Source organism: Sorex fumeus, unplaced genomic scaffold, assembly GCF_029834395.1.
Source record: "Sorex fumeus unplaced genomic scaffold, SorFum_2.1 ptg000073l, whole genome shotgun sequence".
Taxonomy (NCBI): Eukaryota; Metazoa; Chordata; class Mammalia; order Eulipotyphla; family Soricidae; genus Sorex; species Sorex fumeus.
Window position 1 is genome coordinate 18128228 of NW_026606130.1, and position 72089 is coordinate 18200316.

Here is a 72089-nt window from a genome sequence, read left to right on the forward strand (position 1 = left end):
CTCGCCACATCCGCGCCAACACAGGTTGCTTTTATTTTTTTGAATGTGGGCCAGTCTCTGTGGTGTGAAATGATATTTCATTGTTGTTTTGATCTGCATATCCCTGGTAATTATTGAGTAGAGCATTTTCTCATGTGCCTTTTAGCCATTCGGATTTCTTCTTTGAGAAAGTCTCTGTTCATTTCGTTGCCCCACTTTTTGATGGGGTTGGATGTTTTCTTCTTGTGGAGTTCAACCAGTACTTTGTATATCCTTGATATCAACCCCTTGTTGGATGTGTATTTGGAGAATATCCTTTCCCATTCTGTAGACTGTCTTTGTATTTTGGTCACTGTTTCTTTTGAGGTGCAGAAGCTTCTTAGTTTAAGATAGTCCCATTTGTCTATCTCTGTTTTCACTTACTTGGCATGTGGTGTGACATCTTTGAAGATACCATTAGCTTCAATGTCATGGAGGGTTTTGCCAACTTTGTCTTCAATGTACCTTATGGATTCCGGTCTGATGTTGAGGTCTTTGATCCATTTTGATCTTACTTTTGTACGTGTTGTTAGGCAGAGATCTAAGCCCAGTTTTTTGCATGTAGTCGTCCAGTTTTGCCAGCACCATTTGTTAAAAAGGCTTTTCTTACTCCACTTAGCATTTCTTGACCCTTTATCAAAGATTAGATGATCATATGTTTGAGGGGAGATGTCAGTATATTCAACCCTGTTCCATAGGTCTGCAGCGCTGCCTTTGTTCCAGTACCATGCTAAGCGAAATGAGTCAGAAAGAGAAGGACAGACATAGAAAGACTGCATTCATCTGGGTAACATAAAGTAACAAAATAAGAGACTAACACCCAAGAACAGCTGTCATAAATACCAGGTTGTTCACTCCATGGCTTAGAGACCAGCCGCACACTCTAGGTGTAAAGGCAGCTCAGATAGAGGAGGGAGCACCAAATAAAGGGTGCTGGGAAGATCCGCCCAGGATGGGCGATGCATGCTGAAAGTAGTCTATAGACCGAACATGAATGCCACCCCATGTCTCTTCTGCAGACCATAGCACCCAAAATGAGAGATAGAATAAAAGGGAGTGTCCTGCCACAGAGGCAGGGTGGGATGGGGGTTGGGAGGTTGGGAGGGATACTGGGATTGGTGGGGGTGGAGAATGGGCACTGGTGGTGGGATGGGTACTCGATCATTGTATAACTGAAACCCAAGCACAACAACTTATAAGACTACAACTGTACCTCATGGTGTTTCACTAATAAAACAAACAAAACAAAACTGATGACAATAATCTCTCTCATGCCAATGGTCTAAATGAATCAATTTTGAGACACAGGTGGCAAAATGTATTTAAAACCTGAATCTAACATTCTGCTGCCTACAAGAAACACATTAGAACAGTCAGATCAAATGCAGACTCAAAGTCAAGGATGCTAAACAATTCTTCAAGCAAACAACTACTTCAAAAAAGCCATGGTAGAGATACTAGTATCTGACAACACAGATTTCAGGCTGAAAAAGATCAAGAGGGACAGAAAAGGCCATTTCTTTATATTCAAGGGACTTGTATATCAGGAAAAATTACACTTCTAAATATGACACATCCAATGAAAGGCCAGCAAAATACTTAAAACAACTGCTAACAGATGTCAAGAAGGACATGGAAGCAACATAATCTTTGTTGACTTCAGCACTGCCTTGTCTCCTCTTGATAGATCAATGAGACTAAAACTCAACAAGGAAGTACTGGCTTTGAAGGAAGAAATGGAAGAGAGAGGGCTAGTAGACATATACAGGGATGTTAATCTCCCAAAAGTCGACTACACATTCTTCTCCAATGCACATGGAACACTTTCCAAGATTTTCCAAATGCTGGGACAAAAAATATACCTCAATAAAATCAAGAAGATAGAGACTATCAACTATCTTTATAGACCATGATGCACTAAAAACAGAAGTTCATCACACACAGATAAATCAAACACCTGGAAATTAAATAGGTCAATGCTGGACAACCATGAGTAAGAAAGAAAATCAAAGAAGAAATCAGAAGATTTCTGGAACAAAAGAGAGTGAGGACACAAGACACCAGAACTTTTGGGACATAGCTAAAGCAGTGTTAAAAGAAAAGTTTACAGCTCTGCAAGCAATTATCGGGAAGGAAGAAAGGATACACATAAATAACTTGATATCACAGCTTAAGATCTTAGAAAAAGACCAACAAAGTGAACCCCAACCAGACTGGAGGAAAGAAATAATAAAACTTAGAGCAGAAATAAATTAAATGGATTCTCTAAAAACAATCCAAAAGATCAATGAAACCAAGAGTTTTTTCTTTGAAAAATAAACAAGATTGATACACCACTAGCAAGATTCACAAAGGATGAGAAAAAAACCCTAATAAATTGGATCAGAAATGAAAAGGGGGACATCAAAACAAAACCCACAGAAATTCAAAAGATCATCAGAGATTACTGGAGATTTTGTATATCACAAGAGAACCTAAAAGAAATGAATAAATTACTGGACTTTTTAGCTCCCTAAGCATCCTCAGTAGCTCCCTTCTAAATTCCTTGTCAGAGAGGTTGTCTAGCACTTCATTGCTATTGGGGTCTTCTGGGCTAGCCTCTTCAACAAGTAAGCTTGGTGGGCTTCTTCGTTACTTTACCATTGTGACCTGTGTGGTTTTTAGACCTTCACGCTCACTGTTACTATTCTGCTTATGATACAAAATTAATTGAGATGGGCTTAATGAATTATTGGCTAATATGTTTCTGGTGGTTAAGCTAACCTAGTGAAAGTTCCATCTAAGAGGGTAACTTATGGTTCCTATGGGATATGTAGGGGGATAATAACTCGTGGCCACTAATGCAGCCATGACTCTGGGAAGGGGCCCTGCTGCTGATCGGGTACCTGGATGACTGAGCAGAGGGTTCCCGGAACGGTTCAGCTTTGGGTGTGCCTGGTGTGCCTCAATTCCCGTCCCCTGCAGACCAAGGATGAAAACCAGCCATTCTCGGTAGGTCTAGTTAGATGTGCATCCCTAAATTACAGGGTTTTATAATCTCCAAAGGCTGAACCAAGAAGAATTTGCATACCTTAATAGACCTTCCCCTCTCAGAGAGCCCAGCAAGCTACCAAGAGTATCCCACCTGCTTGGCAGAACCTGGCAAGCTCCTGTATTTGATATGCCAAAAACAGTAACAATAATGGGTCTCATTCTCCTGATCCTAAAAGAGCCTCCAATAAGGCACCGTTGGGAAGGACAAGTAAGGAGAGGCTTCTAAAATCTCAGGGCTGGGATGAATGGAGATGTTACTGGTGCCTGCTAGAGCAAATTGATGAACAATGGGATGACAGTAATACAGTGAATAGACCTATCACTATCAAGGAAATTGAAACAGTATTGAAAAGTCTTCCCCAAAAACAAAAGCCCAGGTCCAGATGGATTTACTAGGGAATTCTTCCAAAACTTTAAAGAGTACATACTGCCAGTCCATTTCAAGCTTTTCCAGGAAATTCAAGAAACAGAAACACTCCTAAACAATTTATATGATATCACAAATCAACCTGATACCAAAAGCAGACAGAAACACGATTAAAAAGAAAATTACAGGCTGATATCCCTGATGAACAGAGATGGAGAGATCCTCAACAAAATATTAGCAAATAGAGTCCAACGACTCATAAAAAAATCATACAGCATGACCAAGTCAGATTCATCCCTGAGATGCAAGGATGGTTAATCATTCACAAGTCAATCAACATAATTCATTATATCAACAGAAGAAAAAATAAAAATCATCTGATTATACCAATACATGCAGAGAAAGAATTTGACAAGATACAACATCTATTCATGATGAAAACTTAACAAAATGGGGGTTCAAGGAACTTTCCTCAATATATTAAAAAACTTCTAGCACACGCCCACGGAAATCATTATTCTCAATGGCAAAAACCTAAAAGCTTTCCCTCTAAGATCAGAGCAAGATATGATTGCCCACTCTCACCACTTCTATTTAATATAGCACTAGAAATTCTTACCATAGCAGTTAGTAAAGAGAAATATATCATGGCATTTAGATAGGAAAGGAAGAAGTCAAATTCTCACTATTTGTGGATGGCATGATACTACACTTAGAAAACCCTAAAGCCTCTACCAAGAAGTTCCTACAATCAATACATTTGTATAGTATAGAGTCAGGCTACAAAATCAATACCCAAAACTCCATGGCTTTCATATATGCCAATAATGAAGGGGAAGAAAGTGATATTTTTAAAATCACACTAATAATCATGCCTCAGAAAATCAAGTAACTTAAAACCAGCTTAACTAAGGAGGTAAAGGGCTTGTACAAAGAAAACTATAAAACAATAGTTAAAAAAATTAAAGAAGACATAAGTAAATGGAGATATATCCCCTGTTCATGGATTGGGAGAATTAACATTGTCACAATGGAAGTAATCCCCAGAGCATTGTACAGATTCAATGTTGTCCATTTAAGAATACCCATTACATTTTTCAAAGAAAATAATCAAACATCCTGAAATTCATATGGGACAATAATCACCCATGAATAGCTTAAGTGATCATTGGAAAAAAGAAGATGGGAGGCATCGCCTTCCTCAACTTCAAACTGTACTACAAAGCAGTAGTACTTAAAAGAGCTTGGTATTGGAATAAAAACAGACCTTCAGACCAATGGAATAGGGCTGAATATCCTGACACACACCCTCAAATATATTATCATTTAATCTTTGATAAGGTAGCAAAAAATATTAAGTGGAGCAAAAAAACCTCTTTAAAAAGTGGGGCTGGGAAAACTGGACAGTTACACGCAAAAAAATAAACTCTAACCTCTATCTAATGACATGCAGAAAAATCAGATCAAAATGAATTATAGACCTCAACATCAGATCCAAATCCATAAGGTATATGGAAGAATCACTTCACTTAATCACTTAACTTCCCGTTAGTCGTCGATTTGCTCGAGCGGGCGCCAGTAACGTCTCCATTTGTCCCTGTCGCGTGCTAGTGTAGCCCAATGGCATCTGTTCGCTCCGGGAACATGAAGGGCCTCAAACCGATCGTTCATGATCTTGACGAAGAAGTCTGACCATCTGGTAGGTGGGCGGCCACGCAGTCTTTTGACATCCCGTGGAATCCAATCAGTAACAGCTCTAGTCCAACGGTCGTCTTTAAATCTCATTACGTGACCAGCCCATCTGATTTTCGACACCTTGGCAAATGAGACAGCGTCCCTGATCCTTGATCGTCGACGGATGTCAGAACTCCGGATTCTTTCTCTCATTTGAGTGAAACGTGATATTCCAAGCGTAGCTCTTTCTATTCTTCTTTGGGAGACCTGAATAGCATTCTCATCCTGTTTGCGTAGGGCCCAGGTCTCTGAGGCATATGTTAATGCAGGAAGAACAGTGGAATCAAAGAGATGTGCCCGGAGCCGGAGGTTCTTTGTCGTCTTAGCTATTTCTTCGACGTTCTTGAAGGCGTTCCAAGCCGCTCTCTTCCTCCTGCTCAGCTCGGGTGCCAGGTCATTTGTCATGTTGACCTCTCGACCTAGGTACACATAGCTGTTGCATTCGGAGATGGTCGTTCCATTGAGAGCGAATGGGGCGTCAGGAACAAGGCTGTTTCTCATAAACATTGTCTTCGTGAGATTCAGCTGTAGTCCTACCTTTCCACACTCACGGTCAAAGTCGGCCAGCATTTGTGCCACTTGGCTGATGTTTGGTGTTATTAAAACAATGTCATCAGCAAAGCGGAGGTGGTGTAGTTGCCGACCATCTATCTTCACTCCCATTCCTTCCCATTCCAGTCGTCGCATGATGTTCTCGAGGGTGGTACTGAAGAGTTTGGGTGAAATGGTATCACCCTGCCGCACCCCTCTCTTGACATCAACGATCACTTCTTTGTAGAATGGTGAGATCCTAGTAGTGAATCCGCAATACAGCTCACGGAGGATCCTGATGTATTGGGCTTGAATGCCCTGATTGGCTAGGGCTTCAATGACCGCTTCCGTCTCAACAGAATCAAAGGCCTTCTTTAAATCAATGAACGTTAAACAGAGTGGCATCTTGAACTCCCGAGAAACCTCAATGAGCTTGGTTATCGTGTGGATATGGTCGATGGTGCTGAATCCTTTGCGGAACCCTGCTTGCTCGCATGGTTGTCCTTCATCTAGTGTTCTGCCAATCCTATTTAGGATGACTCGAGTGAACAACTTGTAGATGACAGACAATAGGCAGATCGGGCGATAGTTGCCAATGTCATGGATGTCTCCCTTCTTGAACAGTAGTACGGTCCTGCTGGTTTTCCATTGGGACGGAACCTTGCATTCAGACAGGTAGCGAGTGAAGAGCCGAGCCAGTGTATTGATGAGTACTGACGGCAGGTTCTTCAGGTGTTCAGGTCTGACCTTGTCTGGGCCGGGTGCTGTTTGTTTCTTTACCGACGAAATGGCGTGTCGGATTTCGGAAGGGAGAACGTTGGGAAGACATATCCATCCTGTGGAATTTGGTATGTCGGCAAGTGGACATGGCTATCGAAGAGATTTGAGTAGAAGTCATAGATAATCTTCTCCATTGCCATTCTGGAGGATGTGATGGATCCATCAGGACGTCGGAGGGCAGTCATCTTGCTCTTATAGTTGGCGAAGGACAGGCGGGCCTTACGAATACTTTTCCCGGCTTCTGTCGCATCTACCAGTACTTCTGCTCTTCTCTCTTTGAGGTCTTCCTTGATCGCATCTCTGCACTGCTTTGCGAGCTCGGATGTTAGCTTGCGGTTGCCTGAGGCATGCGCCAAACCACGCTGGCGAATTAGCTCAAGAGTTTTCGAAGATAGGCGATTTTTTGTGGCTATCTCTCTCTTGGCGTTCCTCACACATTCATTGAGGTGCTGAACCAGTCGATCATATTCCTCGTCAATGTTGTCAACAATGGCATCTTCCCATGTTCCCGCAATAGTACCAAAGAGTTCCCAGTTGGTGGTCATTCTGGGAGTTCTCTTTTTGAACTTTGCAGCCCTTTCTCCCCGCTCTGTGAAGTAGAATTTTGCATGAAGGAGACGGTGGTCCAATCCCGTTCGAAATTCTGGGACAACAGCGACATCAGTCAGGCAAAACCATCGGTTGAATATGATGTGGTCTATTTCGTTGTGGAATCGTCCACCGGGAGACTCCCATGTCCATCGTTTAGATTCTGCCTTCTGGAACTGTGAGTTACCATGAATGGTCTTGGTCGACATGATGAACTCAGACAGTCTCTCACCCTGTTCGTTCCATTCTAGGCCATGGGTCCGGATGTGAAGTTCTTCAGCTGATCTTTTCGGTCCTATCTTGGCATTAAAATCACCCACAATGATCTTGTAGAAGGTGTGGTCTTCTTTATAGAACTTCTCTAGCTCCATGTAGAACTTCTCGATTTCTCTTTCATCATAATGAGATGTTGGTGCGTAGACAACGAAGATAGAAACTGCAGGCAGTGAGCCAAATCTATTCAAATGTAAACATCCGATTCGGGTTGTTAGGCATTCGAATGAATCAATGCTCTTGGCCAAGTTTGTGTTGACAAGGACACCGACGCCTCCAACACCTCTTTTATCGCATGTTCCAAGGAACAATTCTTCTCCAGTGTCGAAAACGGCATGGTGAGATTCGTGCCTTCTTGTCTCAGTCAGACCAATGATGTCGTACTTGATCATTCGCGCTTGTACCATCAGGTCCTCGATGGATGCATCTGATGCTAGCATATGTGCATTGAAAGTACAGACGATCATTTTTGTCTTCCTTCGTTGTGGCAGCCTAGGTCGGCCTTGAGATTTTGTCGGCCTCTCCTTTCTCATCCTTCTCAGTGCTGCCATGTCGGTGAAGCCTTCAGGGTCAGGTGAATGAGACCAGTTGTAGTTACTGGTTTTGGCATATCGAATACACCGCGGATAGCTTGCCAGGCTCTTCCGTGCGGGCGGAATACTCTCGGTAGCTTGCCAGCCTTTCCGAGAGGGATAGAGGCTTTTGGGGTGACCTCTAATCACCCTTGTAGGTGTTACTATATTTGAACCCTATCAAATATGGTACGACAATTCCAGAAGATGGGTATTTAGTGTCTTACGATGTGTCGCGTGGCCGCTTGTGGCCGCGCGGGTCCAGAAAGCGTCCTGTAGTGTGGCGACGGCTGGGTAGTGGAAGTAGTGTCGAGAGTGGAAGTCTGCCAGTGGGGTATTTATCTGGGTAGGGTGGGTCTCCTGTGCACAATTCGATCCCTGGGTGGTTGATGGAAGCAGATAGGGCAGGGTAGGGTGGGGCTCCTGATTAGAATCCCTTTGTCACCTGTGGTGGTGGGAGCAAGCAGAGAAGCTCTGTCCCTGGGTCCGCCGAGCCTGGAGTCCAAGGCCTCAGAGAGTTCCGCTTATCTTGCTCTGTGGGTCTTCAGTCGTGCGTGGGTCTCGGCCAGAGCTGCCACGCGGGTCCGGAAAGCGTCCTGGAGTGTGGCGACGGCTGGGTAGTGGAAGTAGTGTCGAGAGTGGAAGTCTGCCAGTGGGGTATTTATCTGGGTAGGGTGGGTCTCCTGTGCACAACCCTCCACGATATTAAAGCTAAAGGTATCTTCAAAGATGAAATGCCACTGACCAAGCAAGTAGAAGCAAAGATAAACAAATGGGACTACAATAAACAAAGAAGCTTCTGAACCTCAAAAGAAACAGTAACCAAGATGGGAAGACAGCTCACAGACTGGGAAAAAATATTTACCCAAGAACATGCCACAGAAATGCTTCCAGACCTCAGTCCAGGATATCTCATTAAGCGCAACCCAGAAGGGGGTGGCTGAGTCTTCCCACCTGCCCCAACTACCCTGTCAAAAGTCTCTCCATGAGTGAATCTGCTGAAAACCTAGGCATGTAGGACTTGTGACTGAAATCGCCAGGCTTGCTAGGAGTCAGAAAAGGGTAACCTTCCCCTACCTCCCAGTGCTTCTGATAGCCTGCCAGTCATGTCCACAAACTGCCTCTGGCACCATATATGCTCATTAATGGCCATGATCTAGAGACTCAGAAATAAATCCTGAAAGAGAACAACACAAGCAACATGCAACAGAGATGCCTTCGGACCCTCACAGTCACAATCCAGTTAAAAAAATTAAATTACCCATAGCTATATTACTGTATTTAAAATTTTAGTATTTGTGGCCTTGTGGAATCTAATACTCTATACCACTGATGGGCTTAATGTCTCCAGGGTTAAATACAACAATCTTGACACACTTTTCTCTAAGAAAACTTTTTTGGAATAATTTTTAGAGAAATGTTCATAACAACACAAAATAAATTTTAGGTCCTGTTTTGGAGGCAGGCTTTGGAGATCAAGGTGGAAATATTCGAAATATGGTGGTGGGGAGGTGTAATGGTGGTGGAATTGGTGTTGTAATATTAAATGTAATAAATTATTGTAAACAACTTTAAAATTATTTATCAAATACTCATCTGATAAGGAGTTAATGTTCAAAATATATGACAGGTAGAACTTTACGAGAAAAAAACATCCAGCCCCATCAAAAAATGGGGTGATAAAATGAACAAAAACCTTTGAAGAAGAAATTCAAATGGCCAGAAGGCACATGAAAAAATGCTCTTCATCACTAATAGTCAGAATATGCAAATCAAAACAACAGAGATATCATCTCACACCACAAAGACTAGCACACATCCAAAATAACAGAACCAGTGCTGGCGTGGATGTGCAGAGAAAGAGACTCTCCTTTGTTGGTGGTGGGATTGCAACTGGTCCAGCCTTTTTGGAAAGCAATATGGGCATTCCTCAAAAAAAACTAGAAATTGAGCTGCCATTTGACCTAGCAATACCATTTCTGGAAAAATAACTTGGGGGTCCAAAAACACACAGCAGAAACACCATTTGTACTCCTATGTTCATTGTAGCACTATTCACAATAGCCACAATCTGGAAACAATCTGAGTGCCCGAGAATAGAATTGAATGGATAAAGAAACTATGACACATCTACACAACGGAATATTATGCAGGTATCAGGAAGTCATGAAATTTGCTTATAAATGGATGGCCATGGAGAGTATCATGCTGAGTGAAATGAGTCAGAAGGAGAAGAACAGATATAGAATGACTGCAATCATTTGTGGTATATATAAACACATATAATAGAAGACTAATATCCATGGCCAGAGATAAAAGGACTGGTCAATGAGTGGAATCAGCCACAAGTGTATATGGGGCGGAGGTTAGATAATATAGAGAAGGTACCAGTATGAAAATAATAGCTGGACAGGGCCGGAGTGACAGTACCATGGGTAGGGCATTTGCCCTGCACACTGCCAACCCAGGTTTGATCCATGGCATCCCATATGGTCCTCCAAGCATCGCCAGGAGTGATTCCTGAGTGTAGAGCCAGTAATAATCCCTGAACATGGCGGGGTGTGACCCAAAAAAAGTCAAAAGAAAGAAAGAAAGAAAAGAAAAAAATAACTGGAAATCATCACGCTGGACAAGAATGAGTGTTAAAAGTAGGTAAATATACATGACAACCTTTCAGTATCTGTATTGCAAACCACACTTCCCTAAAAGAGAGAGAGAAAGTGAAAGAAGAAAAGTGCCTGCATAAAGGCAAGCTGAGGGGCGAGGGGTGATGGAAGGGAAACTAGGGACATTGGTGATGGGAAATGTACACTGGTGGAGGTATAAGTGTTGGAACACTGTATGTCCGAAACCTAATCATAAAAAGCTTTTTAACATTAATTCAATAAGGGTCCATATAACAGTAATTAAAAAAGCTTAAAAAATTAAAATATACCCTACTAAGTGGTAGAAAGTATTCACACACAATATATCAGCTAAAGCGCTAATGTATACATCAGACAAAGGGCTAATATGTACATATATGTATACATATATAAAGGATCCAAAGTTAAAAACAAAATTCCAATAACCAGGTGTTGGACACGTGCATCTGGCCAACCTGGGTTCACTCCCTGACATCCCACATGGTCCCCTGATTCTTCTATAAGTGATCCGAGTACAGAGTCAGAAGTAAGCCCTGAACACAAGATACATGTGGCCACACAACAAAGCAAATCCAATAATCCTGTCAAAAATAGGTTTAGGAAATAAAGAGATACTTCTCTAAAGAAGAGATACAATTAGCATGAAAAAAGTGTCCAGTAACACTTATTTGTGAAATGCAAATCAAAACAAAAATGAGACATGCTCTCACATCAGTGGGATTGGCATATATCAAAAAGATGTATCAAATACAAGACTTTTTAAAAAAGAAACTATCACTCACTGCTCCTGGAAAGGTTGTCTGGTTCACCGCTTGTGAAAAACAGTATGGAGATTTCTCAGAAAAGCATGACCCACTGATTCCACTTTTTGGTGTCTATGCCCAAAGCACAGAAATATTAATTGGAAAAGATACATGCACACTTATGTTAATTGCAGCACTTATTACAATAACTAGGATTTGGAAAGAAAACAAACGTCCAATGACAGATAAATGGATCAAGAAGCATGGATAAAGACAATGGTGGAACTCTATGCAGCCACAAGGAAGGATGAAATGTTGTAGGTTGTTGCAACTTGGATGGGACTGGAGCATGTAATTTTAAATGAAACAAGACAGAGGAAGGACAAATTCTGGTATTTTCACTTATTTGTGATATGTAACATGACAAGTGAATAGAAAGTATATCAAAAATGGAAAAACCTGTGAGCTTATATTACAGAAATTAGGATATCAAGGAAGAAAGGGCATAGGTATGAACTGGACTGGTGGTAACACAGGAACATTGGTTGGGTACTTGGGCACCTTACTAATGTGGAGGTGAGGTAACTGTACACAACAAAACCATTATCAGCAACACTACTGCAAATATGTAATACAAAAAATGAGTCTGTTAAGGAGGCAGGTTAGTATAGAGGAACACTGACATTTATGGTGGGTTTGGAGTTTGAACACATTATGCATAAAACTGTTATTAATAGCTTTGTAATTAATAATACCGGAGCGATAGCACAGCGGGTAGGGCGTTCGCCTTACAAGCGGCCAACATGGCCGGCCCGAGTTCGATTCCTCCGCCCCTCTCGGAGAGCCCGGCAAGCTACCGAGAGTATTCGATATGCCAGACACAGTAACAACAAAGTCTCCAATGGAGACGTTACTGGGCCCGCTCGAGCAAATCGAGCAAATTTAAAATTAATTGTAGTCATTATTAAGCTTATATTGAATTTTAAAATCTTATGAAGAACAAAAGCATAATTTTATAGAAATACACATACTTGTGGTATTCAATTTCAGAGTGAAGAATAGACAGGACCAAAATATCTGAAGAAAATGCTCTAGAGGCCAGGGAAAGATACATTATACAACCTAGATATCATCTCTTCTAGCCAGAAGATGCATGGCATAACGTAGAATTATTTGGAATTCAACTAATGATATGCTGAATAAAATAATGAATTTTGTGGGAATTAATTTTTTTCTATTGGTGGTCTCCAGGGCTAGAGAGATAGCACAGCGGTAGGGCGTTTGCCTTGCACGCAGCCAACATGGCCGGCCCAAGTTCGATTCCTCCGCCCCTCTCGGAGAGCATGGCAAGCTACCGAGAGTATCGAGCCCGCACAGCAAAGCCTGGCAAGCTCCCTGTGACGTATCCAATATGCCAAACCACAGTAACAAGTCTCACGATGGAAACGTTACTGGGCCCGCTCGAGCAAATCGACAAACAACGGGAGGACTGTGACTGACTGGTGGTCTCCAAGAAAAAGGTAGGAGAAAAAGAAACAGAGCCTGCCCACATTTCTTCTACTTCACATTTTTCCTAGTTATAGCTACACCCATCTTGCCTAGACCCACACTTGGTGTTTTCCTTTCTGCTTCATCTGTTGTTTGTACAGTCAAGCCCAGTATTCTGTGGAGGGAAAAGGGCAGAATTCTCATTACTTTGATTTACCCTTATTTGGCACTTTGAACTAAATTTGGTTTTATCTTATTCCTAGCTATGTTTTCAAGTGTCACTATTCAGCATGCCTAGAATCAAGCCTGGGTTAGCCATGGGTAAGGAAAATACTCTACCTACTGTATTATCACTCAGGGCCCTTAAGTCATTTTTTATTAGAATTACAGCTCTCAAGTTCCTATATATTCCCACCATCCCATATCAGTTCTCTATTCAGTTGGGTATCACTTGGGAATTTCAGTGGCCCTGAAAATTGTACCAACTCACCAAAGTTCTTCCTACACTTAAAGTGCCCTTCACCTTATCTAATTCTCCCAGTACTCTGAGACCACGACCTATGGAATCAATGCAAAAACCTCAGTAATAAAAAAAGTCTCAGTTCAGTCACAGGAAAAAAATTGCCTCGCTATGATGGTGTTTTGTCTTTTTTCTTTTTAAATTTTTTTGTCTTTCTGCCTTTTTTAAATATTGTTACCAAGCAATTACTGTTGTTTTAATACTTTTAGAGTTAACACAAGAGGAGAGGCAAACATCACTAGAATTTTGTTGACTCAGTGATTTAGGGATTCCCCAGTGATCTGGTAATGTGAGGATTAGATGGTTAGGGCTTCCTGGAAAGACAGTACAGGGAAATGCTACCAAGATCAGGACAAAGATAAATATCTGCCTTTTTTATCTGCTTCATTAAGTAGTGTAGCTGACAGCATGTCTTCACAGGAAGGCACTTTGTCAACTTGCTCATTGTACTTCTCTACTAACTCCTATGGGTGATTTCACTCTGTCTGGATAACAAAACCAGCACCCTGGCTTATTGGGTCATTGGCACTCATCTCCAGGAACCATTAACTCCTTGAAACTTATCGTCACCCAAATATGTTTGCTGACTTCATAATTATAATAATCTCATTGGCTATTTGATTAGACCCTCATTTTCTATATCCCTTAGCAGCCTTTCCCAAATATCTAGAACACTGCTAGACATATAGGATGTTCACTCACCATTCTGTCCTTCTTGTAGACTTCAGTGAAATTCCTACCTATAACCCCCTGCATTTCCCAGTCACAATCCAATCTTTCACATCTCATGTTTTATTCTCTTCTTTCCTAAAGCTACCTGGGTTTTCATTCTATCACTAATTGCATGTGTCAAGCATTGGGGACTTAGTAGCAAACATACAATTCCACACTAATTGCCTTTTTTCTTTTTTTTCTAGAAAAATTCTTTGCTTTTGAGCTATACCCAGAAATGCTCAGGTGTAACTCCCTGATTCTACACTTGTAAATGACTCCTGACAGTGCTGGAGGGCCATATTGGATGAACCGGGGTTGGCTGTGTGCAAGGCACACATCCTACCTGTTGTACTATCCCTCCAGCAGCACTCTTTTTTTAATACACCCATAAATAACAGACAAAAACCTTGAAATAAACTGACATGTTGATTTCTACACCAAGATTACTGAAGGGCTAAAGAGATAGTACAGAGTGTAAGGAGATTCAACCAACCTGGATTAAATCCCCAGAACTCCATAATGTCACCTGAGTCTAACAAGAGTGATCTGTGAAGGCAGAGTCATGAATAAGCCCTGAGCACAACTGAATGTGGCCAAAAAATTAATTTGTGGGGGTCAGAGAGTACAGTGGATAAGGTGCTTCTCTTGCAAAGTTGAGCTAGGGCTCAGCTCAATCTCTGGAACCCCATATGGTCCCCCACGCCCAGCAGGAGTGATCTTTGAGTGCAGAATCAGTAGTAAGCCCTAAACACAGCTGAACCAGGCAAAGAAACAAAATTACTTAGCACCTTGATATGAGGAAGGGATTTCTCCCCATAACATACACCTCAAACCCTGGGGTCCATGCTCTATTAGGGCCCCCACAGGCTGGATCCTTCTATAGTCCCATCTTCAAGTCCTTAATGGCTAGTCCTTTATCTCAGGATTTCTACCCTGTCTGGGAATAAATACATGTGTCAATCTTCAATTTCCCCGTTTGACTGTCTTTCCCATTAAAAAAATCTCTCATGTTCCTATATCTTCCTTTAGCTCCCCTCCTGTCCAACCCAAATTTCTTAAAAGGAATACACACACACACACACACACACACACACACACACACACATATATTTATATGTATATGGGTGTTTGTATTCCAGCCCCTTCTACATCAGCCCTCTTTTACTTCTGCTCTGCTTAATGCCCCAGATTTTCTCACCTCAGGGTCTGTTTCCAAAATATGCCCTCTATGGCTGTAGTAGTCTCATGATTCCTCACCCCTCTGCAATCATTCCTACTGGCAGGCTAGAAATGCAGTTCCACCTCTCCAAGTCAGACGTGTCAATCTCATTTCTCTAAATCCAACAAATAGCTCAAACTAAGCATAGACTGTGGTAAAAATTTTCCCATTCACTTTCAAAACTGATACCAAAATTTGAAAGCCCATACAAAAAGAAAAACAAAAAACTCAGAAATGGTAAATAGATTTAATGTAGAATAGAATGTGAACTTCAGTTGATTAATAGTGGCTGCCTAGGATGCTATGTTGAGTAAATTTCAGAAGACGCACCCTGGCTTGAAGAGAAAGACTCCTGAGATTAGCAATATCTGTAAACACAAGTAAAAGAAAATCAAAGTCAATTATTATCTACTGAACAGGAAGAAATAAAATACAAAAGCAATGTCTCCCAAACTTATCACATTGCCTGCCCTCCAACCCATCCCATTCCCAAACTTAGCTCCCCTGTCTAATTAAGCAGATACCTGAAATCTCACTTGTAGGAGAAACCACAGGCACCAGAGCTGCCACTGGTGCTCTCACCAGCTCCACCAAGGCCTGAAAAGAGCCCCAAAGTGAGAGTGGCAGTGAGGCTTGTGTTGGCAGTAAAGCCGCCATTGGGACTAACACTGGCACCAGCACTGGCCTCTGCACTCTCCTGGGCTTTGGCTTTAGCTTCAGCTCCTGCCTGGATCCGAGATTTGGCCCATGGTCCAATATCAGCTTCATCCCAATTGCAGGGTCCAGCAGCATTCTCAGAACCAAGCCCAATGCCCATCTGTGCTCTAATCTCAGCCCTTGCCTTGGCTTCAGCTGCAGCCTCGGCTGCAGCCTTCATATCTGCTTCCATTGCCTCCCGGTACTGAGCTGCCCATTCCTTGGGATCCTTCTTTTGTACCTAAAACAGAAACAACTAGCATCAGAAGGGCAGAATTAGACTGAGTCCATATTGTATGTTAGGCATCATGCAACATACTTAGACCAATATAAATAATGTTATATTAGAAATAATGCACTCAATATTTCATCCCTGATCTGACATGTACAAGTTCTATGACTTTCTTGTCATTAACAACTTCTTTGAACCCGATTGTCTCATCTAGTAGGGCAATGATATGTTAGTTTTAAGGATTAAGTGATTGAGATAAAACATTTGATACATTAACATAAGTTTCATAATGTTCAGATATCAGCTTCAAGCTGCTTTGCACACAGCCATCCCAGCCAGGGGCAAACCCATGCTCTTGACATGCCTAGCATGAACAGCTCTGTAATTACCTTACAGGCAAACTTGAGGACTTTCATCTTGCTTGTCTCATAGTAGGAGCGCAGGCCCCAGAAGAACTCATACTCAGGAGGATTGCTATTAGGGACTCTGGCATAGTCCAAGTACCTTGGAAAGAGAAGTTTAAACTTCCATATCTGACACAACCCACGACCCACCCATGTATGGACTGCACAGACTCTAGGTAACAACCATCCCCAACTACTATAGCCTTTCTACCAATACCAAGCACTGTCCAGTAGGTTATGCCCAGAAGTCATATGGAGGTACAAGGAAGACATGTATAGGGTACTTTTACATATGATGGCCACAAGTTTTGTGCCCCTTGTCAATGAACTCAGATTTATGTTGGATTTGTCGTAAATAAAGGCAACATTTCAGACCTCTTCTCTGAGAATACTCCACCACAGGGTTTTGTCAAGGCCTGGTTAACCCCTGAGATAGTTCACAAGTGAAAATGACTGTCAAGAGAGGAAATAGTAAACCAAGAGAAGTGTACACTATGTGTACCCTAGATGGTGTGTGAACACACACATATGTATATGTGCATGTGTCCACATGAACATCAGTACACCTATGGGTACACATATACCCCTAACAAAAATACGAGTGCTATAAGAACATAACAACTAATGCTCCTAACAACTGGGCTGATCTAAGACTCCCACTCTAAGCCCCAATTCTCTGAATGAAATAATAGCGCCTATCTACCTGAAAGTTATGAAAATAAACTGAGATGTACAAGTCCCCATCACAACACATGAGTGCCTGAAGCTAACATTCTACAGCTTTTCTTTACGTAAGTTAATTTCTGCAAAGCTCTGGTTAGCATAGTAAGAAGAATCAAGGCACTAGGGCCAAGATTTAAACACAACTCTTCCGTTCACTTATGTGCAACCCTATGTAAATGCCTTCACCTCTCTAAGTCTCAATTTCTTCACATGTATAATGCTAATGATAATAATGCCTCCTTTGTAAAATTTTCCAGAGAGAAGCGTGAGAATACATGTGGAAATGTACTTTCACTTTCCCTATCACTGCCTCAAGACTAATTACCATTAGCATACACATATATATGTATATGTGCATACACACGCATCATAGCTTTATCACTTGGTTCTAAAATAAGCAAAATGCATACAACATACTAACACTGAACACTTACTTCTGCTTCACAAATTCATCAGTGATGAGTTTTTTCACATCCCCAAAAAGCGAGTGATGTATCCTGACAACAGGGGGAAAATAAATTCATATACACAAACATGTACTCATGGCAGTGGCACTTCCCAGCTACAAACAAAGGCATTTCCATTATGCAAGAGGGTTGTAGTGCAAGAGAAAAGCAGCATAAAGATAGTGAGAAAAGAAACAGAGTTCAGGACCATTTCCCCACCCACCCAAGTCAGACCCTCTATTAGTCCAACAGCTCCTCATACAGCCCAAAAACCACACTTTCAGTTCCACCAGACCACTAGGCTGATGAAATTCCAGGATCCTCCTCTCTTGCCAAAGGACAACATGGACAGCAAACGCTGAAAGAGCCAAATCATACCCAGGACGCAGCCCCAGTTTGCGCAGCACTTCCCAGATGACAGCTGCAAGGGGAGGCAAAAAAGACACAGGGACAGAAAATGAACACATGAAATCTGACATGGTCATTCATTCAGATTCATGTCCAGCCACTTACCCTCACTAGAGCGGTTTCCATTCATGAAGATGATGCTAAGAAGCACCATAAGGAGACCCAGCTTTGGTGAATCCTTGGTCCTAAGAGAGTTAACAGGAGAGTGAGTTTTCTGTCCAGCGTTCAATTACAAAAATACATACTATACTGTTCATTAAGAACCTAGGGCAAGGTACCTATACTATTAAGCCTGTCTCTTGTTAGTAAAAAGGGAAAACCACATTATCTCTTCCCCAAGTTGCTAAAAGAAGGGAAGAATGTCTGTTATCCTGATACAATCCAGGCACTATCAATATGAGCCTCCTCTTTCTCTATGACTCTTCAACCCCCAGAATGCTACACACAGTCCCACTGATACTTCTTCCCTTGGAGCATAATTATCCACCTATACCAAGAAATCTTCCTGTGAGAACCATTCTTCTAAAGCCAAACTAGACACTCAGTAAGAAGAGCAGTATGTTTCTACAAGCTTCAGTCAATCATAATGAGACAGCACTACGGTATACAGGAATACAAGCAAGTGTGGGCACTAGTAAAGGGAATTTTTCGGCCCCATTTTTTCAAAACCCCAAGGAGATGTGAGGAGAGAAAACAGGTAGAGTACTACCAAGGACAAAATCATTAGTCGGCTCCATCCCAGACCTTTCCCAGCTTACGTTCCCAGTATGCCTGCGTCAGTGGGCTCTAAAGTACTGAGGAGAATATACAAGTGGTCATTCTTATCAATTTCCTTCAATTGGATGCCAAATACCTGTGGATGGGGAGAAGAGTTTGTGAAATAACAAAATTCAGCTTCCAGTGTATCCCAGAACTACCCATGTAACTACAGGTGTGCATGTCTGTGTTTGTGTGTGTGTAAGAGAAAGAGATCAGTGAGTTAATGCACATAGAGCATTTAGCTAGGTAGCCAGCACACCATAACACAGTAAACAGGCAATAAATATACCACTGTTTTCAGCATCATCTCTGTAATTAGTACAAATCAGAGAGACAAAGTACATGTACAGATATGCAAGATCCTGAAATACATTACAAGATGTGTCCAGCAGCAAACAAAAAATAAGACTACGGTGTCCTGGGTCCTAGTCATACCCCTACTACTGACTTGATGTGTGATCCTTAGCTAGACAATACTCTTCCCTAAGCCACTGTCTGCCCATGAACATAGTGACTGGATGAAACAGTGAGTGCCCATGGTCCCCTCCAGAAGGGAAATGTACACCTTCATTGAAATCAATGTTTTCCCAGTGTGCCCATCCCCCAGAACTGCCCCTTCACCTTCTCCAAGGTATAGCCTGCTCGTTCAATGATTTCAGGATACACATCAGTGTATTCTTTGATGATGTCCTTCAGCATGTCTGCAAGGGGAGAGGGTTGGGAGTGCCTGGGCTGAAGTGAAGCCAGGTAGTCCCCATACCCAAGCTACAGACCCTTTGCCAACCCTGTTGTGGGTAGCATAAACAGGTTCTTAGCTAATGAAGAGAGATCCTAGCACTGCCAAATTAGGACTTTGAGGGACAGAAATGGGAACATAAGAGCAAGGAGTTCCCCCAGTACATGGTGGGAAGAAGTCAATGGAGGGCAATTTGGGGTAAGGAGGTTTAGGAGGACTCTACCTGAACGCTTGATGGGAATCTTTGTCTGGTCTTTAATTAGTAGGTACTTCACCAAATCATTTGCCTGGGAGAATATAAAATACAGAAAAAATATATATTTGAATAAGAATTGTAAAAATAGTAGCACAGTGGACAGACAAGGCAGTGAATAGGAAAACTGCAGTAGATAGGTTTCTTACCCTCCCTTGCAAAAGGGCCACATCCCGAGGTGGTGATGCTTCAGGCTCTTGGGCTGACTGGAGCTTGGCAGCTCTGCGGCGAGCCTTGCCCCTGCGGGCCTTAGGTGACCTAAGGGATAGCAAAGCTCTCCGGGCCCAAGCAGCCAATCGAGTCCTTGATGCCCTGCGAGCCCAAAAGGCTATGGGGCCCCTTGAAGCCCTACGGGCCATTGAGGCCATTAGGGCCTTTGAGATCCTTCGACCACCTGTGGCTCCAGAAGCCTGACTCTGATCACTATTGCCATCCTCTTCCCCATCCAGATGTTTCACCTGCACCATCAGAGAAGCAGAACATCACCAAATGAAATAGATTTCCCTTCCATATAAGACCCTATCTCTTCAAGGAAGTCACTCCTGTAGGAAATCTGACTCACCATACAGTGACTATACTATGTCTTAGGTTAATCTTTGATGGGCTTCTAAGCATCCTTAGTTTCATCTCCCTACCAGGTCAGAAGCAACCCAACTGCTTGGCCTCATTCCAGCTCTTCCTATGTTCACCACTGGATTTCATTAGTATCTCCTTGGGCAAGTCACTCCACCTGTGTGGAACTCAACTTCCTTCTATAAAAACTGCTTTCCTTTCAGGATTTAACGAAATAACATGTGAAAATATACCTAGTTCAATACCCAACACATGGTCACTCCTATGTAAATATAAACTATATTACATTCGAATTACATCCACATATTTGTCTCATTGGTCTGTGAACAATCTAAAGACAAACATTATACCACATTTTTTAAATATCCCTCATGTCTTTGATGAGCACAGAGAATGCAGATATCTGCATAACAAATGAACCATCTGAGGAGTGGAAAGGTAAGGGTAGTGATTACAAAGTCTTACCTTTCGGGCTTTCTTGGCCTTGACTTTGGGCCGAGTGTCCAGAGTCTCCTGAGTCTGAACTGCTGCACCCTCAGGTTCAGATTCATTAGCTAGAGCCTGAGCAGCAGTTGCCTCAGTTTCCAAGGTCTTTGTATTGACCTTTTTATCAGTCACACAGTTGTCCTTTTTGGTCTTAGTGACAGGCATTTTCACAGCCTTTGGGTCAGCATTCTGTGTTTTGGTATCAGCTGCTGGACTCTTCTTTTCAGCTGCCAGAACCTGGGTATCAGTCAGCTTAGTGGTAGGTGAGGCCTGAGTGGCAGCTACCTTCTGAGCCTCTGTGGCCTTTGAGACCTCTGTGACTTTTGAGACCCCTGCAGCATTTAACACCTTCATGACCTCTGAGGCCTCAGCTGCCTTTGAGGTCTTTGTTGTCTTTGAGACCTCTAAGTTCTGGGTTGCTGACAACGTGGTCTTCATCTTTAAGTCACTGACCTTTTCTGATGCTTTAGTCTACAACAGGAAGCACAGAATCTGATGGACCATCTCCCCACAACCAAGTAAGCAAAGTACACCAAAATTCTAGCATTTTACTTCTCTAACCTTGCAGTGTGCTCTCACTAAGTCCAGTAAAGGTTTCCCTTTCTTTGGGCATGGAGTGAAAGTTTGCACTCCCATCCTCCTTCCTCCTTCTCTTCTCCCATTCCTGTTTCTCTTCCTCCCACCCTCTAATGGGAGACAGATCCAGGTAGCAAAGTGAGTGGAGGTTAAGGGTTGGAGTTAATGGCCGAGGAATTTGGGGCAACAACAGGGAGTGGAGAAGAAAAAGAAGCTAAGGTCTTACCTGGAAGCAGGTTGCATCCGTACCACTCTCACTTGCTTCAGACATGTCTCAAGTTAACCGGTCAAAAACTAAGCCTGAAGGAGAGAAGATCCGGGTTACAGAAAGCCCAAGTAACGTCCACTCGCCTATTCTGTCTAAAGACTGATCTCCACTCTAGGTCCACAATCCCCTCCCCTCCCCCACACCCACTGATTCAGTTTTCAAATTCAGTAATCCTGGGCATCTAGTTCTCAGTTCTCAGCAGCCGCACCCTCCCTTGTCTCCAGGATGAAATGCCAGCGCGGCAGCTGAGTACCCCGCCCCTTTTCCAAAAGCACCCCCCTCTAAAACCGCAGGTTAACTGTACGCATGCGCGTATCCAGTACGACTCTTAAGAGCCCCGCCTGCTTCCCTAGCACAAGCCCTTTCTTTGAAGTCTACGGTGCACATGCGCATTCATTTGCGGGCGCGTCTCAGTAAGGGCTCTTCGCTACACGCCCCTTTCTAGCGATCCGTAATGCGCATGCGCATTAGTGACGCTCTCAGTTCAGCGCCCTTCCCAATACACACGCCCCACTCCAGGTCCGCAGTACCATTCCGTCCCGCCCCCTCCCCAAGAAATCTCCTGCTCAAATAGACATCACTCGTAGTCAAGGCCCCTCCCCTACTCACACCCACCTTATTAATTCCACTATGTAAAGCCCAGTACCGCCCTGTCTCATAACACACCCCCCGCCAAACAGGCGAATTGCCTAGAACGTTTTACCATTCCTCCGATATACCCCCTCCTCAAATCAGTATTGAGCTAGTTATTCCATCTTGGGCCCAACCAAACGGACCAGTCTCCTCCCTCCCAGCCGGATAGATCCGGTACAATCCGGTCTTCATGGAAGATTTTTTTTCCAGATCCAGAGGGTGGGGCCGACCCCTACCCAGTTCCGAGCTGGGCCGAGCTGCTCACCTCGTCCTCCTGGAATTCCCAAGCTCGTCCACTCTCTCCAAGACCCTCCGAAACTGTGAGACTGCCCTACCCCCATTCAGGCCGGAAGTGGTCCCGCCTCTTTCCGCCTCCCTAGGGGGGCCTCCGTCCCAGCCATTCTGCCCATCCCCCGCTCCCAACTGCTCATTCCTTATCCCCCCCCCATCCTCCGTATTGCCGCTGCCTCGCTCTCTACTCTCTTCGTATTTCTCTTTTACCATACAGAAGTCCCTATTCCAGTTCCTTACATCCTCCTCTCTGTTGCCATGCACTCCCCCCCTCCACACACACAATATTCTTTAACCCTTCTCACTCCCTATTTTGATCTCTGGATTTTCGCTTCCCCTTAATTTTATCATTCCCCCACCCCATCATATTCCCTGTTTCTCAGTGAAACCCCCCATTCCCCTTTTATCTCCCCGTGCCCTACATTAGATTTTTGCTTCCTAAGTTTATACTATATACTAGCCTAAAACTCTTATCTGTTCTCCCAGCGTACATCCCATTCTGGGTGACTTCTCCACAGCTGCAGTAGTGCCGAGAAGAATTTCCCACCTGCCTAGCTATAGACTCAAGGGGGCTGGAACCTACCTGCCAAGAAACTTTAATCTCAGCACCCCTCACCTGTCTTTGAATGAGTCTGGAATGCGTCTGCCTTCTCCCAGTCCTCCTGGAAGTCTCAGCCTCCTGGAATAGAGCTGCAGCCAGCCCAGTCCAGCCCCTTTCCGCAGCCCCCTGCCAACCCCCCTTCTTCTTCCTCGGGGGTGGGGCAATGAGGCCCAGCTCAGGGCTCTCTGACGCCAAAGCCAGTGTTCATGCCTCTGTATCAGGCTCAGTCTGAAACCTTTCCAACTAAAAACAGCCCATTCAAAGCGATTCATTCATTTAAATTATCTTTTTTATAATTACAAAGGTAGTGTTGTTTTGGGAACATTTAAATATGAAGAAATATGTAACATATAAATGAAAGGCCACCCTTACCTAATCCCATATAAATGATCTTAATAGTTTTTTATTCATTCTTCCAAATCGTCTTCAATTTAAATATTAATTATTTGACTTTTCTCCCCAGAAATGGTACACTATGCCTGCTTTTCTGTGACATCACTCTTCCCTTCCCCAGATATATATTCTAAAAATCTTTATGTAGTGTACTTTCAAAGTAATGCATGACTTTTTCATTTATAGCTGCCCTGTAACATATTTAACCAGTCCAGGATACATGACAGTTATTTTCAACCACGTTTACTATTACAATGCTGTAATAGTAAATATTCTTGTATCTGTAATAAAATATTCTTGTATCTGTAATGGTCTTTATGTTGTTATGGTACCTGTTTTTTGCTAATTCAAATACTACAGAAACTATTCCCTTTTCAATTTAAAATCAATCAACTTATTTTCAAAAGGTATATGGAATAGCATTCCCAACCATGTTGTCTTATAAATTTATGTTGTAAAAATTGCAAATAGTTTGCATTGTGTACGGTATTATTACTGCACATGATTTAATTATTGTGTAGTGAAATATATCAAGGTTTATCATGACTAAGTTCTCATCATTATTAGAGATGCTTTCCACACTTTTATTGCAATATCATTTCATTTACCAAGACCGTTTATTTCATTTTTACATATAGATGTTTAATTATTTTTAAAAATTGTTATTTTAGAATTCAACTTGTTTTCCAAACTATTAGTTTCTTATCCTATCCAATGTGTAAATTAATCCATTCCCTATTCCACTGCTTTGAAATGGCACTTTTATAATAATATAAATTCACATAAGATATTGGATCTATAAAAAACCAAAACAAGATGTATAAGTAGTAGAAAGTAGACAAAAATTTCATTAACTCTAAAGTATGAAAGCATAATGAGAAAACTCAAGAGCATCAACTGAAAAATATTAGAAAACATAGTAAAACTTAACACAATGGTCAGTTACAGAAATATCTTCAGTAGTTTTTCTACTTTCAAAATTCATTCACGTGGTCACAAATCTGTTTCTTGAGGTCACTTTTTTCTTTATTAAGCAAATAAAATATAATGAATCCCTGTGTCCTATCGATAATTCAAAACACTCATACACAAATATTGAAGGTAGATTTGTATTCTTTTTCCTCTTCCTTTTCTCTGAATCAGTGATTCTTCCAGCTAGTGAGACATCAGCTCAACACTCTCTTGCCTCTTAAGTCCTCTTCTCTTTTTATACAGCTTTAGTTTACACTTTTTACAGTCCTTCCTTTTCTTCTAGTTCTAGTGCTCCAAATTCCCATTCCATCTAAATCATGAAAAACCTTGGATGCCAAGATAAGGACTTTGATCTTAACCTTGAGAACACTGAGTAATTATTAAACAGTTCTAAGCTTATATGTGACATAGATAAGTGTTTTAAATTATTTTATTTTTGCTTGATTGTGCTGGGGATCGAACCAGTTAGTCACATACAAAGCAAGCACATTACCTCCTCTTCTCTTTCTCCAGCCCAAGTATGTGGGTTTTGGTGGTTTGGTTTTTTGTTTGGGGGCCACACTGGACTGTGTCCAGGCTTACTTTTGGATCCGTGCTCAGGGATCACTTGCATCATAGAGTTTGATAGAGAGTATGTGGTGCCAGGGATACAGGTCAGCTGTGTGCAGTGAAAGCACCTTGAAAGAACATCTTTTTAGAACAAAAGGGAGAGCCCTGCCACAGAGGCAGGGGGGGATGGGGTATGGGGGAGTGGGAGGGATACTGGTAATGATGGGGGTTTAGAATGGGCACTGGTGGTGGGATGGGTACTCGATCATTGTATAACTGAAACCCAAGCACAACAACTTGTAAGCCTACAACTGTACCTCATGGTGTTTCACTAATAAAAAATAAATAAATAAATAAATAAATAATGTGTTTAGAAGGGAAAAAAAAGAACATCTTTTGTCTAATCCATGTGGAGTGTGGATTAGCTATCTCCTAAGAAGAATAATCATCCAGGTAAGCAGTGACTGTCCTTTGGCCTAAAGTGGTAGCAGTGGAGATAGTGAGATATGACTGAATTAAGGAAACATTAAAAAACAACAACCCAAGGGCTGGAGTGATAGCATAGTGGGTAGGGCATTTGCCTTGCATGTAGCAAACCCGGGTTGGATTCCCAGCATCCCATATGGTCCCTCAAGCACCGCCAGAAGTGATTCCTGAGTGCAGAGCCAGGAGTAACTCCTGTGCATCACTGGGTGTGACCCAAAAAGCAAAAAAAAAAAAATGACAGAATTTATTAACTCATTGAGAATTATGGAAGGGGTGAGAATTACAAAAGTGTCAAAGCGAATTTGGGCATCTCATTTTAGGCATAGAGTAAATGAATAGCAACCCCTTTCACTGAAATATGAAATATTAATTGAAGGGAAACGAATCAATCGAGTACTGATTTCAAAGTATCTGTGGAATATAAAGTGGAACTATTCCACGAATAGTTGAATACATGTCTGAAGTTCAGGAAAGAGTTATAGACTGAGACTATTGATATAACAGTCATACAAGTCATTTTGTTGTCACTGTGTCTAGCAGTTATAGTTAATGGTAAAGGGCAAGAACCCATTGGAAGAATTTTCACTGTAGCACTGCACTGTCCTCCCATTGTTCATTGATCCACTCGAGTGGGCCCAGTAATGTCTCCATTGTGAGACTTGTTGTTGTGTTTGGAATGTCGAACACGTCCCGGGGAGCCCAGCGAGACACTCTCTGCAGCTTGCTGGGCTCTCCGAGAGGGGCAGAGGAACCGAACCCGGCTTCGAAGGGCCGAGCACAAGGCAACCGCCCTACCGCTGTGCTATCGCTCCAGACCAGGCTGAGGCACACCTGAGCGAGTTCCTGCATTGGTGACTCAGCCTTCTCCTTATTGCGTTCCTGGAGGCCACACCCCGTGGCATCTAGGGCTTCCTCCTGGCTCTGCACTCAGGGACCACACCTGAAATTGCGGGGGTGGGGAGCCCTCTGCAATGCTGAGTGTGGAACCCAGGTTGGCCACATTCAAGGCAAGTTCCCTCCCCGCTGGACCGTCTCTCTGGCCCTGACAAGCCCTCAGTGTGTCCCGTCAGGATGCCCCTCCCCATCATCCCCCTTTACCCCCACTCATGCACATTCCGTCCTTGTAATTCACAGTTGACATAAGCTGAAAATAAACTAGTTTAAGAGTCTTGGGGTTGGGGGCTGGAGTGACAGCACAGTGGGTCGGGCCTTACACGCAGCCATCCTGGGTTCGATTCCCAGCATCCCATATGGTCCTCCGAGCACCTCCAGGAGTAATTCCTGCGCTCAGAGCCAGGAGTAACCCCTGTGCATTGCTGGGTATGATCCAAAAAGAAAAAAAATTGGAAGAATTTGCATCTTTTGAAAAAACAGAATCTAGGGAAGATTTCTAGAGACCAGCAAGTATCTGTAGCATACATGTAGAAAGAGAAGCTATGAGAGAGATAGGGAGAAAATCAGTATAAAGTACTGTTGCTGGGAAGATAACTTTGCAAAAGGGTAAAAGGTCAGAGCAAGAAAGATAATTCAATGGGTTAGAGCACCTCTGTATGCAGGAGGTCCTAGCCCCATCTCCAAAAAGAGTAAAGGGTCAATGATGTGGATAGCTGCCAAGAGAAGTTCTAAAAATTATCTAGGTATCTTAACAGTTAGGTCATAGTGTGATTTTTGGTAACCACAAAGGTAATATTTTCAGTAACATTTATGGCATCAATTACTACCTGCCCATCTTGCTATCCATTCTCCTCTTCTTCCTTCTTGTAAAGGAAAAACTGAGTTTTTTGCTGGACATAGCACCTCCTAGAATAAAAACTGTGAAAATGATAGTGACCCTAACTGATTTAGAGCCTTTTTTTGTTGCTCAATTTCTGAGTAGTGACTAATAGTCCACTGAAACAAAACCCTATCTATCACCAGATGTGTTCTACCTTCTCTTGCTTAAGCAGCATTCTTCCTTCATGGAGCACACTCTGCTAATTTTATCCTCTGTTACAGCCTCTGCAACTTGAAATTCTAGTCTTACCATTGTAAGTCTCAGTTTTGGCTTTTGGAATCCTGGGGGATTTTAGAGGATTACATTCAGAATCTTAAGAAGTAATGGATTCTGTGGATTTAAGCAAAATATCAATCAAGTCTATCAGAAAGGTGTTCCCAAAGATGTTCAAAGCTAAATTTCTCCAGGCCCTTTTCAGTGCCACCGCTTTCATAACACAATTCCATAAACACGTATTTTATGATCTGGGGTCAGAAGACAGAAGAGAAAAGACAAATTCTTTTACAACCCACCTTTCATAAGAAAGATTTCTCCCCACCTTTTCCTTGTGAACTTTTGGAATTAGTGCTTGTTTGGCAAGTTAGGGCCATCAATAGAAACTAGGCAGCAACTGTGTATTAGGCACCCCTGTAGATGTGGCACTCACACTTGAAGGACTTACTTTTCTACTCTATGAGCATTAGTTTCATTTTACAAAAGATAAAAACTAATTTTGATGAAAGTAATTTGTCAATGGCAAAACAACTTGCAAATGAGAGAGGAGTTGAGCCCCATCTGCCAAATACTAAAAGACTAAGTTTCAGAAGAATCTTCCCCATGCCTTTTCAAAAGCACATTTTAATGTGATTTTCTTCTGTGGAGCCAAATCTAACTCGATATCCACATATCCATTTTGATGTTGTGAGATCAACATATATTTAGAACTCTATTTTCTATTAATATATGTATATGTCAACAAATATAAAGGTACAAAAAATCATGTATTAGTAATCGTTTCCTGGATCCAGCGAGATAATACAACAGGTAAGGCACTTGTCTTGCATATGAGCAGCTTCAGGAGTGATCCCTGAGCACAAAGTCAGAAGTAAACCCTGAACACTACTGGGGAAGGCCCAAAGACCAAAACATTAAAATCAGTAGTCCCCAGAGGGCTGGAGAGATAGTACAGTGGGTAGGGTGCATGTCTTGCACAGGGCTGGCCTGGGTTCAATACTCGGTATACCTTATGGTCCCCCATGTACCGCAAGGAGTAATTCCTGAGTGCCGAGCCAGAAATAACCCTCAGTATTACCAGGTGTGGCCCCCAAAACAAAAATTAATCAGTAGTACCCACTTGATTCTCCTCATCTCTATCTCACTCCCTAAAAGCAATCCTTTAACATTTTTGTTTGAAGTTCTGCTGGTGATTCCCATTACAAGTGCAGCTAACATGTATATATTAATTTCTTGGTTTAAAAAACGTAGGCAATATCCTGTTGACTCCCTAGTAAAGCAGTAATAATTTTGTTTATGCACATTGCTTTACTTTTACTTCTAATCCTCTGCAATATTTAAAATTGAATTTCCTTTTTGGATCTTGGTTAATTCTGTGACATAAAAATGGTCTAGAGATTAACGACACAGTACTAAAGATAACAGACAGCAATGCCTTCCCCAGTGGAGTTGATATACTAGTCAAGGATTGAGAAAATAATTGAATAAAGGATAAAAACATATAACAACTTAAATGTGATAAATACTATGAAAAAAATAAATCAGGTAAGAGGTCAGGGAAATGTCATTGAGAGTGGAAGATTACTGCACTTAGGTGAGAGAAAACAATGAAAAATACTGAAAACGTGGCGTTGAGGAAAGAACTTAAAGATGAGAGAGCTATCCAAGTAGATACCTGAAATGGCACATTAGAGATTAAAAGAACAGTGAAAAGGCCCTGGAACAGGACCATGCTTGAGTTTCTCCACACACACACATTTTCATTTGTGAAGAACAAAAAATGTCCAGGTTGCTAAAATGGTAAAGGAATGCAGATATGGAAGTAATATAAAATGAGGACAGTGGCTTGAGAGAGTTCAGAAGATAGGGCACTTGCTGAGCACATAGCAAAGCCAAGTTTGATTCCTGGCATCCCACGTGGTCTCACAAGCCTGCCAAGAGTAGTCCTTGAGCACAGAGACAGGAAAAAATGCTGAGCACCACAGGATGTGGCCCAAAAACAAAAAAAAATTGATAGCAGATGGGGGTCCTGGTGTTGGGATATGGCTATTTGAAATAGCCATCATTTATGGTGGGATTCAAAGGAGATTTTGAGTGTAGGTGGGAGAGAATCTGATTTGGCTTTTAAAGTATTGCTCGCTCTGATCACTGAAAATTTACTTAGCGGGGTGAAAGGAGAACCACAAAGGGAGAAGCAAGTAGGACCGGTAAAGGGCTGTTGTGGAAATCTTTCAAATTAAATGCATTGTTTCCTGGCTTCACTCTTCTGAGTATGTGCTTTACAGATACCTTTTCAACTTTGGAAAATTAGCCTCTACTATATCCTCAAATAATTCCTAATAATTCAGCTCTTCGCCATCTTTCGTCCTCACTGGGAGCTGCAGCCATGAAGGTCAAGCTGTGCAGTTTCAGCGGGTACAAGATCTACCCCGGACAGGAAAGCACTACGCCAGGACCGACGAAAAGATTTTCCAGTTTCTTAACGCAAAATGCGAATCTGCATTCCTTTCCAAGAGAAATCCTCAGCAAATAAACCGGACTGTCTTCTACAGAAGAAAGCACAGAAAAGGACAATCGAAGAAATTCAGAAGAAAAGAACTCGTCAGGCAGTCAAGTTCCAAGGGCCATCACTGGTGCATCTCTTGCTGATATAATGGCCAAGAGGAATCAGAAACCTGAAGTTAGAAAGGCTCAACGGGTACAAGCTACCAGGGCTGCCAAGAAATCAAAAAAAGCGAAGCAGGCCTCTAAAAAGACAGCAATGGCTGCTGCTAAGGATCCCACAAAGGCAGCCCCTAAGCAAAAGATTGTGAAGCCTGTGAAGATTTCTGCTCCCCGAGTTGGTGGGAAACGCTAAGTTGACAAATACAAATTTTAAATAAACATCTAACTATAAAAATTCCTAATAGTTCAGACTTTGAGCCTGGTGTACTAATCTCATGTTTTAATTATTTTCTTTACCACCTAGTGTTTCTTTTTTCACCCATATATCTGGGAAATTTCTTCATCTCTGTTTTCCAGCTGTTCTTGATCTTGATTTTTCCAGATTGTTTCTTTTATCTATTTATTTATTTATTTATTTATTTATTTATTGTAAATCTCTCCACCTTATTTTTATTGAATCACAGTGATATACACAGTTACAAAATTGTTCATGACTGCGTTTCTGTCATATAATGTTCCAACAGCCATCCCTTCACCAGTGTACATTTACCACCAAAAATGGACCCAATTTATCGCCCCCACTCCCACGCCCTACTGCCTTTATGGCAGGCACTTTTATTCTATCTTTGTCTCTTTTTCTGTGTCTCTCTCTCTTTCCTTTTGGGCATTATGATTTGCAATACAAATAACAAAAGGTATACCTTTACCTACTCTCAACACTCAGTTCCTGTCCAAATTGATCATTTCTAACTATTATTGTCTGTTGATCCCATTGACCAATCCTCTTCCTGGCCCCTGTTTACCCTACCTTTGGATAATAGTCTCTCTCTCTCTCTCTCTCTCTTTCTCTCTCTCTCTCTCTCTCCCATATATACATATACCACAAATGAATGCAGTCGTTCTATATCTGTCCCTCTCCTGATTAATTTCACTCAGCATGGCACTCTCCATGTCCATCCATATATAAGCAAATTTCATGACTTTATTCTTGCTAATGTCTGCGTAGTTTTCCATTGTGTAGATGTACCATATGTACTATGGTACATCTTTACAAACTGTTTCTTTTAAATATTCAGCAAATTATTTTCCATCTCTAAGGAGTCTTTATTTTCTCAATTATTACTGCATTTTTGGCAACTATTTATGAGTATTCATTTTAGCTGGACATAGCACCTCCTAGAATAAAGACTGAAAACAATGGTCACACCATAAGGAGAGTGGTTGTTAGTCTGTCTCTCTCTCCCCTCTCTCTACATATATATACATATATATGTAGTATTACCAATTTTTGAAAGTATTTTTGTTGATAGTATTATCATTTTCCCCTAAAAGTTCCCCTTTGTTTCCAAAATGCCTTATGTTATCTGAGGCAAATTGTTCTATTTTTTTTCAATTTTTGCTTTATTCCTACAGAATCCCTGAATTTGCCTGAGAATCCATGGTTATCTATTCCTAGCAAAGCAAAAGGATTGGTTGCTGATGCAGATTTACTTGCAATTTTGTAGGACAGTCTTCTGGCTAAGATTCTTCTCCATATGAGAATTCTGACAGGAAACTTTGTTTGGAAGTGAGGAATGAAAGGGCATTATTTCGTGGTACTAACCGGGCATATAAGAGTGTTCCCCATGCATCATGTAAAATATCCATAGGAATTTTGTATATAGATAAGGGATACAGTTGCTTGTGCTCTTTGTGGATAACAAGGCCAGAAAGACATAGGGATTCTGACTGATGATGTTCTGTACGAATAAATTCAAGAACTTTACCTTTTATCAGTTCCACTCTTCTCTATATGGTAACTGTAGATACATTCTAGAGCATATCTCTGTTTCACAGACACTCATAGACTTGTTATCTACCCACCTATACTATTCCCCACCTATTCACTGATAGTTTTTCACACCCTTGACCACAGCCATGCCTCATCGTACTCTTGTTCAATCCATTAACATTTACCAAACACTTTCCATGTACCATTCAAAAAGCCTCACTTCAACTTCATAACAACTTACAAATTACAACTATTACTGTATTCATTTTGTAGATGAAAACACTGAGTTAAAGCATAAAAGCAAATTAACTTAATAACTACTACATTGTTATTAGGGGAAAACTTAATTTCAAACCCAGATAGTTTGAATACAATAATTCCATTTCAAAACATTATTATTTATTTAATCACTGTGAGATAGAGATATTACAAAATTGTTCATGATTACATTTCAGTCATACAATATGCCAACACCCATTCCTTCACCAGTGGTTTGCAAAAGAGACATTGAGGGGCAATCATGTTCGGTCTATAGTCTACTCTCAGCACGCATCGCCCATCCTGAGAGGAACCTCCCAACCCTCTTTATTTGGTGCTCCCTTCTCTATCTGAGCTGCCTTTTCCCCTAGCGTGTGAGGCTGTCCTCAAAGCAATGGAGTGATCCTCTTGGTACTTATCTCGGCTATTCTTGGGTGTTAGTCTCCTATTTTGTTACTTTATGTTCCCCAGATGAATGCAATCTTTCTATATCTGTCCCTCTCTTTCTGACTCATTTAGCTTAGCATGATACTTTCCATGTAGTACCACTTGTATATGAATTTCATGACTTCATATTTTCTAACAGCTGCATAGTACTCCATTGTGTAGATGTACCAAAGTTTCTTTAACCAGTCATCTATTCGCGGGCACTCAGGTATTTTCCATATTCTAGCTATTGTAAACAGTGCTGCAATGAACAAACAAGTGCAGATGTCACTTCGACTACACTTTTTTGCCCCTCTAAGATATATTTCCAAGAGTGGTATTGCTGGGTCAAATGGGAGTTCAATTTCTAATTTTTTGAGGATCGTCCATACTGTTTTCCAAAAGGGCTGAACCAGTCGGCATTTCCACCAGCAGTGAAGGAGGGTTCCTTTCTCGCCACATTGGCGACAACACCGGTTGCTTTGATCTTTTGGATGTGGGCCAGTCTCTGTGGTGTGAAATGATATCTCATTGTTGTTTTGATCTGCATCTCCCTGATGATTAATGATGTAGAGCATTTTCTCATGTGCCTTTTAGCCATTCGGAAGTCTATCCATTTTTATGTGAACTTCATGACCTTATTTTTCCTAACAGCTGTGTAGTATTCCGTTATGTAGATGTACTATAGTTTCTTTATCCATTCGTCTGTTCTCTGGCACTCAGGTTGTTTCCACATTCTGACTACTGTGAATTGTGTTGTAATGAACATAGACATGCATAAGGTGTTTGTGCTGTTTGTCTGTGAATCCTCAGGGTATATTCCCAGAAGTGGTATTGCTGGATCGAATGAGAGCTCAATTTCTATTTTTTTAGGAATGTCCATATTGTTTTCCACAAAGTCTGAACCATTCAGCATTCCAATCATCAATGAATGAGTGTCCTTTTCTATCCACATCCATGCCAGCACTAGTTATTCTTGTTCATTTGTATGTGTGCCAGTCTCTGTGGTGTGAGATGATATCTCATTGTTGTTCAAAACATTGTTCTATATTCTCAATCCCTCCCTAACCTATCTTGACCTCTGATTCTTCTAGAGATCAAATTCTCACATCTGTAAAGCTACCAATTTGCTTTGGGGACCCAAATATCACTTTCTCAAGAACTTAGTCAGTGACAGAAAGGATCAAGATTGGAGATTACCACATAAACCCCACTCTCGTAACTTTTAAAGATGATAAACGGGCTCTTTGATATTTATAAGACATAAAAACTCCACCCTGAGGACGTTCAGCTTGCTGCTCCTCTATCCCAGGTGAGGCTTGTTACTGACTGGCATCACTGAGCCTATTATGGAATGGAAGGTAGAGCCCTTCCCTGCCAGTTGGGTTCCAGCAGTTTCCATATTAATGGCCCACACCACATCCCATGAAGCACAGCCTTCTGTGCAACAGTTCTATTAAACATATTGTGTGCTGCTCACAGTTATTCTTTCTGCACTCTGTGATGATGGGTAGAGAAGACAAATAGAAACCTCCAGCTTAATCTCTCAGCATTTGCCAGGGGGATTGACTACAAGACTCAACCAAAGCACAGCAAGAACACTAGAAAATCAATGGGAATAACATAGAACCCACCAAGCTCAGTGAGTGAAAAAAGTTTCACTGAAGACATAAACAATACCAGTAAACCCTCATACAATATTTTTAGTTACACTATGATAAAGTTGTTCAATGACTTCAAAGAAATGAGAGTATAGTCAGCAAAACACAAAAATTAACGAGAGTCTAAATGAAAAATCTACTATAGTCAGAAACGAAAAAAATTAAAAACATGTTAGGTGATATAAAGAAGTCAATAGAAAATCTGAACAGCGGAATAACAGAAGCTGAGCAAAAGATGGAGACACTATAAGAAGAGAAGAAAGAAACTTCTAGGAAACAGCAGAAGGTAAAAAATAATCTGAAAATGACATAGAATGACTGCACTCATTTGTGGAATATAAAATAACATAATATGAGACTAACACCCAAAGACTGTAGAGACAAGGGCCAGGAAGTTTGCTTCATGGTTGGAAGCCTGAATCATGAGCTGGGAGAGAAGGCAGCTGGGATAGAGAAGGGATCACCAAGTCAATGATGATTGGAGAGATCACTCAGGATGGGAAATGTGTGCTGTAAGTAGATAAAGGACCAAACATGATGGTCTCTCACTGTCTGTATTGCAAACTATAACACCCATAAGTAGAGAAAGAGTAGGAGGGAAATTGTCTGCTATAGAAGCAAGAGGATGGGTAGGATAGGGGTAGGGATACGGGGGACATTGGTGGTGGAAATTGTACACTGGTGGAGGGATGGGTATTCAATCATTGTATGACTGAAACGCAAACATAAAAGCTTTGTAAGTATCTCATGGTGATTCAATTTTAAAAAGGGAAAAAAGAAAAAAATAAGCTGAAAATAAATGAACAGCATACCAGATAACTATGGTATGAGTTCAAAAGTAACAATATAAAAATAATCAAAGTTCCTGTGATACAGGAACAATAGTCAAAGAAAGCATCAACAAGAACTTCCCAGAACTTAGAATTATAGACACTGAGATCTAAGAGGTCCAAAAGGTCCCAGAGAATATATACCCAATAAGGAAAACTCCAAGATACATTATACTCAAAATGACAAAATCCAAAGATAGAATATTTAAAGCAGAAAAATTAATAAAGAAACGTATATAAAAAGGAAATGCCATAAGATGTACAGCATATCTATCAAATTAGACTCAATGAGCCAGAAGAATATAGGATATACTACAAAAACTCAACAAAAAATGAACAAGAATACTCTATCCACCTAGATTATTATACATATTTGGAAGAACCATATGAAGCTTCGTGGACAGATAACAGCTTAGGGAATTCATATACTTGAAACTAATTTTGCAAGAAGAGTTAAAGGAACTCCATTAAAGGGTAGGAAACACTTTCCATCATGTTGGATTGAGCATAGCACTCACTATTGATCCATATGGTTGAACTCTACTAAATTTAGGAAAGTTAAAACCGTGTAGCAACTGTCATCAAAATTAAAATTTATGATTATATTCTGATAATTATATTTTCCACTCCTACAAATTTTATTGGACCAAGTAATATGAAATAAATTTGTTATAGCCTAGCTAAGGGGACAGGCTGGGGGTGGGAAGGAACCACATATTGGTGGAGGGAAGGAGATCATTGGTGGTGGGACTGGTGTTGGAACATTGTATGACTGAAACAATTCTATTATGAACAACTTTGTGAATCATGGTGTCTCAATAAACATTGAAAAAAGAAGATACTGAAAATAACATCTGTGGAAAAGGTAGACTGAGAGAATAAAAAACACCATGAGTCAACATAGCAAAGAGACCACCCCAACAGCTTAATTCATGTTCAGTTCCTATTCATCTTACAATTGATGAGGGTTAAAAGGAGTCATAGAACAGTCATGCAACTGAACTCTCTTCAGACAAAATGACAGTCGTCATTCTTGGACAATTCTGGCTTGTGTGGTTCTCAATGTCACATTGAGAACCTTCGCAACCCTTAAGTACAATTTTACTCTTTCAAGAGAAGGGATTCCTAAAGGTTTAAAAGAGCAACTATGGTGATATGGCTGGCATTCTAGATGTAACATCAGGTCCTGGCCATAAGTAATTATTTGTTTGGGTGGAAATGTCTAATCTGTGTCTTTTTTTTTCTGACTAGACTCTTTGAATTGACATAACAGTAACTTCCAATTTCCCCTCCCCTCTCCCGCACTTCCATCAAACACAATGTTTAATTCTGGGATGAGCAAACAAGACTCTGAGATTTGTGAAAAATATTATTTCTTGAAAAGAATATAAGTATATTTGGTCTGTTCCCGCAGTACTATCACTGAGAAACTAGGGCCACAGGAAGTTACTGTTTGCTTGGCACATGTTAGATATTGCACATGGAACTTAGACTTATTATTTTTAATTAAAAATTATTAAAACACCATGATTTAAAAATTGTTCTTAATACACTTGTTTCAGTCATTCAGTGCTCCAAAACCACCAATATGACCTTACCTCCACCAGTGTCTTCAGTTACCTTCCTGACCCTTACTTGCCCCCTTAGTTATATAACAAATTTATTTGATATTGCTTTCTCCAACAAAGTTTAAAGAAATGGCAAATAGAATGCTCAGAAAATAAATAAGTGAAAACTAATTTGTGATTGCTATATGATTTTTCACCTATATAAGTAAGGAAATTAAAACCATTTCACACAATATAATAAAATGGTTGTTCTCACTTATGTAAGTTTTCAACTCTAGAATCTAAAATATATTTCATTGAATTTTATTTTATACTCATATCTCATTATGCTAATAATCATGTCTTACCTGTCATTGATAAACTTTTTTTAAAAAATTGTGCTAATATATTTTGAAGTTTACAGAAAGTAAGTAAGGCCACATATGTAAGAAAAAATTTCCCCTACATTTTAAACACAGTAGTTTACAAAGTTTTTCATTATGATTTATTCCAGGCATTCAATATTCCAACAGCAATTCCACCAACACTATCACCTTCCTTCCACCATTGTTTCCAAGTTTCCCAACCAGCCCTCAAGCCTGCCTCCATAACAATCCCACAATAATTTATTTTATATTGCTTGTTACCAATACATTGCTAATTGAATGATTAAAGACTATCTTTTTAGAAGGACTGTCTGTAGCACTGTCCTCCTGTTGTTCATCGATTTGCTCAAGAAGGCCCAGTAACGTCTCCATCGTGAGACTTGTTGTTACTGTGTTTGACATATCGAATACGTCACGGTTAGCTTGCCAGGCATTGCCATGCAGGCAAGATACTCTCGGTAGCTTGCCGGGCTCTCCAAGAGGGGCGGAAGAATAGAACCTGGGTCGACCGTGCCTGTTGCATGCAAGGCAAACACGCTACCACTGTGCTATCTCTCCAGCCCTTAGAATAAAATTAGTGTAAGTTGTTGTATCTTACCATGGAGATATTAAGACCTTGCATGAAGAATTACCAAGATGTTGTTATAAGTTAATTCCTCTTTGTTAACGTCTAGTAGTTGAGATTGTTTGGCTTCTACATTATATTCCATTCAAACTGGTGTGCTGCTACTGGATTATCAGTGTTGTAGAGTTTGGATATGTTGCACGGACACAAATGTGGCAGCAATGTACAGGTAATCCAGAATGCTTAATTTTGTGTTACAGCTGGAATTGAATTTTTTTTAATAGCTGTGACCCAAAATCACTTTTTTTTAAATTAGTGAAACACCATGAGGTACAGTTGTAGACTTACAAACTTTTGTGCTTGGGTTTCAGTCGTACAATGATCGAGTACCCATCCTTCCACCAGTGCCCATTCTCCACCACCAATGATCTCAGTCCTCCCACCCCCACACTCCATCCCCCTGGCCCCATCCTGCCTCTGTGGCAGGCCATTCCCTTTTTTCACTTTTTCCTTTAGGGTGTTGTAATTTGCAATAGAGGTTTTGAGTGGCCATCATGTTCGGTCTATAGTCTACTTTCAGCACGCATCTCACATCCCGCCGAGAGAGTCCTCCAAACACCCTTTACTTGGTGTTCCCTTCTCTTTCCGAGCTGCCTTTCCCCCCAGCATATGAGGCTGGCTTCCAAGCCCTGGAGCAGACCTCCTGGTACTTATCTCAATTATTCTTGGGTGTTCGACTCCCATTCTGTTACTTTATATTCCCCAGATGAGTGCAGTCTTTCTATGTCTGTCCTCTCTTTCTGGCTCATTTCACTTAGCATGATACTTTCCATGTAAAACCACTTGTATGTAAATTTCATGACTACATCTTTTCTAACAGCTGCATAGTACCCCATTGTATACATGTACCAAAGTTTCTTTAACCAGTCATCTGTTCTCGGGCACTTGGGTTTTTTCCAAATTTTGGCCACTGTGAACAGTGCAGCAATGAACATAGAACTGCAGATGTCATTTCAACTATACTTTTTTGCCTCTCTGGGATATATTCCCAGGAGTGGTATTGCTGGGTCAAATGGGAGCTCAATTTCTAATTTTTTGAGGATTGTCCATACTGTTTTCCAAAAGGGCTGAACCAGTCGGCATTCCCACCAGCAGTGAAGGAGGGTCCCTTTCTTGCCACATCCACTCCAACACTGCTTGCTTTTGTTCTTTTGGATGTGGGCCAGTCTCTGTGGTGTGAGATGATATCACACTGTTGTTTTGATCTGCATCTCCCTGATGATTACTGATGTAGAGCATTTTCTCACGTGCCTTTTTGCCATTCGGATTTCTTCTTTGAGAAAGTTTCTGTTCATTTTGTTGCCCCATTTTTTTATGGGGTTGGATGTTTTCTTCTTGTGCAGTTCGATCAGTATTTTGTATATCCTTGATATCAACCCCTTGTTGGATGGGTAGCACTGTAGCACTGTCCTCCCATTGTTCATCACTTTGCTTGAACGAGCCCAGTAACGTCTCCATGGTGAGACTTGTTGTTACTGTGTTTAGCATATTCACAAAAAATCACAAATCACAAATCATCCTGTTATTCGTCAATTGCCTCGAGCAGGCCCCAGTAACGTCTCCTTCATCCTAGCCCTGAGATTATATTCAAGGCTCTTTAGGAGAATGAGACCCATCATTGTTACTGGTATTTGGCATATTGGGTACGCCAAGGGGAGTTTGCCAGACTCTGCCCTGTGGGCAGGCTACATTCGGTAACCTGCCAGTTTGTCCAAAATAGGAATGAGATAATAAGATATTATTGCATATTGCATATTGCATGCGAGATACTCTCGGTAGCTTGCCGGGCTCTATGAGAGGGGTGGAGGAATTGAACCCGGCTCTGCCAGGCTGGCTGCGTGCTGGATGGGTATTGGGCGAATATCCTTTCCCATTCTATAGACTGTCTTTGTATTTTGGTCACTGTTTCTTTTGAGGTGCAGAAGCTTCTTAGTTTAAGACAGTCCCATTGGTCTATCTCTGTTTTCACTTGCTTGGCCAGTGGTGTGTCATCTTTGAAGATACCGTTAGCTTCAATGTTGTGGAGGGTTTTGCCAACCTTGTCTTCAATGTACCTTATGGATGGAATTGAATTTTTAACTGGACAGCAGATTGGGGATGTGGATGAGACTGCCAGGGCTTCTATAAATGTGGGAGGTATCCCATCCCGAGTCCAAGAAAGGCTGGAGATTTCAGTCACAGGGACCCATCAAGTACCTGAGTTCTCAGCAGGTTAATTTCTCTGTGAAGTTTGGTTCCTTGATAAGGGGTCCAGGCAGAGGCATGGCAGCAATTTTGGAATGTGGGAACAAGCAGTTCCCAAGGCTCTGTTTGGGTGGGCACTGGCCCACTGGCCTCCAGGATTCCCCAGATATCTTAACCAGAAACAGGTGTCTGTTATGAACAACCCTCTTTGTTAACGTCTGAGATATTTTGTAGCTAGTTGATTTATTTCTACATTTGTTTATGAGTTTCTGGAGCAAGGCCAATATGTGAGCTTACATGGCACCTGAAGTGATTAATGGGCATTGTTATTATTTTTAACTCCTCACACCAACCCTGTGAGGTGAGCTCTAGTCTTACCTCCCTTATATGGAGGATGAAACACAAGGCACAGAATTTGAACCTAAATAAATCTATCTAATCTCAAATAATGTGCTTTTCCACTAAGAATGTAATAGGGAGTCCCTAAGTAGATAATTCAATGAAGGGGCACTGAGATAGTCAAGGAGGGCTTTCTAGGAATGAAATTGATGAAATGGTAAGATTTTAAGGGACCAGAATCACTGGCAATAACAATCACTGACCCAGGAGAACTGAAGTCAAATGAGCAGGCATGAATTTGCAATTCTAGGGCTAACCAGGGGGGTGCTCTCAAAGATCAAGCAATCAAATCAGATTAGCATTTTTGCTTCAATTTAAAAAATTATCTTAAGGAAAGCAAGCTGAAGGAAATTTTCTTGGGCCAACTCTGGAAAGCATGCTGGTTATATGGAGCAAACACACAGAAGCTCCAGTGTGCTGCTACCAGACCAGCTCCACCCTCCATCTCTACAAATCATAGGAGAGTGTGAAGCAGTGTCATTTGGGGCCATTCCACACTAGCCCAGTCACAGAAATAGTTTATTTCAATGCCTAGAACTACTTCCTGCCTGCCTGAATGGTCTCTTCTTCAGTCTGAACATGTAGTATTCGTGGAAGCTGCTAATTTAGCCAAATAACTATCCCCTCCACCAACACTATCACCAATACCTCTTCATTTGTTAAAAAAAGTATACTGTGATGAAGTCATGAAATTTACATACAAGTGGTACAATATGGAATGTATCATGCTAAGCGAAATGAGTCAGAAAGAGAGGGATAGACATAGAAAGATTGCATTCATCTGGGGGATATAAAGTAACAAAGTATGAGATTAATACCCAAGAATAGCTGAGATCAGCACCAGGAGGATTACTCCATAACTTAGAGGCCAGCCGGGTATCCTAGAGGAAAGGGCAGTTCAGATAGAGAAGGGAGCACCAAATAAAGGATGTTTGGAGGATCCTCCCAGGAGGGGAGATGCATGTCGAAAGTAGACTATGGACTGAACATGTTTGCCACTCAATGCCTCTTTTGCAGACCACAACACCCAAAAGGAGAGAGAGAACACAGGGGATTGCCCTGCCACAGAGACAGGGGGGATGGGGGGATGGGGGTGGGAGGGATATTATCCATGGTGGTGGAAAATGGGCACTGGTGGAGGGATGGGTATCTGATCATTGTATAATTGAAACCAAAGCACAAAAAATTGTAAATCTACAACTTTAAAAAAATAAAATAAAATAAAGGGAAAAAAAGAAGTTACATTAAAACGTTAAAAATTCAAAAAAAAAGTATATTGTTTATCCCTCTTACACAAATATGCGGGCTGGAGAGATAACACAGTTGTAGGGTGTTTGCCTTACAAGCGGCCAACATGGCCGACCTGAGTTCAATTCCTCCACCCCTCTTAGAGAGCCTGGCAAGCTACTGAGAGTATCTCTCCCACACTGCAAATCCTGGCAAGTTCCCCGTGACGTATTCAATATGCCAAACACAGTAACAATTGTCACAGTGGAGACGTTACTGGGCCCGCATGAGAAAATCAATGAACAACGGGAGGACAGTGACACAAATATGCTAATGTTCTCTAGGACATGGAACTATCTGACCCACATTTCCTTCCTCTTTTTAAGCTTTATATGTGATTTACCAATCTTTACAACAAAATTCTTCATTGCTGTTAATTATAAACTCATTGAAACCCTTTATTATTTAGGCCTAGCCAGATACTTCAACTTCTTTCCATGCTGTTACCCTGACCCTTTGTTTCGACAAAGTCTAATTGCTTGCTGTTCCCTGAGAAACATTGTATTCTCGTCCTTTTACCACGCCTCACATACGCGCCCCTTTCCCTGCACCAGGCCCCCACCACCGGGCAGCAGGAGAATTGGGGGAACACCTGCCCAAATTCTGTTGGACCTTCCGCCCAACTGTTCAGGTCGCTGCCCTCCTCTGCAGGTTCCTAGGTCAGTTTGACCTGGAATGGGCTGGGGGCATTACCTCTACGTGGGGGAATGGCCTCCTCAAAGTGGGCGTGGCCTTCTCTGAGGTGGGCTGCCGCTCATGGCTCATGTGGCCATAGTTATATTTCCCACTCCCAGCACTCTCCATTCACATCCCAGCCATTATCACCAAATTCTGTGGAAAGACTCCTGGCCGCCTCAACTACAATACAACAATAATCCATTAGCCTACTCCAATTCTAACAAAGACCAGTACACAAGAAGCTGTACAAGCCCAGTATCAAAGAAGACCTCCTCCAACGCTTCACTAGATGCCAATCATAAGCCACACAATAATGCCTGAAAGTAAGGATAGATTCTAGAAAGGGAGAAGGGTGACCACCATCAACTGACCTTATTCAGAATCCTTTCCCACAAAAAGAGGTAACAGTGCTAGTCAATTCCAAGGTTTTACCTCTAGACAACCACAACGCTATGAAGAAACAGCGCAAATCTCCACTACAAGGAGAGGACGAAGAAAAGAGTCCCGAATCCTCAACAGGGGTTATCCACAAATATACTCTCTCCAATAAATAATTCCAGGATGAAATGCTGAGGATGGATGAAATGATACAACATTTTATAGATAAACAACAGCTTAGGAACTTAATAGACTCAAAACCAAGGAAATAATCAAAGAACCAATGGAGGACACATCCAGAAAATTAAAGGAAGAAATGAAAGAAACAGTGGAACAGATACTCGAGAAAGTACAAGAAGAAATGAGAGGAGAATAAAAAAGGTACAAAAAGAAGTGTCACAAATAAAGGATTCGGTAGATGAAATTAAAAACTCAGTGGGTGCCCTCAGCAGTAGAATGACTACAGCTGAATTCAGGATCAGTGAGCTTTAAGATGAGCAACAGAAATCGCATAAGGAACAACAAACAATGGGAAGAGACCTCAAAATAGCCCTAAGGAGAATCAGAGACCTAAGGGGTGATGCCAAGAGGAACAGCATTAGAATCATCGGAGTACCAGAAAGACAGGGAGGCAACTCCAACTAAAAAGCCACAGTCAAAGAAATCATTGCTGAAAAGTTCCCAGAGTTAAAGAATGCGGACATCCAGATCTAAGGAGCCAGAAGGGTGACAACTAAAAGAGACCCTAATAAAAACACTCCAAGGCATATCATAGTCAGAATGATGGATGCCTCGGATAGAGACACAATACTTCAAGCAGCAAGGTAAAAAAGAAAATTACAAACAAAATTACAAACCCCTAAGATTTACAGCAGACCTATCAGAGGAAACCCTTCAAGCCCGAAGGCAATGGTGGGATATAGTGAAAAAGTTTAATGAAAAGAATGCTTCACCAAGAATACTTTATCCAGATAAACTCTCACGCAAACTCAATAGAATGATACAACATTTTATAGATAAACAACAGCTTAGGAACTTAATAGACTCAAAACCAAATCTAAAAAGAAGTATTAAAGGGGTTCCTGTAAGTTTAGAAGGAAAACACTTATAAGTATAACCAACCCCTAAAAAACCCCATGTCAATAATCTCTCCCAATGTCAATGGTCTAAATGAACCAATCAAGAGACACAGAATGGCAAAATGGATCCAGAAACTGAAACCAACATTCTGCTGGCTACAAGAAACTCATCTGAACAGTCAGAGCAAACACAGACTCAAAGTTAAAGGATGGAAAACAATCCTGCAAGCAAACGGCTCCCTCAAAAAAGCTAGGGTGGCCATACTAGTATCCGACAACATAAATTTCAGGTTGAAAAAGATTAGAAGGGACATCAAACGCCATTTTCTATTTATCAAGGGATACATACAACAGGAAGAAATCACACCCTTAAATGTATATGCACCTAATGAGAGACCAGCGAAATACTTAAAAGAACTGCTAACAGATTTTAAGGAGGACATTGCTAGCAGCACAATAGTAGTTGGAGATTTCAACATCACCTTATCAATTCTGGATAGATCAACAAGAACAAAACTAAGCATGGGAACATTGTCTTTGAAGATAGAAATAGAAAAGAGAAGGCTAATAGACCTATACAGGGCTAACACCCCCAAAACAAAGAATACACATTCTTCTCCAGTGCACATGGAACATTCTCCAAAATCGGCCATATGATAGGACACAAAACATACCTCAATAGAATCAGGAAGATAGAAAAATATCAACAAACTTCAGACCACGGTACGCTGAAGATAGAAAGGAATCACACAAAGACACAGAGAAACAAATCAAACACCAGGAAATTAAACAACTCAATGTTGAACAATGAGTGGGTCAGGAAGGAAGTCAAGGACTAAATCAAAATATACCTGGTAAGAAATGAGAATGAAGACACAAGCTACCAGAATCTATGGAACGCAGCTAAAGCCGTGTTAAGAGAAAAATTTATAGGCCTCTTCCTCTTCGTCCCCCAAGCTGTGCTGGTCCTCTCCCGCACCCAGGGAAGTTTATCCCCTGGTATTCGAACCCAGGACTTGGATTTCTCCCTGCAAGGCCCCAGGCATCCACTTGGACCTTGGGAGAAAAGCAAGCCTGACCTCTGGCTCTTTCTCTTTGTCCCCCAAGCTGTGCTTGTCTTCTCCCCACCCAGTCTTTTCTCAACCCACACACAGCAGGTACTTGTGGGGGCGTGGCCTTTTCAGAAGTGGGCGTGCTTTTAGTGGAAGTGGGCGTGGCTTAATTTTAGGCGGGCCAATGCTCACGCAGCCACAGGTAGTTTAGTCATACCAACAAATCTAAAGTAACATCTCAGTCTCCATACCTCTACACCAACACGAAGGTAAAGGTAAAGGCCCTCCCGTTGATCGTCAATTTGCTTGAGTGGGCCCAGTAACGTCTCCATTGGAGACTTTGTTGTTACTGTGTTTGGCACATCGAATACTCTCGGTAGCTTGCCGGGCTATCCGAGAGGGGCGGAGGAATCGAACTCGGGTCGGCCATGTTGGCCGCTTGTAAGGCAAACGCCCTACCGCTATGCTATCGCTCCAACACGAAGAAACAACCCAAATCCCCACCACGTGGGGAGGATGATGAAAAGAGTCCAGAAGCCTCAGTAAGTGCTAATCACCTAAAAGACCTCTCTGAGAAAGAATTCAGATAAAAAGTCATGAAGATGTTCAATGAACTCAATGAAAGAGTCAGACAGATATTCTGACATGACAGAAACAATCGAGAAATTACGGGAAGAAATGAGAGCAGAAATTGGAAAGCTACACACAGAAATGTCACAAATTAAAGATTCTGTAGATGAAATAAAAAACTCAGTCTGTGCCCTCAACAGTAGCATGACCGCATCTGAAGAGAGAATCAGTAAGTTGGAAGATCAGCTACACCAAGTCAACAGGCAACAACAAACAATGGCAAAGGACCTCAAAATAGCTCTCAAGAGAATCATAATCCTAGGAGATGATTCCAAGAGGAACAACATTATAATCATTGGAGTAACAGAAGCTCAGGGAAATGATCCCAGTGAAAAAAACACGGTTAAACAAATCATTGTTGAAAAATTCCCAGAGCTCGGCAACGCAGCCATTCAGGTTCAAGGAGCCCGAAGGGTGCCAAATAAAAGAGACCCTAACAAAAACACTCCAAGACAAATCATAGTTAGAATGATGGATGCCACGGATAGAGACATAATACTGCAAGCAGTAAGGACATAGAAGGAAATCACATACAAAGGAACACCCCTTAGATTCAGAGACTTGTCAGAGGAAACCCTCCAACCCAAAAGACAATGGTGTGGTACAGTGAAATAACTCACTGAAATTAATGCGTCACTAAGAATACTCTAAGCAGCTAAACTCTCACTCAAAATCGAAGGAACGGTACACTATATTCTAGATAAACAGTAGCTCAGGAACTTCATAGACTCAAAATCAAACCTAAAAGAAGGTCTAAAGGGGCTACTATAAGACAAGACAAACCCTACAAGCACAAAAGACCCTTACATAAAGATGACACAAAACCCCATAACAATAATCTCTCTCAATGTCAATGGTCTAAATTCACCAAAGAAGAGCCACAGAGTGGCAAAATGGATTCAGAGACAGAACCCAACATTCTGCTGCCTACAAGAAACTCATCCAAACAGTCAGAGCAAACACAGACTCAAAGTTAAAGGGTGGAAAACAAACCTGCAAACAAACAGCTCCCTCAAAAAAGCTGGGGTGGCCATACTTGTATCCAACAACATTAATTTCAGGTTGAAAAAGATTACAAGAGACAGCAAAGGCTATTTTCTCTTTATCAAGGAATACATACAACAGGAAGAAATCACACTCTTAAATGTATATGCACCTAATGAGGGAACAGCTAAATATCTGAAGAAACTACCAACAGATTTTAAGGAGGACATTACTAGCAACACAATAGTTGCTGGAGATTTCAACATCGCCTTATCACCTATGGATAGATCAACAAGAACAAAACTCAGCAAGGAAACATTGGCTTTGAAAGAAAAAATAGAAAAGAAAGGGCTTATAGACCTATACAGGGCTTTACATCCCCGAAAGAAAGAATACACATTTTTCTCAGTGCACACGGAACATTTTCCAAAATAGAACATGTGCTAGGTCAAAATCAGTAAGATAGAAATAGTACCAACAATCTTTTCAGACCAGAAGTGAATCACACACAGACACAAAGAACCAAATAAAACCAAATCACGCAAAGACATCGAAAAACAAATCAAACACCTGGAAATTAAGCAACTCAATGCTGAACAACGAGTGAATCAGGAAGGAAGTCAAGGACGAAAGCAAAAGTTACTTGGAAACAAATGACAATGAAGACACAAGCTACCAGAATTCGTGGGATGCAGCTAAAGCCGTATTCAGGGGAAAATTTATAGCTTTGCAAGCATATCTCAGGACGGAAGAGAAGATGCACATAAACAACTTGACTTCACAGCTCAAGATCTTAGAAAAGGATCAACGGAAGGAGCACAAATCAGGCATAAGGAAAGAGATCATAAAACTTAGAGCAGAAATCAACAACATGAAACCAAAGAAACAATCCGAAAGATCAATGAAACCAAGAGCTGGTTCTTCAAGAAACAAAAGAAGATAGATAAACCACTCGCAACACTCACAAAGAAACAGAGAGAGAGAACACTAATAAATCGAATCAGAAATAAGAATGGGGATATCACAACAGAAACCAAAGAAATTCAAAAGATCATCAGAGACTACTTTGAAAGTCTGTATGCCACGAAACAAGTAAACCTAGAACAAATGGATAAATTCCTGGATTCCTATAATCTCCATAGACTTAATCAAGAAAATACAGAGTACCTGAATAGACATATTAACATTTAGGAAATTGAAACTGTAATCAAAAGTCTTCCCAAAACAAAAGCCCAGGTCCAGATGGATTCACTAGCGAAATTTTCCAAACATTTAAAGAGGACCTAGTACCAGTTCTTCTCAAGCTTTTCCAGGATATTGAAGAAACACTAACTCTCCCAAACAGTTTCTATGAAGCCCATATCTCTCTAACACCAAAAGGAAACAAAGACACCACAAGAAAAGAAAACTACAGGCCGATATCCCTGATGAACACGGATGCAAAGATTCTCAACAAAATACTTGCAAATAGAATTAAACAACTTATAAAAAAGACCATACACCATGACCAAGTGGGATTTATCCCGGGGATGCAAGGATGGTTTCTCGCTCAGAAATCAATCAACATAATCCATAATATAAAAAAAGATAAGAACCATATGATCATATCAATAGGTGAGAGAAAGCATTTGACAAGATCCAGCACCCGTTTATGATGAAAACACTTGCCAAAATGGGGATAGAGGGGAATTTCCTCAATATAGTTAAAGCCATCTGCCACAAGTCTACAGCAAGCATCATCCTCAATGGGGAAAAACTGAGAGCCTTCTCCCTTAGGTCAGGCATGAAACAAGGATGCCCACTTTCTCCACTAGTGTTAAATATAATACTGGATGTACTTGCAATAGCGATTAGGCAAGAAAAAGATATTAAGGGCGTCCCGGGAGGAAAGGAAGAAATCAAGCTCTCACTATTCGCAGATGATATGATACTATACTTAGAGAACCCTAAATCCTAATAAGAAAATCCTAGAAACAATATAATTGTATAGTAAAGTTGCAGCCTATAAAATCAATACCCAAAGTCCATGACTTTCATATACATAAACAGTGAGAGAGAAGAAAGTGACATGAAGAAATCAGTCCCATTCACTACTGTGCCACATTAAATCAAGTACCTAGGTATCAGATTAACTAAGGAAGTAAAGGACCTGTACAAAGAAAACTACAAAACGCTAATTCAGGAAATAAAAAAGGACACGAAGAAATGAAAATATATCCCCTGTTCATGGGTCGGGATAATTAACTTTGTGAAAATGGCAATACTTCCCAAAGCACCTTACAAATTCAATGTGATCCCTATAATGATGCCCATGACATTCTTCAAAGAAATGGAGCAAACACTCCTGAAATTTATATGGAACAATAAGCCACCAAGAATAGCTAAAGCAATTCTTGGGGAAAAGAAACGAGGAGTAATCAACCGCCCTAATTTCAAACTCTACTACAAAGCAGTAATAGTTAAAACAGCATGGTACTGGAACAAGCTAGAGCTGCAGAACAATAGAAATAGTTGAATATACTGACATCTCTCCCCAAGCATATGATCATCTAATCTTCGATAAGGGGGTAAGAAAAGTGAAGTGGAGCAAGGAAAGCCTCTTTAACAAATTGTGCTGGCAAAACTGGACCACTACATGCAAAAAAGTGGGCTCGGATCTCTGATTAACGCCCTGTACAAAAGTAAGATCAAAGTGGATTAAAGACATCAACATCAGACCGGAATCCATAAGGTACATTGAAGACAAAGTTGGCAAAATCCTCCATGACGTTGAAGCTAATGGTACCTTCAAAGATGTCACGCAAGTGGCCAAGCAAGTGAAAACAGAGATAGACAAATGGGACTATCTTAAATTAAGAAGCTTCTGCACCTCAAAAGAAACAGTGACCAAAATACAAAGACAGTCCACAGAATGGGAAAGGATATTTGCCGAATACACATCCGACAACAGGTTGATATCAAGGATATACAAAGTACTAGTTGAACTCCACATGAAGAAAACATCCAACCCCATCAAAAAATGGGGTGATGAACTGAAAAGAAATTTTCTCAAAGAATAAATCCGAATGGCTAGAAGGCACATGAGAAAATGCTCCACATCATTAAACATCAAGGAGATGCAGATCAAAACCACAATGAGATATCATTTCACACCACAGAGACTGGTCCACATCCAAGAGAACAAAAGCAAGCGGTGCTGGCTCGAATGTGGCGGGAAAGGGACCCTCCTTCACTGCTGGTGTCAATGCCGACTTGTTCAGCCCTTTTGGAAAACAGTATGGACGATTCTTCAAAAATTAAAAATTGAGCTATCATTTTAGGCAGCAATACCACTCCTGGGAATATATCCCAGAGATGCAAAAAAGTATAGTCGGAGTGACATTTTCATTTGTTTGTTCATTGTAGCACTGTTTATAATAGCAAGAATCTGGAAAAAACTTGAGTGCCCGAGAATAGATGACTGGTTAAAAAAACTTTGGTACTTCTACACAATTGAGTACTATGTAGCTGTTAGAAAAGATGAAATCATGAAATTTACATACATTTGGTGCTACATGGAAAATATCGTGCTAAGCAAACTGAGTCAGAAAGCAAGGGACAGACATAGAAAGGTTGCATTTATCTGGGGAACATAAAGTAACAAAATAGGAGACTAACACCCAAGAATAGCCAAGAATAGCCAAGCAACAACCAAGAATAGCCAAGCTAACCAGTAGGTTTGCTCGATGGCTTGGAGGCCAGCCACACATGCTAGGGGGAAAGGCAGCTCAGATAGAGAAGGGAGCACCAAATAAAGGGTGTTAGGAGGATCCCCCCAGGATGGGAAAAGCATGCTGAAAGTAGACTTTAGACCGAACTTGATTGCCACTTAATGCCTTTTTGCAAACCCCATCACCCAAAAGGAGAGAGAGAATAAAAGGGAATGCCCTGCCACAGAGGCAGGGTGGGATGGGGAATGGGGGTGGGAGTGATACTGGGATCCGTAGTGGTGAAAAATGGGCCCTGGTGGAGGGATGGGTACTTCATTATTGTATAATTGAAACCAAAGCACAAAAATTTGTAAGTCTAAAACTGTACCTTATGGTGTTTCACTAATAAAAAATTTTAAAATATGTTTGGTAGAATTCACTAGTGAATCTGTCTGAACCTGGGCTTTTGTTTTTGGGAAGACTTTTGATTATAGTTTCAATTTTCTTTATTTGAATGGGTCTATTCAGGTATGCCGAGTCTTCTTGGTTCAATCTACAGTATTCATAAAAATCCAGGAATTTATCCAATTCTTCCAGGTTCTCTTGTTTCGTGTCATGCAGAATCTCAAAGTAGTCTCTGATGATCTTTTCAATTTCATTGGTTTCTATTTTGATACCTCTTTTTCATTTCTGATTCAGTTTATTAGGGTTCTCTCGCTAGTGGTATATCAATCTTGTTTATTTTCTCAAAGAAACAGCTCTTGGTTTCAATTGTATTTTGGGTTTCCATGTCCTTAATTTCTTCTCTAAGTTTTATTATTTCTTTCCTTCGGCCAAATATGAGTTCCTTGATTTTGGTCTTTTTCTAAGATCTTGAGCTGTGAGGTTAGGTTATCTATGTAGGCCCTTTCGTCCTTCCTTAGTAATGCTTGAAACGTTATAAATTTTCCTCTTATTTTCTTTCTTTCTTTTTTTTTAGACTTACAAACTATTTTGCTTGGGTTCAATTATACAATGATCAAATACCCATTCCTCCACCAGTGCCCATTTTCCACCACCACGGATCCCAGTATCCCTCCCACCGCATTCGCCCCCCCATGCCCCCTGCATCTGTGGCAGGGCATACCCTTTTGTTCTCTCTCTCCTTTGGGTGTTGTGGTGTGCAAAAGAGGCATTGAGTGGCAATCATGTTTGGTCTATAGTCTACATTCAGCATGCTTCTCCCATCCTGGGAGGATCCTCCCAAAACTTTTATTTGGTGTTCCCTTCTATATCTGAGCTCCCTTTTCCCCTAGCATGTGTGGTTGGCCTCCAAGCCATGGAGTAAAATTCCTGGTACTAATCTCGGCCATTCTTGGGTGTTAGTCTCCTATTTTGTTACTTTATGTTTCCCAGATGAATGCAATATTTCCATGTCTATCCCTCTCTTTCTGACTCATTTCGCTTAGCATGATACTTTCCATAAGTATCACTTATATGTAAATTTCATGACTTCATCTTTTCTTACAGCTACATAGTACTCCATTGTGTAGATGAACCAAACTTTCTTTAACCAGTCATCTGTTCTCAGGCACTCAGGTTTTTTCCAGATTCTGGCTATAGTAAACAGTGCTGCAATGAACAAACAGGTGCAGATGTCACTTCGACTATACTTTTTTGACTCTCTGGGATATATTCCCAGGAGTGGTATTGATAGGTCAAATGGGAGCTCAATTTCTAATTTTTGGAGAATCGTCCATTCTGTTTTCCAAAAGAGTTGAACCAGTCGGCATTGCCACCAGCAGTGAAGGAGTGTCCCTTTCTCGCCACATCCACTCCAGCATCAATTGCTTTTGTTCTCTTGGATGTGGGCCAGTCTCTGTGGTGTGAGATGTTATCTTATTGTAGTTTTGATCTGCAACTTGAGGTGCAGAAGCTTTTTAGTTTAAAATAGTCCCATTTGTCTCTCTGTTTTCCCTTGCTCGGCCAGTGGCATGACATCTTTGAAGATACCATTAGCTTCAATGACTTGGAGGGTTTTGCCAACTTTGTCTTCAATGTACCTTATGGATTCCGGTATGATGTTGAGGAATTCTACAAACATTTAAAGAAGACCTTATACCAGTTCTCCTCAAGCTTTTCCAGGAAATTGAAAACACAGGAACTCTCCCAAACAGCTTCTATGAGGTACATATCTCCCTAATACCAAAAGCAAAAAAAGACACTACTAACAAAGAAAACTATAGGCCAATATCCCTGATGAACACAGGTGTGAAAATCCTCAACAAAATATTAGCAAATAGAATTCAACAACTCATCAAAAAGATCATACACCACGACCCAGTGGGATTCATCCCAGGGATGCAAAGATGGTTTAACATTCGGAAATCAATCAACGTGATCAATCATATCAACAAAAGTCAGGAGAAAAATCATATGATCATATCAATAGAATCAGAGAAAGCTTTTGACAAGATCCAGAACCTGTTTATGATGAAAATTCTCACCAAAATGGGTTTTGAAGGAATTTTCCTTAAGATAGTGAAAGCCATCTACGACAAACCCATGGCAAGCATTATCTTCAATGCGGAAAAACTAAGGGCCTTCCCTCTAAGATCAGGGACAAGACAAGGATGCCCACTATCACCATTTCTGTTTAACATAGTACTGGAAGTACTTCCAATAGCGATTAGGCAAGTAAAAGACATTAAATGTATCCAGATAGGAAAGGAAGAAATCAAGCTTTCACTATTCGCAGATGATATGATACTATATCTTGAGAATTTTAAATCCTCTACCAAGAAACTCCTAGAAACAATAGACTTGTACAGTAAATTCGCAGGCTATAAAATCAATGCCCAAAAATCCATGGCCTTCCTATAGGCAAATAATGAAAGAGGGGAAAATGACATGCAAAAAGCAATCCCGTTCACAATCGTGCCCAGAAAATCAAATATCTCAGAATCAGCTTAACTAAAGAGATAAAGGACCTCTACAATGAAAACTACAAAACGCTACTCCATGAAATAAAAAAGGACACGAGGAAATGGAAACATATCCCCTGCTCATGGATAGGAAGAATTAACATGGTCAAAATGGCAATACTCCCGAAAGCATTACACAGGTTCAATGTGATCCCTATAAGTATACCCATGAAATTCTTCAAAGAAATAGATCAAGCACTTCTGAAATTCATATGGAACAAATGCCCACGATTAGCTAGAGCAATTCTTGGGAAAAAGACGTGGGGATGCATTACCCTCCCCAACCTCAAACTCTACTATAAAGCGGCAATAATTAAAACAGCATGGTACTGAAATAAAGGCAGGTCCACAGACCAATGGAACAGAGTGGAATATCCGTACACACAACCCCAAATGTATGAACATCTAAGCACTGGTTGAACTAAACAAGAAGAAAACATCCAACCTCATCAAAAAATGGGGTGATGAAATGAACAGAAACTTTGTCAAAGAAGAAATCCAAAGGCACATGAGAAAAAGCTTTACTTCACTAATCACCAGGGAGTTGCAGATCAAAACAACAATGAGATATCATCTCACACCAAAGAGACTGGCCCACGTCCAAAAGAACAAAAGCAACTGGTGTTGGCGCCGATGTGGCGAGAAAATGAGTCTCCTTCACTGCTGGTGGGAATGCCAACTGGTTCAGCCCTTTTGGAAAAGAGTATGGACGATTCTCCAAAAATTAGAAATTGAGCTCCCATTTGACCCAGAAATACCACTCCTGGGAATATATACTGGAGAGGCAAAAAAGTACACTCGAAATGACATCTTCACTTGTTTTTTCATTGCTGCACTGTCCACAATAGCCAAAATCTGGAAAAATAAAACGAGTGCCTAGAACAGATGACTGGTTAAAGAAAGTTTGGTACATCTACACAACGGAGTACTATGTAGCTGTTAGAAAAGATAAAGTCATGAAATTTGCATACAAGTGGTTCTACATGGAAAGTGTCATACTAAGTGAAATGAGTCAGAAAGTGAGGGACAGACATAGAAAATTGCATTCATCTGTGGAATATAAAGTAACAAAATAGGAGACTAGTATCCAAGAACAGCTGAGATAAGTACCAGGAGGTTTGCTCCATGGCTTGGAGGCCAACCGCACATGCTAGGGGAAAAGGCAGCTCAGATAAAGAAGGGAGCACCAAGTAGAGGGTGTATGGAGGATCCTCCCAGGTTGGGAGAAGCATGCTGAAAATAGACTATAGACCGAACAAGATTGCCACTCAATGCCTCTTTTGCAAACCCCATCACCCAAAAGGAGAGAGAGAATAAAAGGGAATGCCCTGCCACAAAGGCGGTATGGGATGGGGAGTATGGGGGGATGGGAGGGATGCTGGGATCATTGCTGATGGAGAACAGGCCCTGGTGGAGGAATGGGTACTCGATCTTTGTATAACGAAACCCAAGCACAAAAACTTGTAAGTCTACAACTGTACCTCATTGTGTTTCACAAATAAAAATTAAACAGAAAGAAACATTGTATTTTCCTGACTTCTGTCCAAAATTCCTATTCCACAAAAAGAATGGACTGTCTGTTTCATTCCAGTATATATTCTAGTACTGGGGGTACAGAAGGAAATAAAAGACAAAATTCCCTTAAATATTTTATTTAGAGTTGCTTCTATTGTATAATGTATAATACCCTGCTTTGTTTCTTTACACCTCATATACGAGTGGACCTTGATCAAAGATTATCTGGTGTCTTTTACTTTCCAGTTTGCTTCATTTAGCATGTTTTCCTTCAATTCCATCCAAACTGTTGCATGCTATAATATTTCCTCGTAGCTTAGTAGTATTCCACCACAATTTCTTTTTTAAATCATTTGTTTTTGGACACTTTTATTGTTTCTAAATCTTGGTTATTAAAACAAATGCGGTGATGAATATAGGTTTATATGTCCTTTGGGATTAATATTTTTATTATGTGGGGCTATATGTTCAGGAGTGGGATCATAGGGTCAAATGAAAGCTCTAGTCTTACTTTTAAATTCTCCAAACCATGCTTGAAAGAGACTGATCCAAGCAATAGTCCCACCAGTAGTAAATAAGAGTATGAAAGCAAGACTTTAAAGAGTGAGGTGTTCCAGAACCCAATCGCCACCATGAGCAATGCCCACAGCCTCGGATGTGCCTAATATCACTATCACTATCACCCCATTGTTCATTTATTTGCTCAAGAGGGCACCAGTAACGTCTCCATTCGTCCCTGTCACGTGCTAGTGTAGCCTGATGGCATATTGGGGGCTCTTTCAGGGTCAGGGGAATGAAGACTATCATTGTTACTGGTTTTGACATATCGAATATGACACGGGTAGCTTGCCAGGCTCTGCCATGTGGGAAGGATACTCTCTGGAGCTTGCCAGGCTCTCTGAGAGGGATGGAGGCTTTTGGGGCAGCCTCTAATCACCTTTACAGGTGTTCCCAGTTAGGCATATATGCGGGCAAGATACTCTCAGTAGCCTGCTGGGTTCTCTGAGAATGAGAACTAGACAATAAGAGGTTATGCCATTGGGAATGCAGCCGCGCACTTCCAAGAGCTTGGTTTTATAGTCTCTGAATCTTGGCCGTTTTATAGTCTCTGGATCTTGGCCGTTGATGGGGTTACCCGGCAATTGGTGGGTGTAACTGCCTAGCTACTGAAAGATGGGGGAATCTGCGTGGAGGAGGCCCAGTCCCGATCCAAGCAGACTTGGAGATCTCAGCCCTGGGTTCTGCACACCTGGGTTCCTCTTCCGATTCCTTCATGTGTAAGACTCATCTTAGCATGTGGAGAGTGGTCTCAGCATGGCTGTGTCTGGGTCCCAGAGGTCTTCAGCTGCCAGGGCTTTGCTCAGAGTGGAGAGGGGAACTCAACCCGCCTAATAGATAAATTAATTTGTTGAAAAACTCAGTTATGCGGGTTGAGTGACCGAAATCTCGAGCCTCTATGGAGTTGGCGATGGGCAACCTCCCTATCTCCCTGTTCTTCCAGGAGTCTGGCAATCACGCCCATGAACTGCCTCTGGTATCATATAAACTCATTAACCAGCCATGATCCAGAGATTCATAAATAAATCTCAAAAGCTTCAGAGATGGGTATAGACCCCACAGTCACCATATAGTTAAAAATTTAACTCCTGCAATATCACTCTATTTAAAATTTTTATAATTCCTGAAGCATGCAGCCACAAATGCAACATCTCAAACTCTACACCACTGGTGTACCAGGAGAAGTGCACCACATTGGATGAGATGTAAAGTAGAATGCAAGCAATATGGATTTTAAAAAATATTACCACACAAGGCTCAACCCGTAACATCATGTTAGTAATCTCTCATACAAGGCTTTAATGACTCCAGGGTGAGATAAAACAATCTTCACAACTTTCTTCTAAGGAAACTTTTTTATCGTTTTTAGCAGATTATTCATAACAAACAATACAAAAAATATTTAGGGCCTACAATTGGGGCAGGTTTAGATGGTGGTTGGGAAAATTTGGAATAATGGTAGTGGGAAGGTGTAATGGTGGTGAAATTGGTATTCGAGTATTGAATGTAATAAATTATTGTGAACAACTTTATAAAAATCATATTTAAAAACAAAGAGTGAGGTGAATCAGTAGAAGGTTATTAAACAAGTTAATAGTTTGAGTCAGGATACTCGAGTACACTGCAGATATATCTAAAAATAGATGCAAACGTTCCTGATGGATTAGATGTAGAGTGTAAAAGAACAGAGGGGAGTCAGACATAACACTAAGATTTTTCAGCCATACAATTATTTCCTATCGCTCCAGCCCAATATCACTGGGCTGGAGGAGTAGCACAGCAGGTAGGGCATTTGCCTTGCATGCAGCTTGAAGCCTTAAAAATTCCAGCCTCAATCCATCGCCAAATGATTTCAGCTGTAAGTCACCTACAGCAAAGCCTCTAGTTCCTTCAACATATCATGAGGTCACACTAAGTACATTCCTTATACCCCTCTTTTACAGACTGTGGATTGGATAAGCCTGTAAAAGAGGGAGTCCATATTTAGAATTAACAATTCTTTAGTTTTACCCTTTCCTGGGAATTCACAGATGTCTCAGTTCCTGAAGAAGAAAGGAATGACTTAACAGGATCACCTTTTCATTTCTCTCTAGGATATCCATTTGTAATGGAGCTTCCCTCTGTCTCTTTCTACCCACAGGCATGGAGACAAAACCCCGATGGTAAAAGCCTCTGATAACTTTTAAAAAGTGTTTTTCTTATCAAACATAAGCGAGGTTGTATATCTATGACTGCCGAGGAACCGGACCAGAGAATCGCTGCATTCCTCTGCTAAAGTTCCCCTGCCAGATGTTGTGATGCTCCTGTTCCATTGCTTCCCAACTGATCCAGTGCTTCTTGAAATTTATCAGACTCGTAATAGCTGTTCCTCTGGGACTCATTGCTGCAACCACTACTAATGCTGTTACAGGAACAACTCTTCAGTTTTGATCCAGACTCTTCATTTCTTCAAAATGGGAATAGATGACTCTCATCATTTTAAAAAAAATTTTTATTAGCGACAAACCATGTGGTACAGTTGTAGACTTACAATTTTTTTGTACTTGGGTTTCAATTATACAATTATTAAGTACCCATCCCTCCACCAATGCCCATTTTCCACCACCACAGATCCCAGTATCCCTCCCACCCCCCATCCCTCTCATCCCACCCTGCCTCTGTGGCAGGGCATTCCCTTTTGTTCTCTCTCTCCTTTTGGGTGTTGTGGTTTGCAAAAGAGGCATTGAGTGGCAATCATGTTCGGTCTATAATGACTCTCATCATTGGTGACTCTCATCACCCCTGGAAAGTGCAGGACAATTGGACGATTTACTACAAGCACTGCTCTGGGTCCAGGGTTGGACTGAAATCTTAGTACAACTAATGGACTGTTTTGTGTTTGGAATTGTTTCTCTATTTCAAATTTTGTCTTTTTGTAAAAAGAAAAGGGGAAGATGTAGGATAACATTGTTTTGTCCTTCCTGCATAGCCTCAGGTAGCTTAAGTTTATTGAGTTGCTCCCATCACAGTGCTCCCATTCCTCTGTGTTTATTTGTAATCTCTTTCTTTGTGCTCTGTTCACTTGCAAATATTGTTTTCTATTCTCCTTAAATCTTTACATATTTTATTCAGACCAATATACTTTTTGTATGGACTCAAGAAGGCAGTATATGCTATGCTTTAGTAACGTGACTCAGTGATATTTTCCTCCTGGTCATCTGTTCTCTTGACTTCAGCTGCCCTTACTTCCTAGCACCCCCAAAGTCAAGGTCCCGATGAGGGACTGGATGGAACCAGGGCAAGCGGTAAGCTATGTACTACCATGGGATCAAGATGGGCCTGGCCAAAGTACCATAATGTTTAACTATAAGTTAAGAGCTTGGTCATGGATAAATGCTGTCATGATCCCAAAGGTAATAACTAGATTTGTATCCTGCTAGGGTTAGGAAAGATTAATCTGGCCTGAGTCTGTGACAAGATGTTCACAGGAGAGCTGCCCTAGCCCCATAAGCCACAGTGTATCTCTTACTGTGTCCATATAAAAGTAACTAGTATTAAGGTGTTGATAGAGTTATTGGACTGAAGAAAGGAGAAAAACACCTCAGGATGTATTTTGCCCTTGTGCAGTCAGGAAGGGCTTTGGAATACGCCAGTGGTGTTTTCTTTGAATCTTCTGGGCCCTCAGGAAGGGCTTTCTAATGTTGATTTTGCTACAAGACTGGGTGTGTAGCATGGGCCCAGAGGGAAAGGGGAAGAGAGACAAGTAGGAGTGGAGAGAATGACTAGTGGAGCGGAGTTAGAATCCTGAGAGCTGGGATCCAGGAATGAGGGGCTAGGAAGAGAGAGCTGGAGAGATGAGAGAGAGCAGGGTGGCAAGATGGACCATGGGGAGACTAGTAAGGGGGACAGACAGAGAAGAATGTAGAATAGAGGAGCAGGCACGTGGAGAGAGAGAGAGCCCATGCTGCAAGATGGAGCGTGGAGAGATGAGCGGGAGAGACAGGAGACAGGAATGAGGAGCAGTGTGACACTAGAATGGGAGGCTTAGAGAGACTGGCGCAGGCGCATGGGGATAATGGAATAAACAACATCTGATCAATCAATGGGCTTGGCCTTCGTTTCCTCCACCGTCTTCCCAATAACTGAGGCTGTCCCAGCTGGGGGAGAAGCCTGGGTGCACCATGAGCCCGGGTGGCTAGGGGGAGAGATGTCGGAGCCTCCCCTGGCCACCGTTGGAGTATTATAAAGCAGCTGACCCGGGTTCGATTTCTCTGTCCCTCTCGGAGAGCCTGGCAAGCTACCGAGAGTATCCCACCCGCATGGTAGAGCCTGACAAGCTCTCCATGGTGTATTTGGTACGACAGAAACAGTAACGGTTCTTCCTGTTCATCCCCAAAGCTGTGCCCGTTCTTCTGCCTCCCCCAGGTTGTACCCACACACACACCAGGTAACCGTGGGGGTGTGGCCTCTTTGGAAGTGAGCGTGGCCTAATTTGTGCCAGTGGACACTCACATGGCCGCAGGAAATTTATTCATACCCAGTAATCTCGTGTAACATTTCAGTCTCCATACCTCCACACCAACATGAAAAAACAACGCAAATCCCCATCACGAGGGGAGGACGATGAAAACAGTCCAGAAACTGCAGTAGGTGCAACTCACCTAAGGAATATCTCTGAGAAAGAATTCAGATATGAAGTAATGAAGATGTTCAATTAACTCAATAAAACAGTGACACAGATATCCAGTAAATTAAAGGACATGAGAGAAACAATCGAGAAAATACAGGAAGAAATGAGAGCAAAAATTGGAAGGCTACACACAGAAATGTCACGAATAAAGGATTCCATAGATGAAATAAAAAACTCAGTCTCTGCGTTCAACAGTAGAATGGCCACAGCTGAAGACAGAATCAGTTGAGCTAGAAGATCAGCTGCAGGAGGCCTACAGGCAACAACAAACAATGGCAAGAGAACTCAAAATAGCTCTAGAGCAAATCAGAGTCCTAGGAGATGATTCCAGGAGGAACAACATTAGAATCATTGGAGTACCAGAAGGTCAGGGAAACAATCCCAATGAAAAATCCAGGTTAAAAAAATCATTGCTGAAAAGATCCCAGTCCTGGATAATGCAGCCATTCAGATTCAAGGAGCCCAAAGAGTGGCAGCGAAAAGAGACCCTAACAAAAACACTCCAAGACATATCATAGATAGAATGATGGATACCACAGATAGAGACACAATATAGCAAGTAGCAAGGTTAAAGAAGGAAATCACATACAAAGGAGCACCAGTTAGATTCACAGACGATCTATCAGAAAAAACCATCAAAGCCCAAAAGCAATGTTGGGATATAATGAAAAAAAAAATTCACTGAAATGAATGCTTCACCAAGAATACTCTAACTGGCTAAACTCTCACTCAAACTCGAAGAACATTATACTATTTTATGGATAAACAGCTGCTAAGAAACTTCATAGATACAAATCCAAACCTAACAGAAGGGCTAAGGGCTACTACAAGACAAGACAAATCCTACAAGCACAACAGACTCTTACAGAAAGATGACAAAAAAATCCATAACAATAATCTCTCTCAACGTTAATGGTCTAAATTCACCAATTAAGATCCACAGAGTGGCAAAATGGATTCAGAGACAGAACCCAACATTCTGCTGCCTAGAAGAAACTCATCCAAACAGTCAGAGCAAATACAGACTCAAAGTTAAAGGATGGAAAACAATCCTGCAAGCAAACAGCTCCCTCAAAAAAAGCTGGGGTAGCCATACTAGTATCCGACAATATCAATATCAGATTGAAAAAGATTAGAAGGGACAGGGAAGGCCATTTTCTATTTATCAAGGGATACGTACACAATCTTAAATATATACGCACCTAATGAGGGAGCGATAGCACAGTGGTAGGGCGTTTGCCTTGCACACAGCCAGCATGGCCAATTCAAGTTCGATTCCTCCGCCCCTCTCGGAGAGCCCGGCAAGCTACCGAGAGTATCTTGCCCGCACGGCAGAGCCTGGCAAGCTCCCCGTGATGTATTCGATATGCCAGACACAGTAACAACAAAGTCTCCAATGGAGACGTTACTGGGCCCGCTCGAGCAAATCGATGATCAACGGGAGGGGCTAACAGATTTTAAGGAGGACATTGCTAGCAACACAAAAGTAGGTGGAGACTTCAACATCACCTTATCACTTCTGGATAAATCAACAAGAACAAAACTAAGCAAGGAAACATTGGCTTTGAAGGAAGAACTAGAAGAGAGAGGGCTTATAGACCTATACAGGGCTTTATACACCTAAAAGAAAGAAAACACATTCTTCTGCAGTGCACATGGAAAATTTTCCAAAACAGACCATGTGCTAGGACACAAAATATACCTCAATAGAATCAGGAAGATAGAAATAGCATCAACAATGTCTTCAGACCACGATGCACTGAAGATAGAAGCGAATCACACAAAAACACAGAGAAACAAACCAAACACCTGAAAATTAAACAACTAAATGTTGTACAACGAGTGGGTCAGAAATGAAGTCAAGGACCAAATCAAAAGACACCTGGAAACAAGAGCTACCAGAACCTATGGGATGCAACTAAAGCCATGTTAAGGGGAAATTTTATAGCTCTTCAACCATTTCTCAGTAAGGAAAAAGGGCCCACATAAACAACTTGACTTCACAGCTCAAGGTCTAAGAAAAGGAACAACAAAAGGAACGAAAATCAGGCAGAAGGAAAGAGATCATAAAACTTAGAGCAGAAATCAACGATATGGAAACCCAAAAAACAATCCAAAAGATCAATGAAACCAAGAGCAGGTTCTTTGATAAAATAAAAAAGATAGATAAGACACTAGCAAGACTCACAAAGAAACAGAGAGAGAGAACCCTAATAAACCTAATAAGAAATGAGAAGGGGGATATCACAACAGAAACCAAAGAAATTCAAAAGATTATCAGAGACTATTTTGAAAGTCTTTATGCTATGAAACAAGATCATGTAGAAAAAAATGGATAAATTCCTGGATTCCCATAATCTCCCTAGGCTGAATCAAGACGATCTAGAGTATCACAATAGACCTATTAATATCAAGGAAATTGAAACTGAAATCAAAATCAAAAGTCTTCCAAAAGCGAAAGCCCAGGTCCAGATGGATACACTACTGAATTTTTCCAAACATTTAAAGAGGACCTAGTGCCAGTTCTTCTCAAGCTTTTCCAGGATATTGAAGAAACAGTAACTCTCCCAAACAGTTTCTATGAAGCCCATATCTCTCTAACACCAAAAGGAAAAAAGACACCACAAGAAAAGAAAATTGAAGGCCCATATCCCTGATGAACATGGATGCAAAGATTCTTAACAAAATACTAGCAAATAGAATTCAACAACTCATCATAAAGATCATACACCATGACCAAGTGGGGTTCATCCCGAGGATGCAAGGATGGTTTAACATTTGGAAATCAAACAACATAATCCATCATATCAACAAAAGAAAAGATAAAAACCATATGATCATATTAATAGATGCTAGACAAAGCATTTGACAATATCCAGTACCTGTTTATGATGAAAACCATCTCAAAACTGGTATAGAAGGGACTTTTATCAATATAGTTAAAGCCATCTACCACAAGCCCACAGCAAGCATCATCCTCAATGGGGAAAAAATGAGAGCCTTACCTCTAAGATCAGGGATGAAACAAGGATGCCCACTCTCTCCACTGCTGTTCAATATAGTACTGGAAGTACTTGCAATAGCGGTTAGGCAAGAAAAAGATATTAAGGGCATCCAGGTAGGAAAAGAAGAAATCAAGCTCTCACTATTCGCAGATGATATGGTACTATACTTAGAGAACTCTAAAACCTCTAAGACCTAGAAACAATAGACTTGTAAAGTAAATTTGCAGGTTATAAAATCAATACCCAAAAGTCCATGGCTTTCCTATATGCAAATAGTGAGAGAGAAGAAAGTGACATGAAAAAAACAATCCCGTTCACAATTATGTCCCAGAAAATCAAGTACCTAGAAATCAGCTTAACTAAGGACGTATAAGACCTGTACAAAGAAAACTACAAAAAGCTACTTCAGGCACTAAAAGAGTACACAACAAAATGGAAAGATATCCCCTACTCATGGATTAAGAGAATTAATATTGTCAAAATGGAAATACTATCCAAAGCACTGTACAAATTCAATGCAATCCCTATAACGATACCCATGACTTACTTCAAAAAATGGAGCAAGCACTCCTGAAATTCATATGGAACAATAAGCCCCCATGAATAGATAAGCAATTCTTCAAAAAAGGAAAATGGGAGAAATCAACCTTCCCAACTTCAAACTGTACTACAAAGCAGTAATAATTAAAACAGCATGGTCCTGGAACAAAGGCAGAGCTGCATATCAATGGAACAGGGTTGAATATACTGACATCTTCCCCAAAATTTATGATTATCTAATCTTTGATTAGGGAGTAAGAAATGTGAAGTGGAGCGAGGAAATCCTCTTTAACAAATTGTAATGGCAAAACTGGACAGTTAAATGCAAAAAATTCGGCTCAATCTCTGCCTAATACCATGTACAAAAGAGAGATCAAAATGGATTAAAGACCTCAACATCAGACCGGAATCCATAAACTACATTAAAGAAAAGGTTGGCAAAACCCTCCACGACATTGAAGCGAATGGTATCTTCAAAGATGACACGCCACTGGCCAAGCAAGTGAAAACAGAGATAGACAAATGGGACTAAGAAGCTTCTGCACATCAAAAGAAACAGTGACCAAAATATAAAGACAGTCTACAGAATGGGAAAGGATATTCGTCCAATACCCATCCGACAAGGGGTTGATATCAAGGATATACAAGTACTGGTTGAACTCCAAAAGAAGAAATCGTCCAACCCCATCAAAAATTGGGGCGACGAAATGAACAGAAAATTTTTCAAAGAAGAAATTCGAATGGCAAAAAGGCACATAAAAATTGCTCTACATCATTAATCATCAGGGAGATGCAGATCAAAACAACAATGCGATGTCATCTCGCACCTCAGAGACTGGCCCACATCCAAAAGAACAAAAGCAACCAGTGTTGGCGCGGATGTGGCAAGAAAGGGACCCTCCTTCACTGCTGATGGCAATGCTGACTGGTTCACCCTTTTGGAAAACAGTATAGACGATTCTCAATAAATTAGAAATTGAGCTCCATTTGACCCAGCAATACCACTCCAGGGAATATATCTCGGAGAGTCAAAAAAGTACAGTCAAAATGACATCTGCACTGGTATGTCCATTGCTGCACTGTCCATAATAGGCAGAATCTGTAAAAAAAAAAGCCCTAGTTCCCGAGAACAGATGACTGGTTAAAGAAACTTTGGTACTTCTACACAGTGGAGTACTATGTAGCTGTTAGAAAAGATGAAGTCATAAAATTTACATACAAGTGGTACTATATGGAAAGTATAATGCTAGGTAAATGAGTCAGAAAGAGAGTGACAGGCATAGAAAGATAGCATTCATCTGGGGAATATGAAGTAACAAAATAGTTGACTAACTCCCAAGAATACCAGAGATAAGTACCAGGAGTTTCACTCCATGGCTTGGAGGACAGCCGCACATGCTAGGGGAAAAGGCAGCTCAGATAGAGAAGGGAGCACCAAGTAAAGGGTGTTGGGACGATCCTCCCAGAATGAGAGTTTCGTGCTGAAAGTAAACTGTAGACCGAACATGATTGCCACTCAATGCCTATTTTGCAAACCACAGCACCTAAAAGGAGAGAGAGAACAAAAGGGAATACCTTGCCACACAGGCGGGATGGGCTGGGGGGTATGGGGTGTGGGAGGATACTGGGATCATTGGTGGTGGAGAATGGGCACTGGTGGAAGGATGGGTACTCGATCATTGTATAACTGAAACCTAAGCACAAAAAATTGTAAGTCTAAAAAAGAACCAGTAACAACAATTCTCACAATAGAGTCGTTACTGGTGCCCACTCGAGAAAATCTATGAACAACGGGAGGACAGTGCTACAGTGCTACAATTATTTCCTGAGATAAAAATATCAGATTTTCCAAGGATTCAAGGATAGTAGCAGATTTGGGAGATGTGGGATATACCAGAAATTCAATTTCAGATATTTTAAGTTCAGGTTCCTAACTAATATCTAGTGTATTTATCAAGTAATAGATAGGCTATTAATCTGGGAATTAGGGAGTGAGAAGTAAAGATAGGGACCTTATCAATATAAAATGATATTTAAAGCCCTGGTGCTAGATTACCTCATCCTGACACTGACTATAGATAGAACAGAGAAAAGGAGGCTGAGGAGAGAGAGAATAGAACCTCAGTCTCCCAAAGATGTTCAGGTCAGAAATAGAAGTCCAGGGGGGAATGCCCTGCCACAGTGGCAGGAGGGGATGGGGGATGGGAGGATGGGGGGGAGGGATATTATCCTGGTGGTGGAAAATGGGCACTGGTGGAGGGATGGGTATTTGATCGTGGTATGACCGAGATCCAAGCACAAAAATTTGTAAATCTACAACTGTACCTCATGGTGTTTCACTAATAAAGAAAAAAAAATAGAAGTCACTGTCACTATCCTCCCGTTGTTCATCGTTTTGCTCAAGCGGGCCCAGTAACATTGTGAGACTTGTTACAGGAATAGAAGTATAGAATGAAAATAACTGAGAAGGCATGGCCAATGAAGATAATTTGTTCAAATTTTCTCTGTCTTTCAGGCATACTACCAATACTATGTGGCATAATACCAATACTATGTCCTCTTGGCCACTTTCTAGCGCCTTAGGCAAAAGTGCTTCTCAATGTTTGAACTCTTTTATACTTTACTACTTTCATAAGAGCAATGGAGGAAATTTGGAACAGCAATATAAACTCTCTGAGGCTGCCTCCCTAGAAAGGCCCAGATGTCTTTGCAGCAATTTCTATTCCACTTTCAGAGTTTTTATTATCTGTACCATATAACACACAAATCCATTTTCTTTTTAAATTTAATTTTTATAAATTTGTTCACAATAATTTATTACATTCAATATTACAACACCAATACCACCACCATTACACTTCCCCATTATTCACACCTCCGTTCATACACACCACCATTATTTCGAATACTCCCCCCTAAGGCCTGCCTCTAGGGCTAGAGCGATAGCACAGCGGTAGGGCGTTTGCCTTACAAGCGGCCAACATGGCCGACACGAGTTCGATTCCTCCACCCCTCTCGGAGAGCCCAGCAAGCTACCGAGAGTATCTCGCCTGCACGGCAGAGCCTGGCAAGCTACCCATGTTGTACTCGATATGCCAAACACAGTAACAACAAGTCTCATGATAGAGATGTTACTGGGCCCTCTCGAGCAAATTGATGACAAACAGGAGGACCGTGACTGTGACCGTGACTGGAAGGCCTGCCTCTAAATAATTTACTTTGTACTGCTTGTTATGAATAATCCGGTAAAAATTATCAAAAAGAATTTCCTTAGAGAAAAGTGCGTGAAGATCGATGTATCTCACCCTGGAGCCATTAAGCCCTTGTACAAAAGATTAATAATGTGTTGTTACAGGTTTATCCTGTGTAAAAATGTTTTTGTTATAAATATCAGTTTTCTTCTATTCTTGGTACATAAGTGGTGTAGAGTATGAGAATTCTAAAATTTTAAATAGTATACAGATGGAATTAAATTTTAACTGGATCATGACCTTGGATTCTTGAGGCATCTCTGCAGCTTGTGGCTCTCTTCCAAGATTATTTGTGATTCTCTGTATCATGGCCATTAATGAGCTTATATGACACCAGCGGCAATCATGGATGTGACTGCCAGGCTTCTGGAAGAACAAGGAAATTGGGAGAAGTCACGCATTCCCGACTCCTTGCGAGCCTAGAGATTTCAATCACAAAACTGCCATACCTGAGTATTTCAGCAGATTCACTAATGGATGGATCTTGTACAAGTCTGTGGAGACTGGCCATGAACATGGTCACAATTCAGTTCTCGATGTTTTGGGCTGCTGGGACTCTGTTGGGGTGGGTGGTGGGGTTGCCTCAAATGATACTCATCCTGGTACAGGATCTAATACATTTTCTTTAAATAGATAGATTGGATTTTCTTAAGAACCATGATTGACAAGTTGATACTTGAGTTTTAGGCATATAATGTTCTAACACAAATTCTACCACCAATGTCAACCTCCCTCCACCGATGTTACCAGGTTTCCTCTCATATTATCTCCCCAAGAGTGCTACCTTGAAAGGAACATTGCAATGTTGTTGGATGTATTTCATGTTTTTATTGTTGCTGAGTCTGTGCTAGTATCACTCCCCCACATTACCTGAGGCCCCTGACCCCATTCCTCCATTACTTACCTTTCTTATATTCTTCCTTTCCCCTATTTGATTTATTTCATTCTGTGTCCTTCTCCTCCCTATACTCTGGGTCCAGAGTAATCTAGGCCTTCCCACTTTACTATATTGCATACATTTGTCCAGTTATTCTATATATAACAAATAAGTGAGGTAATCCCGTGTTTGTCCTTCTTTTGGATTACTGCACACAACATATCTTCGAATTCTATCTAGGTTGCAGCAAATTGAATGATTTGATTGTTCCTTCCTTTTGCATAGTATTCCATTGTGTATATATACCACATCTTCATAATCCATCCATGTGCAACCATCCTAGGTTGGACATCTAGGAAGATTCCATATCTTAGCTCAGTGCAGCAATGAAATGAATAATATGGTGCATATGTCTCTCTGAATGAATGATTCAGCTTTTGGGAAATGTCCCAAAGTGGAATTATTGGGTAATATAGCAGGTCAATTCTACTTTTATTGAGAATACTCCGTACTGTTTTCCACAGGGATTGAACCAAACAACATTCCCACCAATAATGGTGAAAGTTCCTTTTTCACAACACCCCCACCATAACAGTTTGTTCTCACTATTTTTTATTTATGCTATTCACACTGGTGTGAGGTGATATCTCATTGTTGGCTTGATTTATATTTCTCTAATGATAAGTGATTCTGAGCATTTTTTCATGTGTCTATTGACCATCTGCCTGTCTTCCTTGAGGAGTGTCTGTTTATTTTCCCTCCCCGTTTTGGAGATTTTACTTTGCTGGCATCTGTGAGTGCTTTATATATTCTTTAATATCAATCCTTTGTCTAATGTGTCAAATGCAAATATTTTCCCCATTATGTTAGCTCTCTATGTTTCTTTTGTCATGCAGAAGACTTTGTTAGTTTTTTATTTGCCTTTTCCAGTGGCATCATATCACTGAAGATGCCTTTGAAATAAAAATCTTAGAGCATTATGACTATATTTTTCTTTATTTACTTTATAGTCTTCAGTTAAATCGCAAGATATTTGATCCCATTTGAATTGACTTTTGTCTAAGGTGTGAGATAGCCACCTTTAATTTTTTACACGTGGTAATCCAGTTTTTCCACCACCGTTTGTTGAAGACTCTGTTTTTATACCATTTCATATTCTCTTCTCTTTTGTCAAACATTAACTGTCAATAAATATGGGGTTTGTCTTTGGGTATTCTATTCTGACCCATTGGTCAAAGAGTCTGTCTTTTTTCAAGTTCCATGCAGATTTGATCACTATATCTTTATAGTACAGTTTGAAATTAGGTAAAGAGACACTTAACAGTTTCTTAATTTTCAGTATCTCTTTGGCTAAATAGATATATTTTTAAAAGATTGTAGATTGATGAGTATATTCAGGCTTGGCTCAAAACACAAAAATTAGCCAAGTTAGGCTTATCCTAAGGAGTAGTATCTGTGAACTCTTGGATTCAGTGTACTTATTATACAGTCAATACACATTATAATAACAAATACCATTACAGCAAAAATGTTCAATTGTGTCCCACCTAAATTTAATGATCACGATCACGATCATCCTGTTCTTCATCGATTGCCTCAAGCAGACCCCAGTAATGTCTCCTTTGTCCTAGCCTTGAGATTTTAAAAAAGTGCCATATTCAAGGCACTTTCAGGGTTAGGAGAATGAGACCCATCATTGTTACTGGTATTTGGCATATTGGGTACGCCACGGGGAGTTTGCCAAACTCTGCCGTGTGGGCAGGTAACATTTGGTAACCTGCCAGGTTGTCCAAAGTAAGAATGAGATAATAAAATGTCGCGCGGCTGCTAATGTGGTCGCGCGCTTCCGGGAGCTGGGTTTTATAGTCTCTGGGTCTTGGCCATTGATGGGATTACAAGGCACTGGGGGTCAGATGGTGGGTGTGACCCGTGCCTACTGGAAGATGGAGGATCTGGGTGGAGGATGCTCAGCCCTGATCAGAGTAGGCTTGGAGATCTCAGCCCCAGGACCCGCATGCCTTTGTTCCACTGCTGGTACCTTCATGCATGTGGAGAGTGGTCTCAGCATGGTGGTGGCTGGTTCTGGAGGTCTTCGGCTGCTGGAGCTCTGTTTGGGCTGGGGAGGGAAACTCAACCCGGCCCCCTCCAAGGGGCCCCAGAAGGGACAGCCAGGCTCGGGGGCAGGAGACTCTGCGCTGTTCTCTTTTGGGAGCTGGGTTTTATAGTCTCTGGGTCTTGGCCATTGATGGGATTACAAGGCACTGGGGGTCAGATGGTGGGTGTGGCCCCTGCCTACTGGAAGATGGAGGATCTGGGTGGAGGATGCTCAGCCCTGATCAGAGTAGGCTTGGAGATCTCAGCCCCAGGACCCGCATGCCTTTGTTCCTCTGCCGGTACATTCATGCTTGTGGAGAGTGGTCTCAGCATGGTGGTGGCTGGTTCTGGAGGTCCTCTGCTGCCGGAGGTCTGTTCGGGGCAGTAAGGGAAACTCAACCCGGCCCCCTCCAACGGGCCCTGGCGGGAACAGCCAGGCGTGGAGGCAGGAGATTCTGTGCTGTTCTCTTTATCACTGTCACTGTCTTCCCGTTGTTCATCGATTTGCTTGAGCGGGCCCAGTAACGTCTCCATTGGAGACTTTGTTGTTACTGTGTTTGGCATATCAAATACATCACGGGGAGCTTGCCAGGTTCTGCCCATGCAGGCTAAATACCCTCGGTAGCTTGCCGAGCTCTCCGAAAGGGGCGGAGGAATCGACCTCGGGTCGGCCATGTTGACTGCGTGCAAGGCAAATGCCCTACCGCTGTGCTATCACTCTTGATAGCACAGCGGTAGGGCGTTTGCCTTGCGCGCAGCCAGCCTTTTGTACTCTATCTCTTTTTGGGTGTTGTGGTTTTCAATTGAGGTATTTAGTGGCCATCGAGTTCAATCTAAGTCTACTTTCAGCATGCATCTCCCTTCCCGAACGGTTCCTCTACACACACTTTACTTTATGTTCCCTTCTCTGTCTGAGCTGCATTTCCCCCCCAGCATGTGAGGCTGACTTCCAAGCCGTGGAGCAAAACTCCTGGTACTTATCTCTACTATTCTTCAGTGTTAGTCTCCCATTCTGTTATTTTATGTTCTACAGGTGAGTGCAATCTTTCTATGTCTGTCTTTTTCTTTCTGACTCATTTCACTTAGCATGATACTTTCTATGTTGATCCATTTATATACAAATTTCATGACTTCACCTTTTCTAACAGATGCATAGAATCCCATTGTGTACATGTACCAAAGTTTCTTTAACCAGTCATCTGTTCTCGGGCACTCAGGATTTTTCCAGATTCTGGCTATTGTAAACAGTGCTGCAATGAACATACAAGTTCAGATGTCATTTCTACTATACTTTTTTGCCTCACTGGGATATACTACCAGAAATGGTATTTTTGGGTCAAATGAGAGCTCAATTTCTATTTTTTTGAGAAGCGTTCAAACTGTTTTATGAAAGGGCTGAACAAGTCGGCATTCCAACCAGGAGTGTAGGAGGGTCCCTTTCTCCCCACATCCGCGCCAACAATAGTTGCTTTTGTTCTTTTGGATATTTGCCAGTATCTGTGGTGTGAGGTGGTATCTCATAGTTTTTTTGACGAATAGCTAAAGCAATTCTTGTGAAAAAGACATCATTAACCTCCCCAAACTCAAACTCTACTACAAAGCAGTAATAATTAAAACAGCATGGTACTGAAACAAAGACAGAGCCACAGACCAATGGAACAGGGTGTGGAATATCCCTACACACAACCCCAACTGTATGAACATCTAATCATTGATAAGGAAGCAAGAAATGTGAAGTGGAACAAGGAAAGCCTCTCTAACAAATGGTGTTGGCATAACTGAGCAACCACAAGCAAAAAAATCGTCTCAGACCTCGACCAAATACCATGCATGAAAGTCAGAGTAAAATGGATTAAAGACCTCAACATCAGACCAGAATTCATAAGGCACATTTAAGACAAGGTTGGTAACACTCTCCACAATATTGAAGCTAAAGGTATCTTCAAAGATGACATGCCACTGACCAAGTGGAAACAGAGATAAACAAATGGGACAATACTAAACTAAGAAGCTTCTGCACCACAAAAGATAAACTGACCAAAATACAAAGATAATCACAGAATCGGAAAGAATATTCACCCAATGCCCATATGATAAGGGGTTTATATGAAGGATATCAAGGATATCAAGGCACTGGTTGAACTCTACAAGAAGAAAGCATCCAACTCCATCAGAAAATAGGGAGATGAAATGAACAGAAGTTTTCTCAAGGAAGAAATATAAATGGACAAAAGGCACATGAAAAACTGCTCTTCATCACTAATCATCAGGGAGATGCAGATCAAATCAACATCAAATTCTACATTGAAGAAGTAAAGATAAGCACCAGACAAAGAAAATATATGAGGAAGTCATCAATGGAAAAAGACAGAGGTTCATGTAGGTGTTAGGT

General features: G+C 41.2%; 1 protein-coding gene, 1 non-coding gene and 1 pseudogene across 5 annotated transcripts; 1 reads left to right on the forward strand and 2 right to left on the reverse strand.

Moving 5' to 3' along the window:
- Positions 1-15453: 15453 nt before the first annotated feature.
- MAGED2 (MAGE family member D2) lies at positions 15454-23463 on the reverse strand. 4 transcript variants are annotated; one of them, XM_056129979.1, is made up of 13 exons: positions 23326-23463; positions 21744-21817; positions 20921-21178; positions 20032-20340; positions 19853-19916; positions 19515-19594; positions 18893-18987; positions 18240-18319; positions 18105-18147; positions 17715-17777; positions 16543-16657; positions 15750-16162; positions 15454-15593 (listed from the first exon to the last, which is right to left on the reverse strand). In XM_056129979.1, the coding sequence occupies exons 2-12, from the start codon at positions 21786-21788 to the stop codon at positions 15758-15760; spliced, it is 1557 nt and encodes a 518-aa protein (XP_055985954.1). In that variant the 5' UTR covers positions 21789-21817; positions 23326-23463; the 3' UTR covers positions 15454-15593; positions 15750-15757. The 4 variants fall into 4 exon arrangements, with proteins under 4 accessions (XP_055985954.1, XP_055985952.1, XP_055985955.1 ...); XM_056129977.1 differs by having other exon boundaries at positions 20921-21412; XM_056129980.1 differs by lacking the exon at positions 23326-23463 and adding an exon at positions 22684-22818.
- On the reverse strand, positions 16829-16952 carry LOC130038276 (small nucleolar RNA SNORA11). The gene has a single exon (XR_008794650.1). It is a non-coding gene; the product is annotated as a small nucleolar RNA SNORA11 (small nucleolar RNA).
- A 6620-nt stretch (positions 23464-30083) lies between the features above and the next one.
- LOC130038055 (60S ribosomal protein L24-like) lies at positions 30084-30596 on the forward strand (annotated as a pseudogene).
- The last annotated feature ends 41493 nt before the right edge of the window (positions 30597-72089 follow it).

Excerpts from the sequence above, each read along its gene's own strand:
- MAGED2 (XM_056129977.1), bottom strand. The coding sequence starts at position 21,788 with ATGTCTGAAGCAAGTGAGAGTGGTACGGATGCAACCTGCTTCCAG. Across the intron at positions 18,988-19,514 it reads CAGGCTATACCTTGGAGAAG|GTATTTGGCATCCAATTGAA; the intron begins GTGAAGGGGCAG and ends CCCCATCCACAG. Across the intron at positions 17,778-18,104 it reads AAACTGGGGCTGCGTCCTGG|GATACATCACTCGCTTTTTG; the intron begins GTATGATTTGGC and ends CCCTGTTGTCAG.